At 35.6% G+C, this 71,198-nt stretch overlaps 3 protein-coding genes across 3 annotated transcripts; 2 read left to right on the forward strand and 1 right to left on the reverse strand.

The window, feature by feature from the left end:
- Window positions 1–7,760: 7,760 nt before the first annotated feature.
- Window positions 7,761–13,129, reverse strand: LOC113233101. Its single transcript, XM_026468084.1, has 3 exons — window positions 12,997–13,129; window positions 11,847–12,100; window positions 7,761–8,884 (listed from the first exon to the last, which is right to left on the reverse strand). Exons 1-3 carry the CDS (start codon window positions 13,052–13,054, stop codon window positions 7,829–7,831), a joined length of 1,368 nt encoding a protein of 455 aa, XP_026323869.1. The 5' UTR covers window positions 13,055–13,129; the 3' UTR covers window positions 7,761–7,828.
- A 4,414-nt stretch (window positions 13,130–17,543) lies between these two features.
- On the forward strand, window positions 17,544–19,842 carry LOC113232746. Its single transcript, XM_026467524.1, has 4 exons — window positions 17,544–17,607; window positions 17,876–17,992; window positions 18,260–18,597; window positions 18,722–19,842. The coding sequence occupies exons 1-4, from the start codon at window positions 17,544–17,546 to the stop codon at window positions 19,766–19,768; spliced, it is 1,566 nt and encodes a 521-aa protein (XP_026323309.1). The 3' UTR covers window positions 19,769–19,842.
- Window positions 19,843–25,401: 5,559 nt separating this feature from the next.
- On the forward strand, window positions 25,402–54,808 carry LOC113233083 (protein takeout). The gene is made up of 6 exons (XM_026468064.1): window positions 25,402–25,643; window positions 43,553–43,671; window positions 45,905–46,026; window positions 52,311–52,444; window positions 53,393–53,542; window positions 54,306–54,808. Exons 1-6 carry the CDS (start codon window positions 25,580–25,582, stop codon window positions 54,455–54,457), a joined length of 741 nt encoding a protein of 246 aa, XP_026323849.1. The 5' UTR covers window positions 25,402–25,579; the 3' UTR covers window positions 54,458–54,808.
- Window positions 54,809–71,198: the final 16,390 nt, after the last annotated feature.

Raw genomic sequence — 71,198 nt, forward strand, 5'->3', positions numbered from 1 at the left:
GCCATTTGAGGTTGTATAGACTCTTAATAAATGTTACAAAACATTTAAAAAAAAAACAAAAATTACTTGTATAGCATTTTCCTGCACGTACACTCTTTAAAAAACTGTATAGTTATCGCGATTTTTTTTTAAATATACATATTAAGAAACCAGAATCCGCGTCAGCACCTGCTGATGTTAAGTCCATACCCGCATCCTCTGATGTGTAAAAACCTGCATCAAGCCCAAAGAACAATAATACAAGATTACGAACCCTATACCCCATCACGCGCGATATTACACCCGACCTTCGGTCGCACTGTCCGTCACGTTTGGGGTCATGTCAAGGAAGGTGACGGAAACATTTATTGACATATATTTTACAAATTGAGCTGCATGTTCACATAAATTTTCATATAGTATAATGGAGTCGGGCTCGGCCTGCGGTGCGTGGTCACATTCAGTCGGTCAGTCGGTAGCATAACGATTAGTATTACTACGCTTGATGAAGGGTTCCAGATTCTATTCCCGATTTCAGCCAATTTATCAAACAAACATTTTTAAGTTGGTTCTGGTATATTTTCCGTATTGCCCTCAGAGTTATTGTTACTCTGGTACTCATAATGCAGGAAATTCCTCGAGAGAAGTATAGACAAAAACACATAGTAATATGTAGCAATAGAAAATAATAGAAGAATAGAATATAATAAAAATAGTAGCAGTAGATCTCCTTGTGCAAGAGTTCGTATTGGGTAGTACTGCCATCTTACCTATTTCTGCCGCGGTATTGTGAGCATTATTGCGTGCCCGGTATTCAAGGGTGCTGACCAAATTGCAGGCACATGAGACTTGTTAACTTGTCCCTGGCTGAGGGGCGCAGTGGCAGTGCCCATAAGATCTTTGCGATTTTTCTGAGTAACACTGCAACTGTTACGAATAGGATTACGGAAAATACCTAATCTGTTCGGTCCAGTTCGTAACACTCAAGTCATTTGCCTGTCAAGTATAAAAAAAAAAAAAAAAAAAAACACTTTAGAAAATAAAATACATATATGCTAAATATTACAAATTATTAAAATGATACAATATGATACAAATCAAACTTCCTACATGCACATGGTTTACATGAAGACAAAGCGGCGACAGGCGAGACCAAGGTTTCATCCCAGACGTGTGTTATTAATAATAACATTGTCTTCATATTATCATTATAAAGATTGTTTACGGAACTGTAGAAAATGCATAAAATTATTTAAGGCGACTCACTGGAGGAGAAACTGGAAAAACTGTTTTGTTAGATCAAATGGTTTAGATATTTACGAGTACTATACCAGTCTTACAAAAAATATACGATACACCTAAGTATAATCGTATAAAATCCTAAAAATAAATATCTAACACGAATTATATACTAACTTTGTACATAATTTTTATATGGAGATTGTGTTGGGCATTACAAAGGGAAGACACCACTCTACTTGTAAACACTGTTTAATCATACTCCAGACAAAACTCAAATAGTATTTTTTTTATGAAGGATATTTTGCAGTAGGCCGCTGATGGCCTTGACTGCGCCACCGGAAATAAGGGCGAGCTAAAGACTCGTAACCCCTAAAATAACCTTAAAACTAAGCGGGCCGGAAGGCGCCCAGGACGTTACTGAAGACCTCCGCCAGAAGAGCGTGCTATGGGAGAGTATCTGCCAGTGTACGTGCTGAAATGAGGGGCTCTACGACCTCGCCGGCGAGGACGGTTGGTGCGTGAGGAGATGGACGGATTAGCGATATGGTTGGCCTTCAGAGTGGCGAGAGTGATAGGATCGTCAGGATCGTTGAGGACTTCCCTTGGCCGACGGGTCCGACGTACGCGGTGGGGGCGTTCCCTGAGGGGGTCGTAGTTGGATGCAGCCACCACGACGGGGTTGGGGTGGTGAGAAGTATAGTCGAAGTATTTTCTCGATGCCTGTTTCATGAATTGGGCTATTGTGGGGAGCCGTAAATCTATGCGGAGGTTAGCGTTGCGCAGGTATCACGGGGCACCTGTCGCGTTGCGCATGAATCCATTTTGGAGAGCCTGCAGGCGGTGTATGAGCGCGGGATTTGCCTGTGCGAATGCGACTCTGGCATACGTCATGATTGGGATTCTAATAGTACAAATTTGGAATGCTCTATGTAGGTGCATCTCATACGAACACTTCCATAGTGTGTTTCAAAATACTAGTAATGCCATCCAGTGTCGACGTGCGGCACTAAACTCCTGCATCAGAGATATTTCTCTAGGTAAGTAGGTATTATAAAGAACCTGCAAAATTTCGGTTTTCAACTGAAGCCCTAATAATAGTAATACAATAATAATAACGCACACACTCAACACAGCCCCACACTAGGGAAACTCTGTGTCGCGGGAGCCATGGACACACACATAGACAACCACAAATTACCCACGAGATAAATAAATGTGGGCGATACAAATATTTCTCCCGGCCCGGAAATCGAACCTGGGATCTCTGCATGGCAGGCCGGCATGGTAACCGTTCGGCCACGGAGGCATTTACTTTTTTTTTTTTTTTTTTTTTAATACCTGACAGGCAAATGACTCCACTCCACCTGATGTTAAGTGGAAAGTGGTATCCAAACGCGAAGGAACTTAATGTTACTAAATTCACATTTATCGAAATTTGCAAATTGCGCAGAGGTTTAACGACACGCTGCGCCCGTGCACGTGTTCGTGCTGCCCCTCAGTCGCCAACAGGCACTTGTCGACGTCGGATCCGAATTTTCTCCGCCTGTTCTTATTTTATCCACATTAATTTTCAGCACGCGGATTGCGGGACTCGAGGCTTGCATTGAAATACCTCGCCTTAAGTATTATATCCGGTTCTGATGCTGACTTCATAACTTCGACTCTGTAAAGCATCAAAGAATTTATATACAAATGGAAATGTCGCGGTGGGTCCTACAACTTTGCTAATATCGAACAAGGCCAGGGGTCGGCAACCTTTTGAGTTAGAAGAGCCAAAAATTACAATTTACAAAATTTCACAGGTTTAAAAAAGCCACTAAAAATTTTCTTTTCAATATTATAGTACTTGCTTATGTAAAGGTATTTGATTTTGATTTAAAATAAATAACTTGAAGATAAGAAATAATACATATTTATTCATGCATAGTATTATTTTTTTTCACAACGAATTTAAGGTATTTAACTAGAAAATTAACATAATTAAATAATATAACAAAAGAATTGAGTAGTAAATCAGTCGAAACATTGATTTACTACTACGCAGGTTGCCGACGACGGCTGGACTAGACACTTATTTAGCACGAAGAAGGTTATTTTATATGAATTGTTTAACCTTATTATTATTTATTATATTATTATTCATACGTGTTAATTTTTAAATTTATTTATTATTAAACCAATTAGTCCACATTTGTTAGTAACAATAGTCTTATATTGAGAGGACAATTATAATCAATTAAATTAAATTAAGTACAACATTATAGTAGCAATAGAGGTCTTTGTGAATGAATTCGTCCAGGGAAGTACTTCCACCTTACCTATTTCTGCCGCCAAGCTGTAATTGCGTTTCGGTTTTGAAGGGTAAGGGTGCTGGTGCAATTACACTTATATTACTTGTCAACTTACGTCTAAGTCTAACTTATTTAATTTTAGTCATTTGCTGTCTCCACAAATTACTACTTGTTCTTATTAATATTATTGCATAATGTATAAATAAAATAACGTAATAAATTGTAAATTTTACGACGCCATTGGAAGGTTTGCTGGTACTTATAACACAGGTTTTCCTTTTTTAAGTACCAGCGGTCATATCTACTGATTCTTTGATACTTACTTACTGTACGCTATGCATGTTGTATTATTATTATGGCAAATAAATCTATTATTATTATTATTGTTACAAAGCTCTGGGTGACAATATTTCTTTTTTAAACTAGACCCCAAAAGTTCGTGGGTTCGTAATTACATTTATTGGCCAAGTTTTATTGAAATCGGTTACCGGAAAGAGCGCAAAACCGGGTTCATCCTCTAGTTTGCCACTCTTAGAGGTGGAACATTTTCTTCAAATTTAAATGAGACCAATGCTGAGGTAACCTCTTTCCAACAAAAAAAGAACCATCAAAATCGGTTCACAAATCCGGCCAGAGTTATCGCGTAACATACATATGAAAAAAATATCTATAAACTGAAACCAGACCAGCCGATCGGACGCGACGTGCGTCCTACCCGCCGATACTGCGCTAGTTAGGAATTATTACATGAATTGAATGTATGAAATACTGCTCTTGTGAGACATTAATAAAGAAGAACTAGAACTAGAAAAGGCTGCCACTACTGAAGCAAGCAATTCCATTAATGTTTATTTTTCTTAAAGAAATAAAAATAAACAAAATTTTTTTTTCAGTTGGAGATAGTACTTCTTTATTTTAATTTGCATATCGAAGCACTAAGCGGTTGAATCCATAAGCTAATGTATGTGTTTAAAAAACTACGCGCTTTTGCTGATTTTATAATAATCAGGCCATATTTTATAATAATAATTATGCCATATGTCATTCAATTATTACATATTGCATTACATCTTGGAGTGGTATTGCTAAAACTTCATTACTAACCATTGACAGAGCCCAGCGAGCGGTTCTAAAGGTTTCTATCTTCCGCCCTTTCCTTTACCCCGCTAACCTTCTACATAAGTCGTGTAAGCTACTAACTGTAAGGCAATTATTTATTAAGTCCACAGTTCTCAAACAGCACATTGCACTCCCATATAGTACTAAAAACACTAACAAAAGACGGAAAGATATTGTCTGCCCCAAAATTGTGATTTTTTGTGTTTCTTGGTCCAATTTTGTACAATAAATAATGTTTGTTACATAAAGGTTAAGAAAATTCTCCAAGAATTCCATCAAAATATGTCCTACGATGATACAGAGAATTTATTAATTATCTCAAGATAAATGTTGTCTAATTTAAACGTAATAGGTTATGATTTGCATTTCATTGTTTAATTATAATTATTGTTTTGTTTATATTTCAATATTTTTTTTGTTTATAATTTAATCATCATATGTATATTCACCTGTATAATTAATATTTTTTACCTGAAATACAGGATTCTCCTAGTTCAGATATATGTGTTATATTTTACATTTATTCGCATAATTAGTCTTAAGTTATTCGTTTGTACAATACGTTATTCAATAAACAATTTTATTATTTATTATTAATTTTAAAAGATTGAATGGATGACAGGTTGTACAGGGAAGAGGGAATATTATTCCATATTTTAGCGGCCATATATTTCAAACTACCGTAAAAGGCAGTTGTTTTATGCAACTTTATGTTGTAGGAAACAACCTTTGTGTTTTGCGTAAAAATCTTCCACGAAATCATCCAGAAGCGATGCAAAATCGAGGAAGCCTCAACAGAACTCTCAGTTCTAAATCAGCAGCGTAATGTATGTATATTATGAGTGGACGTGTCGCTTATCACCAAACGCACGCCTTGCATGTCCCAAATTAATACTATCGCTATACTTTGTAAATACTGTAATGATCACTTTATGTGGTATGTGGTAATGATTAACTGTTTAGAAGCTTCAATGATTAATATCATTAATAATAATGACGCAAGAAACTCGTTGCCCCGCACTAGGGTGCTGTCGCGGGTGTCATGGTCACACACGTAGACAACCACAAATTACACCCAAACTCACGAGAGAAATAAATGTAGGCCATACACATATTTCTCCCGGCCTGGGAATCGTACTCAGGGCCTCTGCGTGGTAGTCCAGGGTGGTAACCGTTCGGCCACAGATGCATTAGAGATTTATAGGAATCATATCACTTAAACTGACACGACATCACGTACAAGAATTAAAATTATTGCAGTCAATTGAACGTTCAATTGAAGATTCTAGAAATTAAAAAAAAATCCCATCACATCTTTATTTACATCAATTGTGTTGTTTCTATGAATGCGATTGTGATAATGATTGCATTGCATTTTTGCTTAACGAACTTTTAATTATTTCAAATTATATTCTTCCGAGCAAGGAAATTAATTAGGTTGGTTGATTTGTAATTCAGGTAAACAAAGTATTTCTTAATTTGTTATTTCTTCGAATCTATCAAACTTCTCAGCAATACTATTCGCAACAATGATTCGTACCAGAGACAAACCGATCAGCGCCATCGAATGCAGCAACCTTCATGAAAGCATAAGGTTGACCTGAACAAGTTTTCTCTTCTGGACAATCGACGAATATTTTCTATTGCTTCAGAGAACGCTATCGTGGCAAAATCTTTACATCCAGCTCCAGGTGTAAAAAAGACATTTTTAACCGACTTCGAAAAAAGAAGGTTCTTAATTCGACGTTTTCTTATTCGAATTTTACGTATGTTACACGATATCTCCGGCCCGAACCTATTTATATGATTCTTTTTTTGTTGGAAAAAGGGTACCTCAGTATTGTTCCCATTTAAATTTCAAGAAAATATTCCACCTCTACGGATGGCAAACCATGGAATAAATCCGGTTTCGCACACTTTCCGGTAACCGATTTCAATAAAACTTGGCAAATAGATATTTCCACGAACTTTTGAGGTCGGTTTCTTCAGCACTCTGTGCCGAGATCATTATGTTATCAAGCGACGGGGCGAACAAGCCGTGCGCCTGATGGTAGGCGACACACCTATCCGTGACTATGTGGCAGTGCCACTCAGAGCTTAAAATCGAAAATATCCGAGGAGCACTGCCACTACGCTCGTCACCTTAAAGGATAAGTTAACAAGTCCCGTGTGCCTGTTATTTCACCAGCACCTTACCCTTCAAAGCCGAAACCGGTAGAAATAGAGAAGGTGGGAATACTTCCCTGGACAAACACTACTCAGACTTAGTTTTTCTTATGAAGCGCTATCTCTAGGCTCTATAGCCAAGGATATAGAACAATGTTGTCTTCAAAAAGCGAGTATGAGCATATAGAGAGTGGCAGGAAAGTTTTACTACTTTTGCATGCATGATATCAAAATTATTTTGTGTGTCATATTACAAGCAATCACAACAACACCTGGTTTGCCGTCCTCGACCATGTCCACACTCATCAGATGAGATTGAGGTGAAATATTTACCTTTACATTTGTTTAAAATAAAATACACATTCGATACCTTGATCCTGGAAATGTTTTTTATAAAGAACGTAACTCAAGAAAGTATGTCGGAAATCTGAGAAATATTCAGACGTTACAGTTAAGTGAACTTTAAAACAAATTAGCGACATCTACATTCATCATCGAGAACCACTTCTCTGGCTAGTTTAATTCGCAACCCAAGCACTTTACAATGATCTACAAGTCATGCATTCTGGTTCCTAAAACTTCTTAACTTTTTGCATAGATGGCGCTACAACAAATGTTGATAAAATAGCTCGAGTAAATGTCTAAAAGGCTTAATTTTTAAACAAAATGTGATCTATGGGAATGATAAGAAATAGTTTCGGTAGAAAAACAATTTACATTGTTACAAAAAAATAAATTTGCTCCTTATATTATACATTGCTGTTACTTATTAAATTATTACTCATACAGCCTGTCTCTACCACTATATCCTTGCCCACACACTAAGTTAAACACCATAATATGTATGTGTAAATTTAATCTTAATAGTTTTATAGGTAATCTACTAAAGTAGCCGTAAAGTAAGTATTGTAAATAAGTGTTGTAATCATAATTAAGTAAAACACGACACTCGTCGTAATTAATTTTATTTACTTTCTAGTCGTCAACTATAACTAATAACAATAAGTATTTAAGTAAATAACATGTACACATCAAAAGTTAAAGAACTCGTCGTTATCGTAGGGTTGTTCCACAGACTCTTGGCCTCGAAGTTGCGACAATTTAAATCCAGTTTCTTGCACTTGATCTACTTTGGGTAGCTCTTGTTTAATCATTTCTTCTACATTTAATTTGTTCAGTTCTTGTTGTACTTTTTCCCTTAAAGGACCTTCTAGAGCATCCATTATCTGATACCTTAAAAGATTAGGAAGAATGTTCACCGCAAACTCAATTACGTAGTCCAGTGTCCCAGCGCCATCGCAACGCACCTGAATGTTACCAACCTCAAGATCAAGTCCTCTAAATTCTGGTTTCTTTCGTGTATCCAAAGGCTGCGCTAACACAATCCTGCCACTAACATATTCAGCGGAAAATGATGCAGTTCCCGCTCTGGACATAAGACCACTAAGTGCTGTGATTTCCCATTGAGTTGACCCTTCGAGTTTTTGGGTACCAATCTCAAAATCAGCTATTGCCGTATTGTTTTCCATCTTAAGAATAATGTCACCAACACGATGGAACGATGACAAGCCCGTCACCCAAGTACGAGTTAAGGTTATAGCAAAAATGCTTACTGTAGCATTGTAATCTTTTATCTGGTAAGGATCCATGTTCATATTTCTTACTTTCTTTCTTAAATCTGCTATTACCATGTCCAGAGGTGATATTGAATTCGGGAACTGCATGTCACCAGCTACTTCCTCGAGGTTCTTGTTTATTTCGTCCCTTGCTTTTCCGTACGCTTCTTTGAGGACGTAAGGCTTGATTGCATCGAAGATCACACTGCCAAGGCCGTTAATCATTCCTTGCACCATAGATCCGAAGAAACCCAAGTTTTGGAAATTAACATTAATAGCACTGAACGCAAGGTCTATGTGCATATCCTGAGCACGGAGTTTTCCATCTCGCTCGACTCCTAGATTGGCTCGCGCTAATATTTTGAGGCCAGTAATGTCAACAGTATAAGGACCTGATGCTTTTTGGAACCAGGAGACCATAGTGTAGTTACCACGAGCTTTTAGCTTGTCGATTAACATTGACGCATGAACCTGAAAATGTGAAATTGGTCACAAATAGTAAACGCTAGATTTATTGCAAGTTATTTTTTTTATGATAATAACGCACACACTCAACATGACAATAGGGAAACTCTGTGTCGCGAGTGCCATGGACACACACACATAGACAACAACAAAATTACACCCAAACCCACGAAATAAATAAATGTAGGCCATACAAATATTTATCCCGGCCCGAATTCGAACCTGGGACCTCTGCCGGACTGCCCGGCATGGTAACCGTTCGGCCACGGAGGCAGTTTGATTGGGATGTTAAATATTACAATAACAGCAAATTAGATTGCAAATTAACACTTAAACAATGTAAAAGATGTGTTATACTGTCTCATATCACAACAAAGAAAAATATTGAAATAAGAAAAATAGAAATAGATTATAGAAAATGAAACTATTTTTCCCGTATTTAATTTTCGTATATTTGATTTTTCTAACAAACCAACGTTTCGGGCCCTTTACAAGTCCCATGGTCATGGTTGACTGAGGTGGTAGAAACAAACAGATATAAGACTGCAGAACCAATTAATATATTTTAATTTATTCTAATTTCCATTATTAATTAAAAATTAATATAAATTATTAAAATTCGTACTGTTAAAGTAAAATAATTTGTAATACAAATGTAGCGCTTTAAAATTAGATATAACTGGTTGATAACTTTACCATCTCAGTCAGCCGTGACCATAGGACCTGTAAAGGGCCCGAAATGTTGGTTTCTTTGAATAAACAAATATACGCGATTTAAAACCAGAAAAAATAGTTACATTTCCTAGGTATAACAGTCGCGAAAACCTTAGAACTCGATAGAAATGGAATATAAATTTTAATTTTATTGAACATCATGATGTTTTTAATACTATAACATTAATATGAGTAAGTTTGTTACTATTATTAATACAAAGATCAAACAACCAAAGCATAATTTCAGTACAGAGTACTATAAAAACCGACCTCAAAAGTTCGAGGAATCACATTTATTTGCCAAGTTTTATTGAAATCGGTTACCCGAAAGTGCGCGAAATGGTATATACATAGGGCGCACTATAAACTTCCGGAACTGGCCATTTAGATAAACAATATTTAAAAAGTAATTACAACATTTGAAAATGGAACTCTTTGGCTGTAGTACAGTTTGTTTCATCTGACTGTCACTTGTTTTTACTTTGTGGCGTCGGTTCAGAAATTGGTTGTCTACATCATCATGTAGAAAAAACTAACTCGTGAAAATTTTCGTAGTATGATTTTCTACGACTTTAAGTGTAATATAACAGCTCAGCGGAGCTTCGCTCGGCTTCAAACTGCTTTTGGCAATGAAGCACCATGTAAGACGACTATTTATAGCTGATTCGTAAAATTCAAACGCGGTCGTGTGAATCTCAGTGACGAATTTGGTGATGGTCGCCTATCCACTGTTGTGAACAACAAAAACATCGATGCTGTGCGCCGTATGATCAAAACAGACAGGCATGTGACATACCATGAGATTTGGGCATCTTTAGGCATAAGCATGAGTCAAATACAATCAATACTACACAAACACAAACATCCCACACAATTTGACTAAGGCTCAAAAAACGGATCGCGTCACTTGGTGCAATGCCATGCTTGCCAGATTCAACGAAGGTACGACAAATTTGGTGTGGGACATAGTAACAGGTGACGAAACATGGATTTATAGTTACGATCCCAAAACAAAGCAGCAATCGAGCGTATGGGTCTTTCGAGATGAGCCGAAACCAATCAAAGTGGCGCGCGTGCAAAGTGCTTCTAAGCGGATGATTGCTTCTTTTTTTAATAAAACTGTACACGTGTCTACTGTTGCTTTGGAAAATCGTTGTACCGTGAATAGTGATTGGTACACGACCATTTGTTTGCCGGAAGTTATTGACAAACTCCGTAAAAATAACCGTAAACGCCGTATCATCTTGCACCACGATAATGCCAGTTCTCACACGGCCATACAGACAAATGAATTTTTGAAGGTGAACAACGTTGACCTTATGAGCCATCCCGCGTACAATCCCGACCTGGTACCTTGTGACTTTCATTTATTTCCAAAAATTAAGAACAATTTTCATCGCCTGAAGAGGCTGTCGAAGAGTATGAAAAATAAATGCATAAATGTTTTCAAAATTGGTTCATTCGTATGAAAAAGTGCATTAACGCTAACGGAGAATATTTTCAGAAACAATAAATTCATTCCTGACCATTTATTGTATTTTTTCTTATTCATTCCAAAAACTTATTATAGTGCGCCCCTCGTATCCCTATCCACCCTTAGATTAATATTTTCTACAAATTTAACTGGGACCAATACTGAGGTACCCTCTTTCTAACACAAAAAGAATTATCAAAATAGGTTCACAGATTTATCGCATAACATACATACAAAAAATACAGTTGAATTGAGCACCTCCTTCTTTTTTAAAGTCTGTTAAAAATAAGCTAATGACTGAGTCTCGGTCTGTGGCTCAGTTGGTAAGAGCGATGGCGGTTGGTAAGATTGTGTTGTTCGTTCTTTGTATCTTTAATAAAAGAATAGAATTTTTTTAAATAATTTCTAATTATCTCCGAATAAAATATAAAAAAAACATTACCTACTTTTAAATACTTGTTTTTAAAATTATTATTAAATTGTTCTTTCAAATTTTGACCTTTTTTTACAATATTTATTATTTTAATAAATACGACGCAGTGAATAGATTTAAATATAGGTACTAATTTGTAACATACTTGAGTATATTACTATGTTGAACGTAATTATTAAATCATAAACGTACTTTGTCACGTTATTTTCTTTTTTAAGCTACTATGATTTATAATTGGCAATACATACTGGTCATCTAAAATAGATTTCTAAGTTTGAATTGTATGCTGTTTGATGTCAATTAATAAATAAATAAAATTTTATATAAATCTTTAAATTAAACCTTACCTCCATAGCCCCAATTTCAACGTTCACAGACACTATCCTGAATTTGCTGATGCCATAAACAGCTGTATTCTTAAAGTTCACCGTGGCGAAACTCAAGGATTGCTTCATATCGGGCACGGGGTAAGGATCGGGGATTTCCGCCCCCGGTAGACCAACTGGGTCTGGTTTTTTAAAATGTTCAAGAATCAGAAGAAGTTGTTCACTCATCTTTTTCTCTCCTTCTGCAAGGCGTGGGTCAGTGTGTGGCTGGACATCTGAAATTTGATTAAATACAATATTTACATCCAGACGTGGAATTTACTGCATTATTTTTTATATTAAAATCGAACACCGCAAAGAAAAATGGCTAGCCTATGATTTAATCGTAGGATTTAGACAGTCTCTGGTAAATAATATGTAAAACGAGATGTTTGAAAATGGAAAGTATATTTATTCACTCATTCATATCGATTTTCATGAACAAAATACGTCGTTAATTATCTATTGCCCACCATTATTTTAATTAAAATGTTAAAACCTTTTTCTTTTTCAGAAATAAATATATTTATTTGATGATAGTAAGTTCTGACCTTGCATTAAAATAAACATTTAAATACATGACAAATATACTTGGACTTTAATTAATCATAAATTGGACACGTTTCTACATAATCCCAAGAGTATTCAAAACAAAGAACACAATTTGTTGACCCCAGCACATTATTATTTGATCCGCGTGTCTTGACAAGACAAAGATAGGACATTCCGCATTGGTTCATCAAACCGTTAAACACAATACCTCACGATTGAACAATCATTATTATTTTTTATAAAGTTTGCTGTCGAATGTTATAACATCCTATAGCTTTTTTGGTTCGCTCTAAATGAAAGAGGTTGTAGCAATAATGTCAAATTATCAAAATAGCAGATTGAAAGTGATTGATTGTGGTTGCTATGAAACGACTAGAAAGTAGTGATAATTAAATGGGAATAGACAAGAAAAAGCAAGAGAACAATGACAAAAAATTAGACCGACGAAAACTTCACTACGAAAATTTCTTGTTCACAAAAACAACACAGAAATAGAGAACTGCATCGACGGCACACTTTGTAACTTCACTTCTACTTAGTAATAGGTACTTTCAAAATTTTCATAGCACTAAAAACACACCTCGACCGTGTCCAAAAGCGGTAAAAACCAAGCCGAAACAAATGAAAGTCGGCCACATCCCGTTTATCCCGTTTGACAAGCGATGAATGAATGGGTAATGTTCCCTCTAGGGGCAGAGTTCAGAGCTTATCTCTTCAATACATTAATCATCTTTTCGAATTATTATAAGCGTCGTTGAGGAGCAGGGGAAGGGTTGCGGTGCAGCGGTGTGTTAAATTTGTACGATACTGCCAACAAGTTCTAAAGTTTGTCGTTTGTTTATTTTATCTTTGTAATTTTGTGCGACATTTTTTCGCCTTACTTCGTTATCGGATGCGTATTTGTAATTCGAACTGTTTACTGATTTGTGTAGTTCGTCTTTTGTTTTGTTCGTTTTTAAGTAATGACGTGATTTAAGTAATTCTAGATCGTTAATAGAATGGAATAATATTGTTGACTATGTAATATATAATTGTAATGTTTAGAAATGTACAAAATTATATAAATAATTACTATGAAAATGTTTTTTTTTAAAGTATTTATATGTTTGTTTTTAAAGTATTTATATCTCTTCTTTTCGGGCGGCACAAGACTAGAAGATTTGGAGTGGTCTGACGGAGGCGTAATGCATATAAGTGAATAAGCGTTTAAAGTCCCCACATCGTATTGGAGCTGCGTGGTGGACATTAAAATATAAGATGTATCCACGCATCTATTCTTCTTATTCTTTATACAACTATGGCTCTACGCGGATAGTATTTTAGTAAAAGACAAATTTAATGACCTTTTTAACCGACTTCAAAAAAGGGCAAGTTCTCAATTTGGTTTGACTATGTTTTTTTGTATGTACAACGTACGTAATTATTCTGACATTTGTGAACCGATTTCGATAATTCCTAATTGAAAATCCCGAGCCGACTTGCACCTGTCCCGCACTTGCGCTTGGTGTATTGTCATCCATATAAATTACACCCTCCGTGCTCCCGACCCGACACGCACCCGTTCCCTGTGTGTTTGTAAGGGTTGCCACCCTGTAATGCGCGGGAACGGCTTCACCACCATGCTGCGGAAGCAAGTAGCGTCCCTGATGAGCAGGGTGTGAGGCAGCGCCAACGGCTTCATTCGGACGGTGGCCGAGAGCGACGACGGGCCAATACGGTGTCAATGAATAGTAGAAATAATTTGCAAAGAACAACAAATTTTTTTAAAGTCTTAATAGAATTAAATACCAGGGGATATTTAATACTAAAAATTCTGACACCTGATTCACAAGTCTGATTAAAAGTCGGGTAGGTACATAAATGAAAGGAGACTGGAACTAGCGTAAAGGCCATTGGTCGTTAATGAACTTGACCTTTCCTTCGAACAAGATCAAGAGACATTTGTTGCGCCTTGTCTTGAATATGTCTTTTAATATTGGATTGTTATTGGCATATTATGACATTTATGTGTGTTATATACTAAGGTTTTTTTTTGTACTGTTTACATACGGGTAAATGGACAGACGGTTCACCTGATGGAAAGTGGTTTCTACAGACATTTGCAATACTAAATTATGTTGCGGGACGACGAGTATGACATCGTAACTCTCATATTAAAAATTCAAAATATCTTTATTTAATAACACTTACATTCGTCTAGTCGAAGCTTTTCGCCTTCTTTTATCACTTTCGCTTTCTTCTTCACCTTCCACACTCACCTTACCCCTATCAACTATCATTTTCCCTGTAATTTAGATAATTATCTACAAAAAAACTTTCGCTCCCCAATATTCTAATTAAGACAAGTAAATGAGCTTCCAGCTAGATGACAGAAGAGTATGTATTCTTAATTTGTAAAACCATTGTTGTTTGGGACATCCCAATCCCTACCAGATCCATAATAATCTAGCCCCGCAATAGGGAAACCTCACTAGGGATCTCATGGACACACACATAGACAAGAATAAATTAGACCCAAACTCACAAGAGAAATAAATGTAGGTCATACAAATATCTCTCCCGGCCTGGGAATTGAACCCGGAACCTCTGCGTGGCAGACCAGCATGGTAACCGTTCAATCAGGGAGGCAGTTAAGAGTTCACAACATAATGTGGTCATAGACACAACAAGTCGTGATTCTCTTGTAAGCGGTTCTTCTTTGAACACAACAATGTTGAATTTATTTGGAAGGATACCTAGCAAATACTGTAATATTAAAAAGAGGACATTCAGTATTGATTTCGGAGATATGATCGTTGAACAATGCTAATTTATCATTTGTTCACGTTTTCTATTCTAATTCATCAGGACATCGTTAATAACGCTAGCAGATGAGTAAACAGTGAATTAACGTCTTAATGCCATAGTTCACAAAATGCAATAACACGTTAGGTCCTTTTGAAATTATATTATGATGCTAAATATAAAAAGTGCCTCCGACAGAGAGAAAAACCCTATAAATTGAAAAATATACGGAAATCAGGGTAATAAGGGATCCTCGTCATACTCTTCATTCTAATAAGTTAATAAAACAAGGTGGTTGAGTTAGATTGTCCGTTTCGTCTGAGATTGTAAAAACAACTGATTCGACAACAGGCGAAAGCTCGTCAGTTAGTGAGGCAGTATTGTAAGTAATGATCAAAATCGAATCTTGAAAAGTTATATTACAGGCGAATGCTAGTCAATCCATGAGGCAGTATTGTAACGTAATGCTTAAAATCGCGTCTTGGATTGTTACAATACCAGGCTCCCGGTGAGGGACCGCCTTAATAGAAAAAGCCAGGTTAATTTTCTTCAGTGGATTGAAGCAATAAAAAGTAGTCACGTATCCTGCTCTGACATATTGCATACTTAAAAGCACCTTACGTGAGTATGTCATAAATCACCAAGAAACTATTACTATCGCAGGTGAATAAACCTATCCCGTTACAAAAAGATAACGTTATCGTTACACAAGGAAACCCTTACGCACGCGTTACAGTTATCTTTCTATATTGGTATCGTAAAAATAATTTTCATCACACTTTCTCGTAAACAGTGCCATAACATGCACGCAAAGTCGATCGTAATGTCCTAAATTATGCCCACGGGTTTTTTCATTACATTATCGGCCTATGCAATTTTTATAATAAGATTCCATAATAAATAAACAAACACTACTAAAAATGCATTGCCCTGGAAAAAATTGTTTAACTTGGCTACAATACTTTCAATATTGGTCATATTCCTTCCTGTATACAACTCATAATATCGCACCCATGGTGTCATAAGGCCACATCTTCAAAACGAAGTGGAATTCCTTGCCTGCAGACCATATTCCCGGAATGCTATAACTTGGGGCCTTCTCAAGGTGAGAGTGACTAGCATTGTTTGGGTGTGCATGCTATATCATTGACTTCGTCGTCACTTTCCATCAGGTGAGATGAAGGTTATATACGCACTTATTCTATCATAAAAAAGACAACTTCTCCGGACAGAGGTTTAAAGTTTCTTCGAAGGAAATTACTCGGTAAGTCTTTTATACGTAAGAGTCAATACAACATCAAATGGCTGTGGTTGATTCCGCATAATAGCGAAAGTGTTGAATTAATCGCTTTAGAAAAAATAAAAAAAAAACAAAATATTTAAAAAAAAATCTTTAAAACTCCTTAAAAAAAATATATAGTAAAATTAATGATATACGCTGATTAATATATGGTGTAAAAATACGACTCCTAAAAATATTCACGATACAAAAAAATCACACACTTTCGTCGAAATTTTACAAGAAAATCGCTATATTCAAAATGTACCTTACATATGCCAATGATTTTTTTATATCAATTGAATTAAATAGAACACGTGTAAGTAGTATATGATATGCATTTTTAAAACGGCCTTAATTTTGTTCGTAAAAAATAAATTCTGAAATAAAGCCGGTGTCCCCTATCCCTTGACTCGCGCAAAATTTTATTTGAGCTGAGTAGTATAGACTCTTAAAGTAGTCCATATTATTTTTATGACTTTCAGTTGATGAAAGCACTTTTGACGTATGACCACATGTGGCTTTAATACATATTGCGCTGTTAACACGGTAATGTATTAACTCAAAAAGTGTATTTCTCAGAATCGATGAAAAACTAATTACTCACTTGCAGTGATAGATCATAATAATTTATGTTTAGGTTAAAGTTTGTCACAGACATCTAATTTTTTATTGAATTGATATTCAATTATTTTTTGTGAGATTACTCCACTAGTTTGTTATAATTATTAATACAAAAATCGAACACTTAGAAATAATTCCTTCGATCCGGCCGGATTCGAACCGACGCGACGTCTCCTGGCAAACCGTGCTAGATGCCATGCCAACTAAGCGACGAAACAAACTCTACGTTCAGTAATGATAATTATAATCTTAAATGTCACATATTTTGAGTTGCATCACTATTGTACTATTAGTGCGGTTATATCAAGTGTACGATATAATATCGTTTTGTGATATCATAAATGCATGACACGATTTTTGACCTCTCAGATATAAATTAACCTTAAGGTCTCATTCAACTTCGTTTATTCTCAATACAATGTTTGATTCAGTATATCATTATGTGGAACGTGTGCGGAGTCGTGATTTTGGTGCTGTTTAATGAGAAATATTGTCGCGGTCAAGGTGCGAGTGCTTTCCTGTGTACTTATTCTAGTAACTCGAAAAATAAATCAACTAACAGTCAACATTGTGTTCAAAACATATTCTCTAATGAATAAACTAACGTGGTGTACTGTACATAACATGTATGCAATTTAATTTATTTTCAATTCATTTGAAATTATCATATTACAAGAATTCTACAACTTGAATAAGAATTTAGGACGCTCAATCCCTTTTACAATCTGATGAGGGAATCTAATAAAGAACTATGTTCTCGTTAACATTTCAGATGTACTGCAAGAAACAACAACGCTAGGCGAATCTATTGAAGAAACGTTTGACTCCGCAAATGTCATTGATGGCTCTACAGCTTTTACAGATAATCCAGACAATTGGAACAGTTTTGGTGAAATAGCAACCTTTGATAATATTTTTAATGACAATTATACATCTTTTAATGAATGGAACACCGACAACTTAAGTATCTTTGGTACTTCCAATACAGAAAATATAACAGTTTGGAATATTTTTGAAGATTCAATTATAGAGACTACAGAATTTAATAATACAAATAAATCACAAAATTTAGTTAGTACTGTAATCCAAACTGGTTATGAACACAATGTTGTTGAAGATACTGAAATTTCCAATACCGAAACGACAAAACTTTTAGGTGAATTTATCGATTCGTCTTCCACTACGGAATTCACAGGTTATTTCGATTTCGATGAATTTCAAGAATCAACAACTAATATAGCGCACTTTGAAGATACAACTAAAGCAGTAGTTGAAGAACCAAATTTCAGTGAATTAATCCCAAAAATTATTGAAGAGTTAAAACAGCCCTACTTCGAAGGGATACCAGGAGTGGACATTCCGGACCCTGATCCAATCCCAGATATGTCACAATCACTTACGATTTTTGATAAATTGTATTTCACCAATTCTGCTGTACGAGGATTGAGCAAACTTAGGATTTTGTATATTAATATTGACGTCGAAGCGTCAGAGGTAAGCTATAGCTATATTTGGATTCCAAGGCTCCACGAATAAGAAATTCTATGTTATGATAGTAATATTGTTATTAGTACTAAAAATAATTAAAAATAACCGTAACCACGTTTCAATTTTCCAGGTTCAGGCCGCTATGCACATCGATACACTCCACACATCAGGCAACTATAGGTACAGTTCATTCATGACATCTCGGAATGGTCCCTATAGCGTTATTATCCGAAACCTTCTAGTCACAGCTCGAGCGAATATTGGTGTACAAATAGACGGTAAACTGAGAGCGCAAGACATCACCATGGAGCTTAGTCACGAAAGCATTGACGTCAAATTTGAAAATTTAGACCCTTTAATTGCAGGAATTGTCAATAACGCTGGGAACTTTATATTTGATACAGTAAAACCTTACATGCTGAAAGATGCTTATACGAAAGCCAGAACAGCTATTGACACTGAGTTAGAAAAGACAGCTGAGGATTTGCAATTTCCCAATAGCTTACCACCTTTAGACATGATACTTATAGATGTAGGTAAAAAAGTTAGAGAGTTAGGTTTTGACCCTTATAGATTAAAAGATTATGTAAGTAATGATACCGTGCCATTTTTTTCTGTTGCTCTATATAATACGTGGATAACAGGTGTATCTACTTTTCATAGAGTTGGAAATATTACTGTGAAGGTTGCTAATGGTACTGCAGTTCTAGACTTCGAAGTTGGAACTAAAACAATAGAAGGCAGTACTCATTGGAATGTCACGGTGTGCAAAATTATTTCTAATATTGGGAAAATTAATTTTTCTATTGAGCATTTTAGTGTTAGGGTAGTTATAAGTCAACCTTTAGATATAAGACTGACGCCCAAATTAATAGACTTGCAAATTGATGTTGGTAATTTACAAATGCGTTCGGATGGAGCTGGTACAGCTGATTACATTTTAGAATTAGCAGTGAACATCATACCTAATTTAATAAGGTATCACATAGTGGATGCCTTACAGTGGCCTTTGAGAAATAAAATACAGGAGAAACTGGATAAACTTAATGTAGAAGAAACAATAAAGCAAGAATTGCTGCCAAAAATTCATGAAATTGAGAAAACAGGATTCAAATTGTCATTCTTGAGATCTGTTAGAGTCGATTCATATGATGATGATGAATTTTTCAATTTCTAAATGTAATGTATTTAATAAACAATTTCATACATTTGTCCTAAAGGATAATAGGAACAGAACAAAGAAACTTTGTATCACACGCAAGGAGGAAGATCTAAACAACATAAAGACAAGAGGATGATGTCTGAGTCAATATAACCATATATAAGCGACAAAATATGTATTATTTTCCTATAAAATTAAATTACTTACTATTACATGCAAATATAAATTTACAAACCCAACATATGATAGCACAGAAAAGTGGAGTGCAAACTTATTAATTGACAGGGATACCCTATAGTCCGTCTTTTTAGAAGATGGAATAAAATGACATTTTTAGGGAAGCCAGTATTCATAAATTTTTAAATAGTCATGTAGTTTTATCGATAGATTGTGAAAGAAAATTGTTTTGGGTATTTCTGCTCCGCCGTGTATTAAATAAAATTTGTTTTTTTTAAATTGTTAGTCAATTAATTAATCGGATTTTCGGACACTTTAAAAAAATCCCTTCCGGACGTTCCCCGGATGCCCTTCAAACTAAGACAAGTCAGGGGAAACCCGAACGGATGGCAGCCCTAGCCTTTTTAGGAAATCATTGTAATAAAATACGCTTTACACAAATGTTTGACGTCATTTCTCTTTAAGCCTTAAAGGCATTATAATTATTAAGTAGAATTACATTTCATAAAAAAACATTTACATGATTTTTAAAGCGCAAAACCACATCGTTATGGATTTTAAAACATTAAAAAATATTTCTACGAATTTCATAACCTGTTCTCGGTTGACAAGTACAGCAGTGTAAATAAGGAAAGACAAATGCGAAATCGAAAATACTGGACCGTCAATGTACATCTAGAAATACAAAACAAATTGATTCTCTATTTATTTATTATTATTACACGTTTATAAGTATCTTGAAATTTTTTTTTATTATGCCGAGTGACGGATGGAGCCATTGCAGTGCCACTCAGAACTTTAAATCGCAATGACCTGAGGCCACGGCCACTGCAGCTGTAACCCAGAGACATAAGACAAGTCCCATGTGCCTGTAATTTGGATGCTGATAAGCGATGACGTGTCAAATAAAATGGTCATAGTTTTGCGAGAATGGCATCTAAAGACTTTTTCGTTGTTTTTGGTGGTTTGCCCTATAATTTACTTCTAAAATGAAAACTTTTGACGTGTTTGTTGTTGTTGGGGTATTATAGTAATAAACCACAACAATTTCATCATTACTGAGATGACAACAGCGAGAGTTTTCATTTTACAAGTAAATTTTAGAACAAAATATCAAAACCAACGAAACAATCTATAGATACCATTTTCGCAAAACTATGATCATGTTGTAATTAAATTTTATTTTATGTCAGTATGTTTCACCACCCTCATATTCAAATTTTTTTTTGTGAAATTACTCCACTAGTTTGTTATAATTATTAATTCAAATTCAATTCAAATTCAAAAAGTTTTTTTCAGACATAGTCCATATTAATGTTAGTTACAAAAAAGTTCTTACAACCTATGTTAATACTAAATTTGTGAAATATTACAATAACTTATAAATTAAACCCCTGGAACCCATGTGGACTGAGTTCCAGTGCTTCCACAATTCATTAACAGGGTTCTCCCAGATCAAACGAACTAGGCTATTGGAACTGCCACGCACGCGACGCATCAGGGAGGCAGTTCTTTTCCGAATAATCGCGCTGAAGCTATCAATTCGTGCGTCCGCGAACATACCTGATGCGCTGCAAAATCGTGGCAGCCCCAATAGCATCCTAAGACCATTATTGTATTGGACACGCAGGGCATTGACCGTCGCTTTAGTGTAATTTGTCCACAGGCTGCACGTATAGAAGGTCTGACAAAACGCCCTGAAGGGTGGCTTTGACATTACCCTCACAACGCGCAAACCTGCGTGACAACATTATTACAACGTACGGCCAACGCTCTGCGCTCCCTCTCCATATCTACATCATCCTGCAGATTTTCTGTGACCCAGTGCCCTAGGTATTTAAACCTTGCTACTCTCTTGAGAGACGCACCACACAAATAAATAGGAGGGATTGAAGCAAGGGCTTTGTTACCGGCTTTAAACACTAAAAGCTCGCTTTTATTTGTGTTATATGTTAGACCGTGAGTCATCGCATACTCCTCACAAATACTTAATAGTTTTACTAGCGCACTGATCGACGGGCACAGCAGCACCATATCATCTGCATAACTAATATTATTGACAGTGATACCACCGATCGAGCATCCAATTCCCGTGCTGCTGAGTCTGGCGATCAGCTCATCTATATACAAGTTAAACAACCTGGGTGAGCTGAGACCTCCTTGTCTCACTCTACACTCTAACCTATACACATCCGAGAGAGCACCTGCCCACCTCACCTGGTTGGTTTGATTAGCGTACCAGAAGCGGAGCAGGTCGATTACCTCACTTGGGGTATTTGTGCGTTTTTCCAATTTGTCCCAAAGGATACTTACTATACGAGACTGTATCAAAAGCCCTGGATAGATCCAAAAAGTAGGCAAACACTGGCGTTTGCCCCCTGGTGTAGTATTGGACGGTATGTTTAAAGCATAAAATTTAAACCCGTTAAAACCAAATTGGGCGTCCTGGGTCTTTACATACTTTGATAACACACCGTCCAGCAGTCCATCCAGCACTTTAGCCGCTACTGTTGCCAGTGATATCGGCCTATAATTGGATCCACCGGAGGCATCTCCTGTCCTATTTTTCGCTATGGGCACAACAATTGTTTTCATCAGGCTGTCGGGAAGGTAGGCATGACTAATGCACAGGTTAAAAAGCATCTTTAGAACCCGGGGCAAGTGTGTCCCAGCATGTAGGAAATGCTCTATACTAAGACCGTCATGCCCCGGTGACTTTCCTCTCGTCATGGACTTAATGGAACGTTCAACCTCCTTGAAAGAGAATCGGACCAGCCCAACAGCCGGACTATCACTAGCAGTGCCCACATCCTGCGTTACCCCAAGCGGGCTCTCTAATTTAAAGTGTTTTCGAAACATGTTCGATACAAAGAATCAAAACAAAGATCGAACTCTTAGATAAAATTCCTTCGATCCAGCTGGATTCGAACCAACAATTTCTAGCAAACCGTACCAGACACTATGCAAACTAAACCACGGAACGAACCAATGGACCTTACGAATCCATTGTGCTTGTTGCACATCTTTGCTTTTGTTTTTTAACGACTTTCTTGTCGTAGCGCAACTTTATTTCTGTGACAAATCTATTTCACGTTATTGCTCATCATCATTCATGTCACCCATCACGCTTACTCTTACCTTCAAAACCGGAACGCAGTAATGCTCACATTACTGCTTGGCGGCTTATAAATATAAATAGCATAACTGCATTTAAAATTGGTTAACGGTAGTAAGTACGTTGAGACAATAATTTACTTAGTCATTTTTCTTTAGTACTGCGTACATTTTGCAACGGTATTAGCACATCTTCATGGAGGCTATGTTTCGTTTATATTAATAATAATAAAACATATAAATAATCTTTAGTTTGGTTTGTAGTAATAAGATCTTTCCTTTTTTTTTCTTTTGTCACAATCGTAGCCCAGCACTAGTGACACACACATAGACTACCACAAATTACACTTAAAATCACGAGAGAAATCAATATAGGCCATACAAATATTTCTCCCGGCTTGGGAATCGAACCCGGGACCTCTACGTGGCAGATCAGTAAAGTTACCGTTCGGCCGCGGAGGCAGTAACTTTCTTGAGAGAAATTAAATCTATTTGTTTATTTTTAGGTTCAATCGTTTACCTGGGACCTCTGTGTGGCAATCCAACATGTTAACTGTTCGGCCACGAAGGTAATTAGTTAAACTTATGGTAGTTTTAACAACAATGGTTCGAGTAGAAGTATTGTCTTTATTTCTTTTTAATAAAAAAACCTGATGGAAAGTGACGACGATGTCGATGATTGAGCATGCACGGTCCAAGTTATAGCGTTCGGAGAACAAGTCCACAGGCAGGGAATTCCGCTTGTTAACCGTTCGCCATGTAAATGTGGAAGCGAAACGCTTAGTACGAATCCTGGGAATATCCACAACATAGGGGTGGAACCTCTACCCGTTTAGTCCCCCGGTGATGAAGTAATATTCAAATATTTTTTTTTTTTTTTTTAATAATAATAACGCACACACTCAACATAGCCCCGCACTAGGGAAACCCTGTGTCGCGGGTGCCATGGACACACACATAGACAACCACAAATTACACCCAAACTCACGAGAGAAATAAATGTAGGCCATACAAACATTTCTCCCGGCCCGGGAATCGAACCCGGGGACCTCTGCGTGGCAGTACGGTATGGTAACCGTTCGGCCACGGAGGCAGTTAAAATTAAGAGCAAAATGTAATTATATATTTAAAGAAGAACGGTGACTCCTAACACAGGCTATGTCAAGCTTAAGGGAAACATCGGCCTCTAAATTAAGCTTATTAACAAATAAAACATTTTTATTTTTTTAATAATAATGTCTCAAACTAGGAAATTCCCTGTAGTATAATAATAATAATAATAATAGCGTAAGTGCGTGCGTGCGTTTCGTTTGGGCGTTTGGGCGTGCGTTCATGCGTGCGTGAGTGCGTGCGTGCATGCGTGCGTGCGTGCGTGTGTGTGTGTGCGTGCGCGGGTGTGAGTCCTACCGGAATCAGACCCGCGACCTCATTCAACAATGTTAGATTTGGTTCTCCCATTAAGTAAATGTATGCTTCTGTTGGGAAAGCCTTCCAACTTCCATAAGCTTAAAACTGAGAATTTATAACAAAATCAGTAGCTTAGTTAAACAAGATAGTATGATATTTAAAATTGAAAACAACAACAAATGTTCAGTATGTAATTAAAGTTTATATGTCAGAACGTTGCATTGCACTGTGTGTTTTATGACATTGTGGCGGTCAAGAAAATAAAAAATATTTTAGACATGCACCCAAAGCACTCTGATACCTTTATTCAAGGCATACACACGGCCAGCCTTGGATATTGGTAAATATTGTAACGAGACAAATCCAATATTTGTACAGTTAACAAAAGGTACGCCTGAAATATTACTTCTGCAAACTATAAAAGCCTTAAAAGCTGTTACCTACTAAAGCAACATTTTTTAACGCACACACGCATAATCCCGCACTAGGGAAATCCTGTAACACGGGTACCATAGACACACACATAGATAACCACAAATTACACCCAAACTCACGAGAGAAATAAATGTAGACCATACAAATATTTCTCCCGGCCCAGGAATCGAACACGGCACCTCTACGTAGCAGACCAGCACGATAACCGTACAGCCACGGTGGAAGTTAAATTAATTTAATGACTGATTCGTTATCCCGTTAGCAATAAACTTTCTCCGTTTTTTATTCTATAACAAAAATGGTAGCCAATATATAGCGCGTGATGATCCATCACAAAGCTCTTAATGGCATGCGTTTGAAGTTAAAGTTTCCCATAAATAGGTCACCGCGATCACGACTTAAAGGCGACAGAATAAAATCAATCGGCATCTTCATAAAAGATCTGATCGGTTATAAAGAACCGGCTACAGTTTGCGGTCAATGCTTGAAGGAAAGGAGAGTGTTCATCCGGCCGGCTGAATGTCTCACACCATTACTCCCGCCGTGGCAGAACGCACCGCACGCTTGCCCGGCTAAAAAAAAGTAAAATACAAATTCTTTTGTTCAAAATTTTTAAATTTTGAACTTAGGACAAAACAGAAAAAGCGCGAATTATTTTAAATTTCGTTGATAATTTTCGTGTTTAAAAAAAAGATGGAGAAATTACTAGTGTTATCAATTTTGACCAGTGTGATATCTTCGGGCTCATCGGACACAAGTAAGTTTTATTTGAAGAAAGTAGACTGACTGGTAGCAATTGTGTCACATGTGTCTTGCTGTGCCACTGTGATAAATAATGGTGATACATTCACGGCAACTTTCTGCCAAATTTATTTCCGTTGAATTTTCAAAAGTTATCCAGAACATAATTTGTTTTTTTCCTATACTTTCATAACTAGACCAAGACCACTCTTGTGTTATTTTAATGATGACTCAAACAATATTAGACTCGTGTTTAAAATACATGCTGCAAAAAAATTAAAATATCATTTAATTATTCTAATTATAAAATTTATTTCATTGACGCATTATTGAGAAAGTTCCGTGACACTTTCACTTACGTCTGTGTCAACTTACACAATTAGCACTCCTAAATTTTTCACTTGAACTTTACTGTTAATACTTTTTTTATATAATGTATAGGTAATTTTATCATACAACCTCACTCCCTGAAACATTTTATTTCCACAGCTATAGTACACAGAGGGAAAGGATTTTAATTATTGTACATTGTATATTTCCTCATGGAGTTATTATTTTGTTTTTAAGATAATAAGACTGTAAAAAGACTTGAAACAGTTGCTTACCTCGTCTGGGAATCGAACGGACTAAATGTGAAAAAAAACATGCTGTTTTTTACGATGTTTACTGTATTTTTATGATGCCGTTCGAAAAGGTCAATTAGTTCCATAGCTCAGTTGGGAGGACGATAGCGACGCCAGTCGGGTCGATGGGTTTTTTCGTATTTCTTCGGCCTTTGTATCATTGATAATAAGAAACTAATGCAGTATTTTTATAAACAATATATGCACGTCATGGCAGTAAAAACATCATGGTATTTAATAAAATAAATTTTGAACAATATTTTTTTTTCGCATGGATGAAACTTTTTACAGTAACCAAGTCGATGAGTGGGTAGAAAGCCCCGTATAACAATACACTTTAAAACTTTTCTTAATAATTACTCAGCAATTCTGTACGAAACTTTCATTCTGTGGTCAGTTTATACAACATCATACAGTGAACGAAATGGCTGATTCTACTTTTTATCCATCATAAGCATCGAACCTTTACGAAGATGTTTTTATAGCAAAAAACAACCAATTCTTTCATTATTACAATAATAGAATTCATAGTAATATTGAATCGCAGGAATGACATCTAAATTTATAATATTTTTTGAATAATTAGTAAGTACATGTGTATATTGTTTATGGGTAATATTTACATTATATGATCATAGAATACATCTGTATATTAGAGACTCAGTCTAAGCTTGGAATGTAATTTTTTTACTTTTAATTTCCATCAAATAGGTCGACTATATCTAACTATTCAAACCGCCTGAAATGTTTTGGAACATAGGACTACATTTTCTCGATGGAAATAAGTTTCTAAGGAAATCTGTTTTTTTTTTATATACATTATAATAGTTCTACATGTAAAAATTGGTCGTCTCACTAGTCTGGACCACTGTCCAACCAACCGGGAAGTGTCCCGGAGCGAATTCCCTTGATCTGATACTCATAGTACAGGGAAGCTAGCCTAAATCGAGACCAGGTTATTACTTTTATTAATCGACTTCAAAAAAAAGGAGGAGGTTCTCAATTCGACTGTATGTTTTTTTTGTATGTATGTTAAGCGATAACTCCGGTATTTGTGCACCGATTTTCATGATTCTTTTTTCGTGGGAAAGAGGATACCGCCATAGTGGTCCCATTTTATTTTGAAGAAAATCGGTGTTGCTGTTTACGCATGAAGATTCATTCATCAAGATTCATTTTTATAAATAGCGCCTAAATTTTATAATAAGGAGCAATTATTTTAATGGTTGATTTTGCTATTCTCTAATTCAAGGCGTTTTTCTCTCTCAATGTACTTTGAGTAGTGAGAACCGATTTTTATTTTCTCCTGTGTCAAGTTCCGTATAGTGGTGAACTAGGGGATGAATCCGGGTTTGCGCACTTTCCGGTAACCGAATCCAATAAAACTTGGCAAATAGATGTTATTCCACGTACTTTCGAGGTCGGTTTTTTATTATCTCCATGTCGTATCGATGACATACACTTTACTATTGTGACCCAGAACTCAGCTACGCCGACCGCGGCACCAGTAATCACAAATAGTCAAACCCAGGTCATCGTTTGAATCACACCGCACAAACTATCCAAACCCGGTACTCTCGTCCTCCGTCCGACATTCGTCCGAAACAATTACTGTGAAATAAGTAATTCTCCACCAAATTAAAAAACAATATCTTACACGAAGCTTCATTTGTATCATAAATAAATAAATAAATAACGCACACACTCAACATAACCCCGCACTAGGGAAACCCTGTGTCGCGGGTGCCATGGACACACACATAGACAACCACAAATTACACCCAAACTTACGAGAGAAATAATTGTAGGCCATACAACTATTTCTCCCGGCCCGGGAATCGAACCTGGGACCTCTACGTGGCAGTCCGGCATGGTAACCGTTCGGCCACAGAGGCAGTTAAATGCGTGCGTGTTTAAATATTTAAAAAAAATCATGCGTGTTTAAATTTGTTCTAACTGAATCCGAAGCCTTTTTAAAGACTTCCAGCAGGTCGATTGAGAACGATAACTCTGTTGTCGATGGATTCGATTTGATGTCGTACGATTTCTTTTCATTTTGATTTACAACACCCGAACCAAACGGCAAATAGTCGTATTCGAAACCGAACCGAAATGACGTCACACCCGTACGATTACTCGAACTTCTCGACCGGCAAAGGCTACAAACGTTATTCAGAACACAGTTTATCGAACGCCCGATTGTTTACAAAGCAAGAATGTAATATAGAAACGTCTTGTTCTTTTAAATAAAGTCTGGGATTTTATTCAATTTTCCTATTTTACAAAATATTATTGTAATGCAAGACTAATGCATTCCTATATTTAAGCCTTTAATTTCATTAAAAATGTATATACCTAAAAGGGTTTTCATATTTCACATAATCTATTTCACCGACTAACTCCGTAAACGCTGTTGGATAACGATTTGTTGTTGTTGGAATCCGAATGGAACGTTTAACTCGAATTTTCTGAATAGCTCGGAAAGTGCCCTTCGATTCGAGAACCAATCGAACTTCGAAAAGAGATATTTTATCGAACGATTCTGTTAAAATATCGAAAAGTTCTGAATCGGGGTCCTTATCGGCCATGGCAATTCGTATCCAGAATCAAGTCTCTGAGAAGGTTGGATTATTATTATCATCTATCTTTCTTTTATTAATTTTATAAATTTTACAAGAATGGGAATGAGAACCATGCTATAATCGCACCCGTCTAAAAGCCAGCAAACTTAATGGCGTATCAGTGTAGCTAAAAGAAATCCCATGCGGCTTACGTGTCGTTATATAAAACTGTCATTAGGCGGAAGAGGAAAGTGAAAATGTACAACGTGTTGAGTAAGTTACACGCAGGAGTGCACCGACACTTACAGACGTACTTAGCAATTTCTATCATAGTTTTGTACCCACCACTAGAAAATAATTGAACGGCTTTTGTGGTAAGGAACTTAAATAGAGCAGGAAAGAGTACAGCGAGACTGAGTATAGACGTACTTAAAGCAATTTCTATCAGAGTTTTGTATCTGTCTTTGAAACTACTTGAACGACTTGAACGAATGAAAGATCTCAAAAAGAGCAGGAGAGAGTACAACTACATTGAGTACAGACGTACTTAAAGCAATTTCTGACATAGTCTTGAACGTATCACTAGAAACTTCAACGGGTATAATTGCAAGATCTGATTGGGACTCTATTGAAAGTGGAGCGGCGTTTTATTACAGATTTTTTTGTATCACATTATGAGTCATTGTTAGCTTGTGATTTTTGCAAATTACTTAGGTACAATTTTCAAAGCCATCTTGGAAAGTTCAAAGAGCATCCAATTAAAATAAATTATTGATATTTTATTTTATTGCACCTTAAATTCCATTTAAAACGAATGAGTAACGATTATTATAATAACAGATGTAATGTTCAATGACGTAATACAATTTACGAATTCTTTCATTAGAAAAGGTAAATTCTATCGGAATAAAATTCAATACTATATGGAATATTTATCTACTCGCTTTACTGTCAACAACAATAAAAAATAATCGCGGTATAAATTCAGCGAGCTTACAAAATTTAACTCGAAAACTTTTTAAATTTAATAATTTCTAAAACATTTATAAATCGAAACAACGATAATCGTTTTAATTTAGTTTCGGATGGCACAATGAAACGCATCTGAATCAATGTCGGGTCGATATTCAGCCGAAGATCGTGATTTCACTGTATTTGCGGAATCCTTACTCCGAAACTTCATATTACAGCGCACATGAAATCAAACACTGTTATAATTCAAAATTGTGGAATTGAGAAAACACGACAAAGTTGAAAGTTAAAAAAAAATACTGAATAAAGCCAGTGAATTAATTAATTAATTATATCCTCGTTTATAAATGGATAATTAAACAAAAATAATCACATTACACCCAATAGTATGCCCATGCAGTATTTTTTCTAAATTTCGTTGCGTGTGCGAGATATAGTGTCGAAGTTAGCCAACATTTTCATCATAAAACCAACAAAAAAGCAACGATAGCAATCTTCTGTATATTAATTGCGATAGCTATACGACAAGAAATACGGGCAGATGTAATATAGAGACGACTCAAAGTAAGCGCAGTTTCTTGAGACCGCTTTTTGATGGTATTAAAGATGTCAGCGCCTACCAGTTGCGAAGCGTGAAAATTAGTAAATCCGGAGCAAAACAAAAAACACTTGCCTTCATAAACTTATTAGCGCACAAGATACTAGTACACTTTATTTCACTGGTTAATTATTCTACACATAAAATTAAGCACAAAATGTAGTAATTTTGATATTTGCTGATACGTGGAAATTTTTAGGCAAGTCGGTGGGCATCGAGTTACACTGGCGCCTACTGCGAGTGTTTCATAAAGTCTTTTTCTTTTTGATGTCATCTGCTATGTTTGCCTGACCGATAGATACTTATTTGCAAGGGGATATGTTTTTGTGAAATTACTCCACTAGTTTGTTATAATTATTATAAAAAAAAAGAAAGAGGAAGACGTTCATTCATTCTGGCTGGATTCGAACCAGCACCCTCAGGCAAACCGTGCCAGAAGCTCTGGAAATTAAGCAAAGGAAACGAACCAGCAGATCTTACGAGTTCTTGTATGTGTTTTGTTGCAGATCTTTGGTCTTGGTTTTAACGACTTTTTTGCCGTAACGCCATCTGTGAGAAATTTATTTCTTCACTCAGGAAGGCTCCTGATACAGTTACCAACGCTGACTAGAAATGTCGCTTATATTTGTGAACGATTTATTGGAAAATATAATGAGTGAGTGTCTTGCCTATGTTGACGATACCAAGATTGCATCGATCAAGACCTCAATTTGACCAAGTCGTGGAGTTGTGAAAATCGCATGTCATTAAATGTGAAGAAGTGTCAGATTGTAACTATTCAAAAAAAAAAGGACAATAATGACAATAATTGACTACGCCTACACTTTAACTATAAGATGTTAGGGTTCATTTTCCGTACCCCGAAGCCGTTTAAGCATGAGCAATCCTGGATCATATTATATAACGCACTCGTTTGAAGCACGTTTGAATACTGACCATCGATCCGGTTTTCCATATACAATACACACATCGATCAGATAGAATCTTTTCACCGTAGATTTCTAAGAATGCTTTGCAGTAGACTTGGGTACGTCTCACGTAAATTGTTAGGTTATGAAGACAGACTCAATAAGTTTAATGTAGAAACTCTTGACCACTGTCGAGTTACCAGTGACTTATGTATATTGCACAAAATAGTTAATGGCGGATTTGGTGACATATTACTGGATAAGATTTGTAGTCTGATGTGTAGAATATATAATAATATTTGTTGTAAACATGATGCATTCCTTGGTAGTCTTCCCGCATTCAAAAAGTCCGTCATTAAACGGCTCACTTGACATGTTTTGAGATTCTTTTGTTCTTTCTCGTCTTCTATTTTAAAATTCTTCTGTATTCGTATTATTGTTTTTTGTTCATAAGATCGCATAATCTATAGTTTTCTGAATGCTGTGTACAGTTATAATTGGAATGCAGATTTAGTGACGTTTCTTTTTAAAATAATTTTGTTTGAGAATAATGATGTATCTGTTTTCTAATTTCTAGTAAATAATAATTGTAATTTTTATGTTTATTGAATGTCACGATGTTTCACTATTATGATATTTAATTATTTTTTTGTGAAATTACTCCACTAGTTTGTTGTAATAATAAAATGTTACTAATTGCCTGGCACGCAGAGGTCCCAGGTTCGCTTCAGAGGCCGGGAGAAATATTTGTATTGCCTTCATTTATTTCTCTCGTGAGTGTGGGTGTAATTTGTGGTTGTCTATGTGCGTGTCCATGGCACCCGCGACAGTGGGTCTCCCTAGTGCGGGGCTATGTTGAGTGCGTGCATTATTATTAATTGTAAACGATTTAACTAAAGTGATCCAATAAAGCAAGCCTTTGCCTTGACCCCTTAGTTTTCCTTTTTAATATTTTTTGAGTGAACCTCAAACTATGTAATACCCAACACGTACTCACTTCTATCCTCCTAATCTTGTGTAATTAAATTCAAAGTAAAAAGAGTGAACCTCAAACTATGTAATACCCAACACGTACTCACTTCTATCCTCCTAATCTTGTGTAATTAAATTCAAAGTCAAAAGAGTGAACCTCAAACTATGTAATACCCAACACGTACTCACTTCTATCCTCCTAATCTTGTGTAATTAAATTCAAAGTAAAAATTATCTTTTCAAGCACTAGTTCACTGTTACGCAAATTACCACGTTGTTTCAATGCTCTAGTTCGTCTACGTTTTCTTTCGTTTTTATCTCTATTATATAGGCTCGTATTTGTAGGTTTATTTACTTTTTAATTTAACAGCTTCCGTGGCTGAACGTAACCTTCCGGATCGAGTGGAAAAATATTTGTATCACCTACATTTACTTATATCGTGACTTTGAGTGTAATTTGTGTGTGTACATGGCACCCGCGGTACAAGGTTTCCCTAGTACGGGGCTATAAAAAGAATATCCTCTAAATTAATAATAACGCACACACTCATCTGAAGCTACATTTCATCAAACGTCAATGTGATTTTACTTTCCTATTTGAGCATGGAAAGTTATAGTCTGATTTTTAAACCTTTCTCCTGAAAAGTTGTTTTACAGATGTAGCCTTATTACACCAAGGATGCAACTTAGGCTGCTAAGAGCTTGACTCATGTTTGCAGTTAATGCGTGAACTCGTAATCAGCTTCATGCAGTCGAGGCCTCGGCTCTAGTCAATCTGTTAGCAGCCTATTCACACACTGTTTAAGTCAATAAATACTTTTAAAAAGTTTACGAAACAGCTACAAGTAATTTTTTGAACACGATAATTTACTATTTTTAACAAAACATTACACATAATAAATAATAATTGGGAAAGCAAACACAATATATGTTTTGATTTGATTTCTTCATCATTTAAAGAGGTCCATCAAATTGGGTTTCAAGTACATACCCACATACTTAAAATGTTTCGGAATCTAATTTATTTGACATTATGTTCGTGTGAGCGTCATAGAATTCGTATAAGTAATGCGTTATTTTAATAAGAACGTAACTTAAAAATAGAGGCTGTCGAGCAATAACGTTTTAATATTTACTAAAAAAATTACTTGGATATTGTTTCTAAATAAAGTATATTGCTTTTTATTATTTTATATCAATTTTTTATACAATAATAAGTGTAAAAAAATAGTAAATAATGCCTATTCACTCTCGCCTTGAAAACCACCACCTCAGTCAATCGTGACCATGGGACCTGTAAAGGACCCGAAACGTTGGTTTGTTCGAAAAAACAAATATACGCGATTTAAATCCGGAATATATTTCAATTCCTATGTGTAACAATCGCAAAAACCTAAGAACTCGATATGTCACAATGATTAACTAAAGACAATTATAAAGACAAATATAGTTAATTCCCACACACACAAACACACACTCTCACTCACACACTCACACACACACAACACACACTCTCACACACACACACACACAACAAAATTCTTGCCCTCTAGTCTTCAATTTTATTTATATTTATAATTTTTTTATTTGTATAAACCTAATTTTGAGTAACTTTCTCTCATAGCAATCATTCGTGACGCAGTCAATGTTATTTTTTTGATACTTTATCCGTATGCGGAGGCCTGGAGACCTATAGCACAGGGTATCCTAGTTTAGGCTCCAGCCTTCACAGACAACAAATGTTTTATTACTTATGAATGTTCAATATGGTTGAAATTGTGTGTGAAGGAAATAAAATTTATTATTATTATTATTATTACAATTAGAAATAGCTGTAGTAGCCTAACGGTTTGACCTACCGCCTCTCAATCAGACGGTCATGGATTCGAATCTAGGCTTGCACCTTCGAGTTTTTCGGAATTTATATGCTAAATTTAATTTGAAATTTACCGTAAGTATTTCGGTGACGAAATCTGCACGTCGAAGAAGGTTCACAACCCTCAGAAAACGTATCAAGGTCCCGACCCGCATTGCGCCAGAGTATGGCCTATAAAGCCTGAAAGGAGACCCGTACCCAGCAGTGTAAATGGGATGATGATGAATTGTGAAATTCATGAACTGAATTGTCTGTGAATGATGATCATTAGAATGGCATTATTTATATTACCATATTTATAATAATAACAAGTGAACTAGAAGAATATAATTAATTTTCCCTTGTAATAAATAGCTGCCTAGTTAGACCTATTTTTAAGCTCGCCTTTAATTGTCAAATATCACGTGCGTGCGACTAAATGGCAAAATGATGTATTAAGTAACAAATGAGCCTATTATTGAGGTAGGCATTCTTTTGATGAATGGTTTAGTGTCACGCATATCCAATTATATGTAGGTAACATCGCAAGATTCGGTTGGTCGTATATAGAATGAGGAAAAAGGTATAACTCGTCATCTAAGAACTACGCTACTTGGGGAATTGTACATTTTGACAATAAGATTCCGGAGCATGTATTATGATTGTCATTTCCTGACTTCAAAACTACTTTAATTGAATGATTATAAAAATATTTTAATTGAAAAGTCATATCACAAAATTTAAGACTTTGTGTTAGATAAAGACGTAATTAAAGACGGCATGGCTTTCGTTTGCAAATTTCATTCAAAGCTTATTTCATGGCATTTAACTGCGTCCGTAGCCGAACGTTTAACATTCTGGTCCGCCACGCCCCAGGTTCGATTCCCGGGCGGGTAGAAATATTTGTATGGCCTACATTTGTTTCTCTCGTAAGTTTGGGTGAAATTTGTGGTTGTCTATGCGTGTGTCCATGCCACCCTTGATACTGGATTTCCCTAGTGAGGCTATGAATGTGTGCGTTATTAATTATTATTATTTAAGTTTACTTGAAAATACACCTGGATCTCTACCACGAAATTACTGTGACAGTTGTCGCTAGCGACCGCGTAAATTATTTCACAATTTTGTATGACAAATTTACAACATAAAAGAAAATTAACACGTTTCAACAAAATTTAACAAGTACCGATGTAAATTAAACAAATAAGTTACAGGCAAAATACATATTAATAACCTCTATGAAGATGCTAAATCAATGAAGCTTAAATTCGATCATCTTTTAGTTTCGTAATATAAATTCCTACCTTGCCAAAATGCATCTACTGACGCTATCCACTGGTAATTAGTACTAAATTAACTTGGCATTATTACAAGTAAAACTTTAACTTAGCTTGTACCTTAGCAATTATTTTCATTGCAAGGGACAACTATTCTAGATTCGCTAACCTTCAAGGTGTTCTAAATACAAGAATAATTAAGTAAGTAAGTACACAGTAGCACAAAATTAATACTCGTTAATAAATACTCGTTTGTTGACAGCAGCCTATTAACTTTAAAGGTTGAAAAAAAAACCACGTTCCCATAGAGCTTTTCTCATTAAGTGCAAGAAAATTATACAAATATGTTGACAACAATAAGTTACTGAAAACCGGGAAAGTAAATATTGTGCGTAAATAACTTATTATAACATTACCATTCTAATGATAGGCCTTTTTTAAAATCTTATTATTTATTAAGCATTAGCTATAGAGCCATCAGCTTAAAAAGGTAACAAATAATTAAAAAACGTATAATCTTATACTGAAAATTAATTCATGTAAAAACTGAAACTACAAAAACCGGCTATTTTAAAACAATTAATAAAAAAAAAACACACGCACTGCGCTGCAAAAACGAGCGAACGACTAGGCTGTGTGACACTTTTCCTTGGTCAATTCGATGTTATACAAAATTCATATTTATTCATATATAATTAATACTAATTACAAACATCTTGACACTAATTAAAAAAAACATGTGTTATTAAAAATCTAACATTGATATCTGAAAATTTTATAAAACATACCAACAAGAAAAATACATTCAATAACAATACATTCATACAATTTCTTATTATCCAGAATCCACACAAATTTGATTCAAAGAGCATTTAAGTTTATTTGAAAAGAGCAATCCCTAGAGTTTCTTGCTCGTTCTTCTCAGGGAAATCAGCGTAGTATGTGACATTTTCAAGTGTAAATTTAATTTAATTATGGAACAAATGATTCTTTGACTTTGAAACTGCGAACAAAAATATTGCTAAACAATCGTTTGTAATCTGATAGTTCAAATTTACCTTCTAAAAGTTAATCGATACGGATGAAGGAACCGATCTCGATTGATAGAATTAACTGTATCAGAGGTGAAGCGGTGTTCGCAATGACGGACTTGTCCGGTCATCGACCGCGGCTGCATGTCCATCCAACCTGTTGCATTCCTGGTGACTATACGTCCGGAAAACACCTGAAGGAAATTTCTGTAACAAAAATAAGATAAAATAGATGGAAAGGATTCAAATGGGAATTTCAGGTCGCAACTACAGAAGGCCATTTTGACCGAAAATTTTATAAGTTTTATAAGTTGGTACAATTATAGGCACATGGGACATATCAACTTATGGTTCAGTGTGACGGGCGCAGTGGCAGTGCCCCTCAGATCTTTGCGATTTAAAGCTCTGAATGGCACTGCAACTGTTATAGATAGACGTGTCGCTTGACTTGTTTGTTACGTCACTTGGTATTATAAAAAAATAAAAATAAATAAATAAATAAAATATCATTATTCATCGACTGTTCCATCAATTCTATAGGTATTAATAGTACGCAATATACATTTATGTAACGTATTTATATAGTTTTAATAATTTAATGTTTTTGGTTTTTTTTTTATTATATAATTTTTGTTTTGTTTTGTGTACGTAAACCCTTTATTGTATTTATTGTATATTTAAGTCTGCAGGAAGAAATTTCTGTTAGAAAAAAGCAGTACTTTTGTTTGTGTTTTCCTTGTTACTAATATTTTTCTTTTTTTCTGTACAACAAATAACAAAAAAATCCAGGGTCCTCATATGTCGAAATTTCTTTTATCACATGAATATTGTAAAAATAATACAAACATATTAGAAATAAAGTACGTATATGTGAAATGTTATAACTCTACTATTTAAAGCATAAAAAAGTAACCACTAATTTCGTTCGTAGAATGATTAAACCTCTCTTCAGAAAAGTTGTAAGTTTGCACATGTCGCCTTATTTCACCAAAGGTTAGAAAATATAGATCAACAACTAAGATTTGTTTGAAAACCTACTTACAACCTACACGTAGAGCACAAGCTTAATTTATTAATCTTTTTTCTCATAGATAGCGCTACGACTAAAAAGTCGTTGAAAAACCAAATACAAAGACACGACAAACACATAGAAAAATTCGTGAGGTCCGCTGGTTCGTTCCGTGGCTCAGTTGGTATAGCGTCTTGCACGGTATGTTAGAAGACACCGGTTCGAATCCGGCCGGATCGAAGGAATTTTTTTTGTGTGTTCGATCTTTGTATTAATAATTATATTAATCTTTTTTTATAAAAAGAATCTGAAAAGTTCGTGAAATTACATCTATTTGCCAAGTGTTTCATCCCCTAGTTTGCCACCCCTAGAGGTGGAATATTTTCTTCAAATATTAATATTTTCTTCGAAAAAAAGAATAATCAAAATCGGTTCACAGTTGGACATAGTTATGCAAACAAGAACCAACCCACGCCTCGAGTGAAATTGAGTTATGTATATAGGTAGAACACCAGACGTGTCCTTTACCCGCAATTTTCTGGCAATAGACCAAGCCAAAACGGAGAAAATAAAAGTCCTTCAGGGTACCAACCCGAAATCAGTAACTTTTTAATAGCTAAAAAGAACTATGCTGCTTAACTTCATATAATGTATTTTTTTAAATATGCTAAGTGGATCCATGTCACATGTACTGAAGTACTGTAAATATTTAGCGTTTTCATTACGAAAACTTGAACATGGATCTCGTTAACTAAATAAAAAGATACATAATGTTTTATATTTATTGCTATATAATATAATAGTTTCCCTATATCATTCTCAATGCTACACATAACTCACGTTGTTTGTCTCAAATAACTTACCTATTTATTTCTTCACACTGTTTTTACAAAAAAAATATTCTTGTTATTTAATTCTAATTATCTCGAAAGCGACATTTTGTGGGTTGGTTCTAGTTTGCATAACTATGTCCAATTGTCTGAGTAATCGCGTAACATACACATGAAAGAAACACAGTCGATTTGAGAACCTCCTCCTTTTTGAGTTGGTTAATAAAATAAAAGGAACTGACAACGAACAATGGCGATTTTTGCTCTTATCGTGTCGATGCTTATTTTATTTTTAAAATATGTAGACTGAATAATATTTTACCGTGTTGAGATTTTTCCTCGTGTAATGTAAATGTATGAAAGAACCACCTCAAAACGCACAATGATATTAGTTAGACACGACAACGCAGACCCTAACTGATCAATCCTTTGACCCAAACTCAAAACCCAAACTCATGAGAGAAATAAATATAGGCCATACAAATATTTCTCCCGGCCCGCGAATCGAACCCGGGACCTCTACGTGGCAAATCAGTAAAGTTACCGTTCGGCCGCGGAGGCAGTAACTTTCCTGACAGAAATTAAATCTATTTGTTTGTTTTTGGGTTCAATCGTTTACTTTCTATATTCAGTTTTATTTTTTATTTTTTTTAAGCTGACTACCTCGTAGCCGAAGTTCAGTAAATAAAACAAAAATGTTGAATGGCGTCTTCAGAAACTCGAGAGTCAAGTGTAGTGAGTAGGTATTTTTCTGTTCATATTTCTGTTGACCAAATCCGATTACGAAATGAAAACGTTTTAACACAGTAATTCGTTTTTTATGTGACTTCAAATGGCGTTTAGGGAATTTGTAATGATTTTTCCCATTACAAATCACTGCGTAATTCTACACCATCATTTTGAAGTAATAATATATTACAGCAACAAATAATAAGAAAAATATCGACCTTATCATAATTAGATAAGCCCTAAGATTTCACAAGTGCGTTCAACAAACCGCACTTTAATGTACGTCGTGACCGTAAAAGTTTCTGCAATTATTTTAATGCGTTAAGCTCGAAGCGGCTAGAAAAATCAAACCGAGAGAGAAATATAGGGTATGTGTCACAATCACGTGCACGACGTGAAATATTAGTTTTTCTCGAGTGCTACACATTGCAAATGAAACTATTTTGTCTGATCCAAAATTAAGTATATTACAGCAGACTTACCTTGACCATAGGATCTGTAAAGTACCCGAAACGTTAGATTTATTCAAAATAACGAATATATGATATTTAAATCGTAAGCATAGTTTCATGAATTATATACTTTTTAAGAATAATGGTAATAAAAATTACAATTGCGTCATCCATATATTATTAAAAAATAAAAAATGACTCCTTATTCAAATATATTAATAATTTACCATTACCATTAATTACATTTTTTTTTATAAAGTTGAATTAGGAATGATCTTTTCACGTAAAATACTAAATTATATTTTCAAATTTTAAATATTCAGGCTTCTTTCATAAAAGCAAGTAATACCTACATACTGTCCTTACCTATTGGTCGATTCGCTCTCGTAACAAAAGAGCAATGTCTTTTACACATTGTGTCTCGTCTACTTTATTCACGGCAAACAGCATAACACGCAGCACAACTAAAATTTTGCCATAACCCGTAATGGTTAAGATAATTTCTTTCACGTTCTGGATAACTTTAACATACCATGCATCAGTTGGAAGAATAACGAGCCTAACTTCGCTAAAATAGGGACAACGTTAACTCAGAATACTTCTCACACACTCACACACACACACATACATACACACACATACATACACACACACACACACACACACACACACACACGCGCGCGCGCGCGCGCGCGCGCACACACACGCACGCAAACAAACACACACACACACACACACACACACACACACGCGCGCGCACACGCACACGCACACGCACGCACGCACGCACGCACACACACATTATTCTACATAATAAGATCAGCACTTAATTTAGTCATAATTGTCCCGGTTTGGAAGAACAGTGACTTCTGACTCAAGTACTTTCATACTATTACTAACTGACTCCGTGGCCGAAAGGTTACCGTTACCATACTGGACCGCCACTCAGAGGTCCCAGATTCTATTCCCGAGCCGGGAGAAATATTTGTATTGCCTACATTTATCTCTCGTGAGTTTGGGTGTAAGTTGTTACAGCTAACCTGTGATACGTGTATAAATTCTTGATTTCGCACGTACATAACTATACCCAGTATGTCTTACCCATATGTACATATAAAGTGTTAGGTACCTCCTATTCGACACCGTGCATTCTCTCACGAATATCTTACAAACAAAGCCGCGCGAAAATCACCAATTCGAAGGCCTCTAAAACACTGTATTGCTTATACCTATCGTTCATTTTAAGCTGTAGTCACACATAGATATTGCATTTGCATATTTTTTGGTGGGCAACAAAAATTGAACCAAAAAATATTTGCTGAGCTGATCCAAAACTTTTCACATATCCTCTAAAGCAGAGGGAGACGAGTTAATTAGTTGTAAGGTGCTTTTTTCTTCAAGTACGCTTATCTGGTGTTACCTACTTTGTCATCGATTGTGTCAACGTTACATTCACGGCATATTTTCTAGGACATGAGAAAGTCTTTAAAAATGTCCATAATGATCTGGCTTAGTGACTATAATGCATACCACCATGTCATTCATTTGACAACCTCGGTGGACCAATGGTATGTGCTGTGGGCGCTGTGTGAAAAGGAGGAAATTAACTTTCTTGAAGTGTTTCTGGTCTGGGTATTCTGCGTAGTGCCGCGAATTTAATTTCGTTACCTGGTACACATAGTATAGGAAATTCCCAACATAGTCTGAGCACTTAATTGTTATCGTCGATAAAATTACAAAATGATTACTTAAAATTATCTAATTATATTTATTGCGAGTGATGGCAGACCAGTAGAAAATAGTTGTTTCTCAATTGAAAGATTGAGCGGCGATCCTAATTTCTGTGGTAGTTTCTTTTTATCGTATCGATGACACTATAAACTTGCCATCGCGGTTAGAGGATTTGCCAATCGCTATAAAGTGGTCGCCGATTGTTGGCCAGGGTGCGCCAGACGTATAGTGGTATCAATGTGGTGGCATGAAGGTATGACTTTATTTTTAAGTTACATAAATTTTGTGAATATTTAGTAGCAATCAAATACTTGTACATAGATATCGTTGGCAACAATACTCGTGCTAACGTTGAAGGGTTTCATCTTTATGAAACCCGCACATCGGAGAAGATTCACAAACTTACGAAAACATGTGATGTCCCCACATTGCCGATCATGATGATGAAAAAAGCGTATTACTTAAATTGAATAAAATTTTGTATGTTTTAATAAATAAAAAATCTCAATCAAAGTGTCAAGAATAGAGTCGCTGTACCTAGTTCTACAGCAAATCAGTACGCTATTTTCGAGATTCAGGGCCATAAAAGATGGCCGCGGCCACTCATTAGCAATATTAAGGACACCTCGCTATAATAAATGTCTTTTAAATAGCGGTAATTGTTCCTAAGGTGGACCGGTCCGTGTGCGGTTTTCGTATCGTAAAAAAAGTGTTTCAATAACCTATTTTCGTTATTTTGATTTCTCGCTTTGTGAAAGTAATGGTTCCTATTAGTGTTAAAACACGCGTTCTCTCCTCCGGTATGGGCGACAATAGGTCCTATGATAGTGTAGCATAAAAGAGGTTTGTGTTTGTGAGTTATTATGTATAAATTCAAATACGTTTCTTTGCAATATAAGTACCCATCTAAACGCAATTTTTTTATTTTTAAACATAGTGAGGTTCAGCGAAATTGTACGGCAATACTAATCCTGTGTATACACCACCTTATGTATTGTATTCTCTATCGACCGCTGCGCGGGCGCAACTAAAGCTACCGTTATGCGTGAAGCGAGACCAGCATACTAATTGTGTGCCGAAGAAAGCTACAACAGCTGACGAATTCTTGTCACCGGTTTGTTAGTCATCAACATAAATATAGACAGATAATGAGGAAGTGTACTATTCAATACAACATAAATTATTAATGTGATTAGAATTATCAAGCCATTGTTTCGTGTGTGATTCCGGGTAGGAATAGCATCAACCACATGTGTGTGTCGTAGAAACTGACTAAGGCATAAATATACATAGCAGCAATGCTCTTTGTACGGGAAAAGCACCTAGTTATGAGACGAAGACGAGAAATTACTTGTGAAAATTGTGGGTTACGTTATTTAGTGTTCTGTAATCTAAAAGCTTTTGGTACAGGGACAGTCGATGCCTTAACATACTTAACCCTCTAGCCGACCTTTTCGTTTTGAGAGCCTTTTTACGCATTCAACAGAAAAGTGTAAAAGAATTTCAGCTTTATGATTTAAATATTTATGGTTTATTATTCGTAGCAGTACAGCTCCTTGTGAAAGAGTTCGTCCAGGGAAGTGCTGCCACCTTACCTATTTCTGCCGCCAGGCAGTAATGTCGCATTACTGTATTCCGGTTTTGAAGGGTAAGGGTGCTGGTAAAACTACAGGCACATGGGACTTGCCAACTTATGTTTCAGGGTGACGGGTTTAGTGGCAGTGCCCCTCAGATCTTTGCCATTTAAAGCGCTGAGTGGCACTGCAACTGTTATGGACAGGCATGTAGCTTACCATCAGGCGCACGTCTTGTAATCTCAAACTCGGGAATTCCCTGTAAAATCAAAGAAATTAATTCCGTAGCACTACCCAGAACACCCGAAATGAAGAATGACCAGAAATAATTTAGAATAGTCATTAAAAAGTAAATTAATTATACACTATAATATAATAAATAATATATAATTATCCCACCCTCCCTCCGCGGAGGAAGGGTGCGATAATTAACTGCATGAAAAAAAATTATTCAACACAAGCGCAGCTATTTTGCACGATCTAACCTTCACTGGGTTCACGGAGCAGCAAATTAATTTACTTCCAATTTTATTAACATGGACTTCCGCAAAATAACGCCTGAATCTATTAATTACTTGAAAATCGAAATCTGAAAGTTCCCATCTACAACCAAGAGTGTCATAATAGTAATAATAATAATAATAAAAAGCGAAAAATCAATGGGACTGTACTGTACGAGTGCATGAAAAGAGCCTCCCCGCATGACTTACCATTGCTGTACCTATACATCCTACGAACGTGTGATAAGAAGAAGAATGGGACTGTAGCTTTATAAATATTGACCAAGTTGTATTTGTTTGCAGATATGTTCGGCGGGCGATGCTCTAAAAGCGACCCCAACGTGGATGCTTGTCTCCTGCGCAGCTTTAACACTCTCGTTGAATACCTGAAAGGTGGAGCGCCAGAGTTCGGCATTGAAGAGGTACCATTGCATGCTTAGACTAAAGTGTGTATACTCGAGAGACCGTCGTAGTCGTTATGTAGGCATGTAGCAAAGAATCCACCTTTTATTTCTACATGAATCAAATATTGGACTAGACCAATGGACCAACTGTGACCCGAGAAGGGCTTTAATGCGGCCTACCAACGTTCTTCTAAAGTAGGAGTGTATAGCCCTCGGAAATGTATTTTGATAGTCTAGTCTATATCAGCAGACAAAAACATACATAATGTTAAACATACTCACAAAATAACATTACACTACACAACAATGAAAAAATATTTCAAAAGAAAATGCATCTTTTTTTAAATTCTAAAAAAATAATGTAAAAAGTTTGACCACCTCTGGAGTAGACCAACGGTAGACAGCTTAACTCGAAATAGATATATTACAATCACCTACCAATGAATCGCCATCTTATGCCGAAACTGGTCTGAGACTTTGTTCTACTCCAGTTTTTCTTGACATGACTTCGGTGTTCCAGTTAGCAATCTAAGTATTCAATTCCCAGTAGGACCAATTACTTAATTTGTTAATTACAGACCCAGCATGACTAGTGTGTGTTTGTACGACATGACGAAAAACAGAGAACCACTATTCATTAAAAATCAATATTACAAATCTTAACAGCGACATCTACTGTCAACCTCTGTTAGCTGTAAATGTTGACTAGTATTTATGTGGTTTGTGGGTTGAGTGAAGAAAAACTTTCATAGATTTCTCACGGGTGCGCTACGACAAAAAAAGCCGTTAAAAACCAAAAACAAACATCTCTAACAAGCGCATAGAGAAATACATGAAGTCTGCGAACTCGGCCTGGAACTCAGTTGGAAGAGCGGTTGCCCTAGATTGACAAAACAGGCACAGGTTCTAGTCCTGACAGATTGAAGGAGATTTGTTTTGTGATCTTTGTTATTAATAATTGCCAATGACCAATATGTATATTATACTATTAAATAAATACAACAGAAATATTAATTGAACCCAAGTGAGCAAAGGTGGTCTTGTCTCTAAAATAGATCACTTCCAGCCAATCCAAGGCAGTGAGAGCTAAGGTTATAAGCGGGCATCAGCGTGCAAGAGAGAATGACAGAGAAATATAATAAGCCACGTTGTATAAAATAAATTATCGGTAGCTTACTTATTATCGAAAAATAAACCCAATTTCGAGTGTATTCAGAAGTATATGAAGAACCGGAATTGGATATCAAGAAGCTAACATCTAGCTTTTCGCTTATCGGAGTTATTAAAATTTGTCTAAGTTTGTCATTTATTAGTCATTTAAAGGTTATAACCACAAAATCAGGACCCGAAAATCAGCAAGCGTCCTTAACCTCAATTTTATAACTATGAAAATAAATTTCGTAAATGTTTATTCTTTAGTTAAATACTTACTACCTAGGTGTAAAAAACGTTCGACTGTAATATGAAATGATGATTCCAATCATACTAAAAAGTTAAATGGTCAACAGAAACTAAAATTATTTACTTTAAAAATATTTCAATATTTTTTTAAAATAAATTGGTTCGTGTATTGTTGCCCGATAATATTTTCTTTTTTATTCTTATTATATTAAGCATATATTAAACGTGTGTAATTGTGGTTTTTCCACTTCGTTAAGCACTTGATTAATTATATAAAAAAAAAATTATTAATTAAGTATATAAAAATAAATAACTTTTAAAAAAAAAACGACCTCAAAATTTCGTGGAATTAATCTATTTGTCAAGTTTTATTGAAATCGTTTTTGCCACCCTTAGAGGTGGAATATTTTTTCAAATTTAAACGGAACCAATACTGAGGTACACTCTTTCCAACAACAAAAGAATCATCAAAATCGGTTGACAAATTATCGCGTAACGTACACAAAAAATATTATATATAAATTGACTGCAATTGAGAATCTCCCCCTTTTTTTAAGTCAAAAAGAAAAGAAAATTTTAGTTTTCACCTAGTCCATAGGTTCCCAAACTTTCTGGCTCTAGGTAAGATAACAAAATTTCAACGCCCTCTACAACTATGTCAAAGTCAAAGGCAGAAAATTTAATCCAGTGCCGTGCACAGGAGCGTCATTCCTTGGAAATGTTTAGTTTAATTGATTGTTAACATTATTACAAAGGAATGGAAAAGAACGGTACGTCGTGTAGGCTACTTTCGTGCACCCTTCTATCAGACTACAAATCTTCTCAACCGACTGTCTTCGTGTATTTCCAGGCGGAGCCGATAATAATCGACGAGCTCTCCATTGCGCTGGGTGGCGGGCCTGACGGCTACCGAGCCACCTTCAAAGACATCCACGCCACTGGAGTATCCAACATGACCATCACTAACGTCAGGTAGGCCTATAACAGACTCTGACATCTAAGAAGAAATTACACGCACATTGGACTTGTCAACTTATGTCTCAAGGCGACAGACGCAATGGCAGTGCCCCTCAGATGTTATGGACGTGTTGTTAAGCCGTGCAGCTTACCATCAGGCGCACGACTTGTTCGTCCCGTCTCTTGATATTATAAAAAAAAGTAATGGGATGAGCAAGTCGTTCACCTGGTAGTAAGTAACACGCCACGACAGTTGCAGTGTCACTCAGAGCTTTAATCGCAAAGAACTGAGACAAAAAGCTGACAAGTCCCATGGAACTGTACATTACTACAGCACTGGGTGCTGTAGTGCATTTCAAAACCGGAACGCAGTAATGCTCACATTACTGCGTGGCAGTGGAAATAGGTATAATGACAGCGCTTCCCTAAACGAACTCTTTCACACAGAGGTCTACTGTTATTATCTTTATTACATAAACCTGTTTATCTATATACTTGCGCAATGACTAAATATCTACGTAATTAGACTCTAACGGATCTGTTTGCGGTCTTCTCCTTCACCCTATTGTCTCCAAGTAGATAACGGATATCTCGATTAGATGGTCAGAGATAGTACAATTGTTACGTAAATTGACGTAACACGGAGACTATCAGGATCTATAATTGTGGTTACGTTTGTCACGCTACGTTCTTAGGACGAAGACTAGATCTTTGTACGATTTTATGTAGGTTTTACGGGATTTCCTGTTGGGAAAAAAGATGACATTTTTCTATTTTTTCCTTCTTCACTACCAACAAGATCTCACTCTTGGTTAGTGTGGGATCATGGAAAAATTTCCATTTTGAAAAAATCGTATTTGTTGACAGCTAACACCTATCAAAAGTTGAAATTACTGAACGAATACGATGGATCAAGAAAAAGGTTATTTTCGCTGTTGTCCAATCATTTTAAATCTCGTTTTTCTAAAAAAAACTTGCTTTTATTATATTTACTAAGCGAAGAACATAAATATGAGCCTTCAATAATATTTTTTTTCATTTTTCCTATTTTTCGGATAAATAACCACTATATAAATTTTTCAGAAAATTACACAACAGTGCTCTTCTTGGTCTATAATAAGGCGACATCTACAAAATAACAACCATTCACGAACAAATTTATTTCATGTAGTTTCTATTATTTAACCCAATAATGGAATTCCTTGCTGGCTGTTTCCGAGCACATACAACTCGAGTATCTTTAAGCGGCGACTGCATAGGCATCTTCTGCCTCGTTCCATCATAGATCCATCTTTTCTCCAGAGCTAGGTAGTGGTAAAGAGTAAGTTCATTTACTTTGAAAAAAACTACACGTGTAGATTTTTATTTATGTATTGTTCCAAAGTACACCAATACAAAGTATTCAATAATTAAACAAACGACAATATTTTCAAGTGTTAAATGCTTTACAACTCAAGACAAAAGAGTATAGCTATAAAACAATAATAGGGAATTCACACGACCATCATACAACACCGCTAATGTATTCTTGTCACGATTCATTAAAACTTATGACTATGACAGAGACGCACGGATGTGTCATTGCTTTTTGCCGTTTCCCATTTGTGACCAATTAACTTGTAGTTTTATGAGCTGTAACATTTGAGCTTGTTTCTTCATCTGATTGATGAATATACACGTCTCTTGAATACACATTCAAAATCTGCTTAAAAGTTTAGTGCTTACAATAGCAATAACAAAAACAAAAATGGTTCGACTTTAGCGTGTAGAAAACAGAGTGTATTTTTTTTAATTAAATGGATTTGTTCTTAATCACTACCTAGCTCTGGAGCAAAGATAGAATCTACGATGGAAAGAGCTCGCCTAGGAGATGCCTATTCACCTTAAAGATACCTGGGTTGTATGTGTTCGGAAACACAGTTGCAGGCAGGGAATTCCATTCCTGGGCTGTGCGTATAATAAAAGATGATGAAAAGCGCATAGTACGCTCGAAGGGAATATCGACCAAGTAAGGATGATATCCCGCGCCGTACGTCTGGAAGTCCGACGGTAAAAGGGGGCGGGCGGGATGAGCTAATGGATCTCATGGGCACACTCACCGAAATATATTCTGTAGAAAACCAATAGACACACAACTTTGCACCTGTTGGCTAAACTATGAAGTTTAGATTCGAGCTTATCGTGCGTATAGTTTGTTAAAAAGTTTACTTACCTGATTTCGCTGTATTCGTTACCATGGTCTCCTCAACGATAACTAAAACGCGTGTGGAAGTCCTCGACAAAACGAATCATGTTTACTCATATATAAGGTAACTGCAGGCTTTCAATCTCGCTGCATTTCCGCATCCCGGGAAAAAAATATCGTCAGTGCGGTCTCGAAAATGTCGAGAAAAACGAGACTTTCGTTTTCGAAACGAGTAGTCTTACTTCAAAAGTAGGTTTCAATACATAAAAGCATTTAGGCAGTTAAAACATGATGTGTTAATTAAATTCTTTACTAACTCACATCATGCTCGTAAAATCAAAAATTATTCATAAAAGTATTATTTAAATTTTTAGAGTTGTTACGTAACAAACAAAGACCGTTTAAAGTTACAAATACTGATTTTGTTACAACCGTTCTTCAATCTCTATGTATAACCAAGCGCCACTAACTAGAATAAAATAAAATCTGTTTGTAGTAGATTTGTAATACTTTTTAATTCAGTGACTTAAATCTCAAATGTGATATTCCCGAGATGAAAACATCACTCTCGAGTCTCGAACATGCCAAAAAATGTCGACGCTCAAAATTTCCTGAGGATGAATACTGTACACTATTGAGGAGTTCTTCTCATCTGTCTGCAATTTTTATCATTAGATCAGCACCAGGTCACTGTAGCATTTTATTTTTATTGGAATTACATCTATGTGCCAAGCTTTATTGAAATCGGTTAACAAAAGTGGGATTAATTCCCAAACTTCCCGCCCTTCGAGGTACAATATTTTCTTTAAATTTGAGTGGGACGACTACTACTACGATACACCCTTTCTAACAAAAAGAGATACAATCTAATTGGAGACTCGCTCGTTTTGTGGGTAAATTAGTATCTGTTTTTAGAGCCAATCAACCTGCGACTATAGAACATTAAAAAAAATATCGGGATAATAAAATAAAATCATGCCGTGTATTGAAAGTAAAAAAAAGTATAATAATTTATTAAGAAACCACGAAAGTCAATATCATTGACGGTAGTGAGACAATCTCATAACCATAATGGCCGATTTACAGATCAACATGTTCCAAGATGTGGCACGATAAGTACTTTTACTTACAACTTTGTACTTAATTCGTTTAAACCAGCCATAAGCTGTCTTTATATGTTGTTTTCAATTACTTTGTGACCTACATTTATTCCTCTCGTGAGTTTGGGTGTAATTTGTCGTTGTCTATGTGTGTGTCCATGGCACCCGCGACACTGGGTTTCCCTAGTGCGGGACTATGTTGAGTGTGTGCGTTATTATTGCGTTGTGTACCGTCGCCTAAGGCATGATAATGCTAGCTGGGGTGATGTCATGAAGTCAAGACCTTTCAGCTTAACTCATTTAAATAAAGTATTTCATATTGCTATATTCTGCGGATCTGTTGTTGAAAATATACCCAAACATTTTTGCAACGCTCTACGTGTCCAATTTAATAACGCTGTCACAGCTCCCGCGTTTTTGCTCCTCGGGCATGTTCACCGCGCGTGGACAGCTTTGACGCCGTAAAAGATTATGGTGCACAGTTGTCTACGACTGTCTCACTGTTGCAAGCGATAACCTCTACCACGAGTTTACTGTGACAGTCGTCTCTAGCAATCCCGTAAATTACTTAACGATTGTTCGCAGTATACGTATCGTGATTTTGGTATGTATGGAAAATTATACAGTGCCCCTAGCGGTCACAAGAAGAAACACCATTTTGTATACAAATATTTTACGCGTTCGCTGCCGAGAACTGTCACTGTATGGTAGAGGCATATTCACAAAAAAAATTATTTATCGAGTTACTCCTTAGTATAGTACTCATATACGCGATTGGGATACAAATCCCTTAGATAAAGTGATAAAAAGTATGCCAAAGCTCACAAACATAGACTTCCTCATTCCGTGCACATAATTATAAAACAACCTTTTGAGTTAATGTACTTAAATTATAGTGAATAATATAAATATTAGTGCTAGTGTTAATTATACTATGAACACATGAAGAAAGTGTCTTCCCCTTAATTAATATTAAAAAGAATAAAGAAGAGAAACATATTTTGTCGATGGAGCTTGTAAATAAATTATTTTTATCAATATTTATCTAAGTTTGTAAGAACAACTGGGTTTGCTCGAGTATTAGTCACGATTATTTGTACAACAAAGAGTGTTTTAACACAGTATGTTTGTGCTCTTGCAAAAACGTGTAATGGCTATACGCTCAACTCCATAAACAAAGTGTCTTAGGCTGAGATTTATAAACCAAACTTTGACTTTGACTAAGCAAAAATGACTATCTAAGGCAGTTTTTAATTTTAATTTTTTAGTTAATTTTCTTGGATACACAAATTTAATCTTTTAACGAATTCATTTTGAGTAACTTTTAATAACGTGTTGTGATGAATTGTATTACAAATCGTATTCTGAACCTCAGCCTTCAACTCGTTTACACTCGCATAGGATTTAAGGTAAATTTGATTTTTAACAATCCCCACAAAAAATATCTAAAGGGGTGAGATCTGGTGACCTCGCAGGCCATCTCATTGTGCCGTTTGTTCCAATCCAGGTATTAAAATGGTTACTAATGTAGGCAGTAGTGACTCTGCTGTTATGGGCTGGAGCGCCATCTTGATGCAGAATTATTCGATTTCGCTCTTCCTCGAATAAAACATTTAACTCATTTCTTAAGAGATCCAGTATTTCAAGATACTTGACACTGTTTGATTTAATTAACCAATTTTATGAGAGATATTTTATTCTTATAATTAACCCTATCGATTGATTTAATAAAAGTACAGGTTGCATTTTTTCAGATTGAAGCGGGTTCGATTCCCGCGTGTTGCTAGAAATTTTCGAAAATCTAGGAATGCAGTTTTATTTCTTTTAAAAAATAAAGGAATGTTTCCTTTAAGTAAAAATTTCTATCTCCAGTATTTAACGTACTTTCCTTCCAAGTGGCATTACAAATTTACACTTGTATATAAATTACAAGAAAACCGTTCTATTCAATAGGTACTTTTCAGAAAGCGATGTTTTGTTTTATATCAACTGAACTAAATAGAACACGTATATTAGACGATATTATTTTTCAAATAACTTTAATTTTGTTTGTAAAAAAATAAATTCACTCTCGACCCAAGCAAAACGAAACAACAGTATTAGTACGGGAAAAATTTGAATTCAGGCCATTGACTTACAAAACTATTCGGGCAGAGATAGTATAGACTCTAAAAGTTACAGTGTTTTGTTTTACAATATAAATTTCGACGTTATTGTCAAAGATTTTGTGTCCAAGTTTGCATGGGCTCAAACACCTATAATGTTTAGCTTCCATTTCCTTCTACATAAAATATACATTTCCGATTTTTTTTGACTCTGCATCATAGTAATAAAATGGGGTACTATCGACTCTTGAACAATTCTAAAATGGCACTCGTGGCATCCTATTTGCTGTAATCTAAAGCTAAAGTATTACACTAAAACGTATCCGGAGAAGTCTAGTTCAGTATGACCTTTAGTCCATAGAGTGGTGGTCGGGAACTAGTACCTATTTTGGCCTTGGCCAATTTCCAAAACACCAGTATGATGGTCCACCGATGAGCTGGTGGAAAGATTAGATTAGAGTAAAAATACCAGGACCTCGACATTCTCACTCGTTGGGGTTGAAGCACTATCCTTGCGACCTCGATGCTCTTTTTCATCGACCAAACGGAGGCCCAAGAGCTAGCAGCAATTTTGCCCAACGAAATAGCAATATGAAGGCGGAAGACTGCCAGCACGTTGGGCATCCTGTCGGGGACCAAATTTTTTTTTTTGAGCAATTATTTTAATGGTTAATTTTGCTACTTCTCCAATTTAAGGCGTTTTCCTCTCAATATTCTTTGAGTAGTGAGAACCTATTTTTATTATCTCCAGTGTCAAATTATGTATAGTGGCGAATTTAAGGATATTTCAATAAAACTTAGCAAATAGATGTAATTCCACGTACTTTTGAGGTCGGTTTTTTAGTACTCTGTACTGAGATTATATACATGTAGTTTTGTAGGTAAGAAAGAATTTTTATTTGTGTGCAGGTCAGATCCGGAGACACATCAATTTCAACTGACGCTGTTCGGGCCCCATATCAGCGCCCGCGCACGCTACCGTTCTTCTGGAGTGCTGCTGCTGGTGCGCGCCTCGGGCGGCGGAGATTACTGGGGCGAATATGGTAAGTGTACTCATACTTTGGTGAGTGAGCACTGCATTTGAGGTAGTAGTTATTCATGAGCTACAGTTACTATTTACAAATAAAGCTGGTCTTTGTATATAGTATAATGCATTCTCTGTGAATACTTTAGTTCTATAGTTAAAAACAGAGACTGAGAACCGTAACCATTGTAGGCGTCTCAGCAAATGCAAAAATGATTGCTTGCTAATACAGTAAAATTTACAATGTCTGGTTTCTTTGTTAACGCAACCTGTTCCAGTATATTTAAAACTTTATGTTATTTATTTTATTATATTCGTGTTAACAACTTAACAATTGTCACAAGAATTACCATTCAGGAAATATACAAATAGAATGAAACTAATTATAGTTAACCATATTATAATAATAACCATATAGATAACTGCTTCCGTGGCCGAACGGTTACCATGCCGGACTGCCACGCAGAGGTCCCAGGATCGATTCCGGCCGGGAGAAATATTTATATGACCTACATTTATTTCTCTCGTGAGTTTGGGTGTAATTTGTTGTTATCTATGTGTGTGTCCATGGCACCCGCGACACAGGGTTTTCCCTAGTTCGGGGCTTAGTTGAGTGTGTGCGTTATTATTATTATTATTATTATTTTATTATATGCTAGAATAATGACAGTTAAAACAGAAGTGAATAAATCTGCGCCTGTGCATGTGAAGTGTGTGAATAGCAAAAAAACATGCAAACTTTGAATGTGTGATAAACGACAAATTTCACCAAGGATTATAAGTTCAACTTTGCACGGACTCGAAGGTCTATAACAGTTACATCTTATATTAATGTCTTCCTTTCTCTACATAAAATAACGCTTATTTAAACCACACTACATTATTGTAATAAACTAAAATTCCTGGACTTTTTTTCCAAAATGGAAACTAGACAGCCTTCAACAAAACTTGAATATGATATCAACAGACGGTGTAAAGGCGAAGGTGTACTTCCGCGGGGAGCCGTACGAACGTGACGGACGGACCTACCTGCGGCTGCAGCAGCTCAAGCTGGACTTCTCCGTCAAGGACATCGAAATGGGCGTCGAGAACCTGCACAACAGCAACGCTGTGCTGCGTTAGTATTTGATCTGACCAGCATTTGATTAACCTGTCTTTGTTTGTAATTGCAGCTATCTTCCAGGGTTGTCCTGACGGACTGCCATTAGGACAACCCTATATTACAGACTAAAGAAATTTCAAAAACTTTAGCTATAACGGAATAAAGGCTACATCAGACAATACAACTGTAGCAAAGGGGATGTCGGGATTTGGATATCCCATGACGTTTCAGGGTATCTGTACATAGGAGAAAACTACAAAAATGTTGCAATTACCGTAATAGAACCTGGTCTCATACTAGGGAATTCTCTCAAGATAATAAAAGTCGGTGCTCGTTGCTTATTGAGGACGTGAAAAACGCCTTACAATTTAAGAACAGCAAAAATAAACCATTTAATTTGCTCTTGACAAAATTTAGACGTTATATTATTTTATGAAGGAAATTTTCATACGTGAACACTATAATACTAAAGTAGCAAGATGACTCCGGAGGTACACAGAACAATGAAACAAGAAACATTTTTAACCGACTTCAAAAAAGGAGGGGTCCTCAATTCGATTGTATTTTTTTATTTATGTTACGCGATTACTCGATTTGAAAACATACTTTGATGATTACTTTTTGTTTCTTATATTGATCTTACCGTAAATCAAACCCGGGACATCAAGCGCCCATGGTGGTTTCCGCTAGAACATCAACGTACAAATCTTGACACATTATTCACCTTTACTTGTGTGCTTGCTAAGAGCATTTTCAAGTTTCTTTCTTCCGATTACAGAAGCAGCACTAAACCTGTTCATTAACACGAACGCCCAGGAGCTCCTGAAGGAAATGAAACCGGAGCTGAAGAAAGACCTGGCTGAGAAGATGTCGCGCTTCCTCGAGAGGATCCTTGATCACATACCCTATGATGACTGGATTGTTGACTAAGTGAGAAATAAATGGGAACAATTAGGGTTTTAACTGTTAGCTAATAAACCATTAAATCATTTCATATCTTTTATGACGTTCATTCCATTCTCTACGTTCAAGTCCATAACTTATTTTACAAGAATAGTTGTAGACACCGTAAAAATAAATAAAGAAGAAATAGTTGTTTGTTATGCTAGGCTGCAAAGCTGTTGTTTGACACGAGTGCTTGTATTAAAACGTGAGCAAGCGGAGGGTTCCAACATTACTCGCTTCGCTCGTGGATTAAAAATAGAATCCTGAGCATAGCGAGACAACAACTTTGCTGCCGAGCGATACACACAGAAAGAAAAACAGTTGAACTATAACAAATCAGTTTTAATAAACAAAATTAGTTATCGTTGTCAATTTAATGTCAACAATAATAAGGATAAAATATACCAACTAATTTATGTTACATAAATAATGTACGACAAATCGCGTACTTGAACGTGTCATTATGTTTTTTTCCATCCATCGTCGAGTTCGAATTTCAAAAACCTTTTCCACGCTAGCGCGGAACAAAACACTTTTATGCGCAGATTTCTAATGAGAAAGAAAGCCTTTCCTAGCTAGTGAGGTGAAGAGAAAATTAAACACTTAAGTACAAAATATGTAGACTAACTTTACAGGTACGCACGTCCATCGTTTCCTCATAACAATCTTCATTCATCTAGAACGTCAGTTAGATTGGTGCTATTTTGTTAAGTAAGAAGATCTGGTGCATAAAACTCATATATATAAGATCTGTATTAGTTAAGTTAAAACTTAATTAGTTATAGATTAGTTATACTATAAACAACCATTATCATGCTTACATATCATTCATTGGGTTACCTATCTACTGATAGTAAACAGAGTTCGGACTACTGTCCGAAGTGACATTTACCAGAAATAGCGTTTGCTCGAATTTTCATAACCTCGAAAGTAATTTTGAGAGGAAAATGTTTTTTTCTTTTAAAACCTAATCTAACCTAACCCAGCCTAAGCGCATCTTTGCAATAAACATCCAACATATCCTGAAAGAACAACGGTTTCGTTATAATTCTGTTTTCGGTGTAATGACAATTCGAAAAAACGTTATTTCGGATAAAAAAATTCGAATTTGTGATAGGTTACCCATTCATTGTCATTTTAGTATTTTCTAGATACACTATTCTAATTAAATAATTCTAGTTAAATTAAAATTCTAGATTACCCAGAGTTGATTATTTCACAAAATACAGATTGCTTCATCAAATACCACTTATATCAGTGAACTATTAAGCGTTGTAGGAATTAATTAGGTGCTATAGCATTGCTTTGTTCCTTTTCCCGTTTTCTTGTAAGTTAATAATGAAGTGAGACAATATTCAAGTTCTAGTAAAACCAGTTAGGATAACCTGCTCAAACTTTAACTTGATATTATTTTTTTAAGTTATTTATTCCGAATATTATCTACGTTTTGGCGTAAGTTTCATTTTATACTGTTTTAGTTTAGATTTAGGTTAAGATGACTGTAAATTATAATTGATTAATGTCAAACAAACCAATCTGTTTTATTTAACTACCCCTGCTTAAAAGTCGATACAATATCTATATACCTGTATCTATATACTTAATTTCAATCCATTTAAACAAAAAGTAAATAAACAAGTCAGTGACCTGACCACGGAAGTAAGAAAAGAATGGAAATGGTATCAAGCAACATTTGTATCAAAACCGGTGTCGCCACACGCACACATTTGAAAACGTAATCTTACATTAGTACTAAGATAACATAATTTTGATTGGTTATAAATTATCAAACGAAAATAGACAATAATAAAAATATTTTGGTAAAAAAAAATTGAAACTTATTTGGATCTAATAAGGTTTTATTATTACTAGTCACATAAAAGCTAGGAATCCTATGAACATAAACTTCTTGGAACAAAAGCAAAAAGTTGACAACCTACAGATAGGGATGTGACATTTAATTTATATCAACATTATGTTTCATAACTAGCGGAATATTGAACAAGGCATTGCTTTATACTTGCTATAATTAGGAGTATATGGAAACGGAATTTGAAGCAATTTCTTCGGGAACTAGAGTAGCTGACTTTTACATGCACACATTTGTTACCAAATACGCATAAGGTTTTACTATACGCAAATATTAATTGATATTAGCTACGCATGCGTGTGCGTATACGTAGCTACATGCTACAATTACAGTATTAATGATTTATTATACTGTCATCGTAGTTTCATTAACCTACTAGATTTCAAGTCAATCCGATCACTGGAAGGGTTGAAATATTAAAACACAGTCATCATAAAAGTCTTTATTCTCCCTGAAACATGATATATGTATTTGTTCAACAAATACCTCTTTCTGAACTGGTTGAACATGACTACACCTATAGCGTCGATGAGCTTGTCAAGAAAATGAAGATACTTATTTCCGAAGGTGAAGAAGCGAATCATTTGTTTCATGAAAACTTGACGAAAAATAACTGACAATGCTTCAGAAATGTTTTCACATTTAGATGTGGTCTATAATTTGTGAAGGCGACTCTGAGTTTCATCTCCACCTAATTAACCAAATGATTTATTTGAAAAAAAAAATGTAATGTCATAAAATACCTATAGTAAATGGTGCTACATTTAGTACGTAGTAATATTTATATGCCCTACATTGACTTACAAACAAATGGACGACGGGTCTAATACAAAAACCACAAAAAAAATGTCCCAAGTCAACCTATTTAAACGTAGTGACATGTAAAGGAATATGAAAAAGCTAAAACGTTGAATTTAAATTGTAATGTCATCGCAGTACTGTCTAATTTTGCTTGCTTCGCAGTCAGTCGAACAAACGAAGACTAAAGCGTGAATGACGCTCTTTATACGATTTTAACGCCCTATAGGTTCGGTTACTTTTTAGCGCGGACCCGACGTCCATATAATTGTAAGTCAATGATGCCCTACGTTTATTTCTCTTGTGAGTTTGGGTGTAATTTGTGGTTGTCCATGTGTCTGTCTATGGCACCCGCGGTATCCTTTGTGAAAGAGTTCATCCGAAACCGAAACGCAGTAATGGTCACATTACTGCTTGGCGGCAGAAATAGGTAAGGTAAGAAATAGGCTTTATGGTGACGTTATTTTGTTTTTAAAAATAACTAACACTATTCAGACTTAAAAAATTGCTTGCATCATCTGGGAATCGAACCGACTAAATGTGAAAAAAACAACTTGTATTTATATGATGCCAATCGACAGGGTATACTTTAAAGCCTTTCAAGTAAGAATATTAAATTAAGTGAATGCCATGTATACCAGTATGCGTATTTTTACAGCCAAGTAATTCTGAGAATTTGGTTTTCATAAAATGTTCGAGTCCTGTCAAAGCGAAGGAACATTTCTCTGTGTTCTATCTTTGAATTAATAAAATTATAATATGAGCATTAGTGCATTTGTCTTTTGAATGGTGCATTATTGTATTCTTCTGAAGTTGTAATGTGACATGAGCAATCCCAGAATTACACTTGCGCAAAAAGCAATGTGCAAAACAAATTACCTTCTTGTGGTTTCTAAGATGATTTCTAGAAAGTAAATCATATTTGACCATGACCATGAGACTGTAATTTTGTTTGAAAAAAACGTACACAATTTAGATCCAAAAAAAATTGTCTTTAGGGTTTTGGCGAAATTACGGGTACACGGGACTTGTAAAAGTCAAAGTCAAAGATTATTTATTCCATAGGTAAAATAAATTTACACTTAAAAACGTCACATTTAAGCTATTGCTCGTTCACTACGCTGACCTCCCTGAGAAGAACGAGCAAGAAACTCTAGGGATTGCTCTTTTCAAATAAACTTAAATGCTGTGGAATATACTTTGAATCAAATTTGTGTGGATTCTGGAGCCGTGTCGTCTTTCCATACATCTTTATCTAACACGTAGTCTTCAATTTTGTAATATGATTTTTCGATCCAAATATTTTTAATGTAGTTTTTAAACTTAGGAAATGATAATATACGCTTTACCCCACATGAGAATCCTGTAGGACATTATACTATGGAAGTAACTAAAGTAAACTAGTCTAGCAGTACTAACATCGGTAAGCTCACGTATTTTGCGGACTGCGTATGCAGCGGAGCTTAATCTGCTGGCCAGGGAAGATAGTAGCGGTTATGGACCAGTACAACTAAAACGAAAAGCTTCTTAGATTTATCATTACCTAGGGCTCTCTAAGCCTCATTCATTTAAAACATTCTGATAAACTTAATATATGCTCCGGAATCTTATTGTAAAAACGTATACAGTTCCCCATAAAAGAGTTGTTTACCTTGGTTAAACGAAATCGTGGTACCATGAGTTTGGATTTAGTTCTAAGGTTAATATTATGGATATCTTCTTTCTTATTGAAATTATGTATATTTTTACGGGCATATAAAATATTTGAGTAAATGTACTGTGATGCCACAGTCATGATACCAGTCTCCTTAAACTTTTCTCTGAGAGAAACCCGAGAGCCTAAACGGTACACAGAACGAATCGCTCGTCTTTGCAATACAAATATGGTTTGAATATCTGCCGCTTTACCCCACATGAGAATCCCGTAGGACATTATACTATGGAAGTAACTAAAGTAAACTAGTCTAGCAGTACTAACATCGGTAAGCTAGCGTATTCTGCGGACTGCGTATGCAGCGGAGCTTAATCTGCTGACCAGGGAAGATATATGTGGAAACCATTCAAGTTTATTATCTAAGGTCACTCCCAAGAAGACTGCTTTATTAACAAGGTCTAACTTTTCTCCGTTTATTTCTATGCTTGGACTAGTCGATTTTACGTTAGGTAATTCAAATTTAACACATTTTGTCTTCTTGGCATTAAGCAATACATTTTTAGCATTAAACCAAGAAACTACCTTAGAGAGGATATCATTAATATGGTCATAGTTAATGTCATGTCTGTCTGTTTTAAAAATCAAGGATGTGTCATCAGCAAACAACACTATTTCGCAATAGTCCTTAACAAGGAATTGCAGATCATTAATATAAATCATAAATAAGAAAGGTCCAAGTATTGAGCCCTGCGAAACACTCATTTTTACCGGAGAACCCAAAGAAGTCACTCCATTTATGTCTACTTTTTGAATTCTACCGTTGAGATATGACGAGACAAGTTTCGACGCCTTGCCATTTACACCGTATCAACTTTGTATCTCAGGATAACGGGCGCAGTAGCAGAGCTCAACAGATCTTTGCAATTCAAAACCTTCAATGGACCTGTAACTGTTATGAATAGACGTGTTGCTTACTATAGGTGTACATTTTTTCCGCCCCGTCTTGCTTGCTATGATCAAAAAAAGAACAAGTACAATAGACAAAAGACGATACAATAGCAATAAACAAATAGTAATCCTAATACTTTGATTTAAACTTTCACGATTTTCACACATTATTTAATTTTTAGTTCGAGACATCATGTATAAAACATATTTTAATTACCTCGACGTTTCGAACGTAATGCACCGTCCATGGTCTCGAAGGGGCTGAAGAGGTGGGTGTCAACATCTTCTAGCCATGCGAGTTTTTCTAACTACCCGTACTTGGTCTTCATTATTTATTTGTGCACTTGGGTCGTCACTAGACCAACACACTCACGACATCCGACGACTTGTCGGGCGATACTTTATGTCGTTTACATTTGCTGATAACTGGATCCCGTGATGATGAAAGCTTACAACCGTCTTCTCGGTTGAAATTACGGTATTTTTTTATTTCAATAGCTTCACGTACGATTCGACTATAGTGTTGACGTTCTATGAAAGGATCTTGGGATTATAAAGCTTTGGTTTGGTCCTGACTCCAAAGAATGAAGACAAGGACGGATATGCGGAAAAATCACATGCGGAAACCAGTATTTAATCCAAAATCTACTACTACCTTGATGTTATTAAAACGCGAATGGAATATTATGAGCTCGAAAATTCATGAGGTTAAAGCAAGGATAAACTAAGTAAGATGAATTTATATGTCACGTAGATCCTAATTAGAATTGAAATGTCTCAAGTTACCTTGGATGTCAGCACACAGCATTCACATGTATACATAACTTAGCACCCTTCTTGTAATAAGATCAAATTTGCAAAAATACAACTTTTGAGGAGAGAGAATTAAAAGTTCTTGGAACGAAATTAATAGTAGCAGTAGAGGTCCTTGTGAAAGAATTCGTCCTTGGAAATAGTGCCACCTTACCTATTTCTGCCGCCAAGCAGTAATGTGACCATTACTGCGTTTCGATTTTGAAGTGTAAGGGTGCTGGTGAAATTACAGGCACATGGGACTTGTCCACTTATGTCTCAAGGTGACGGGCGCAGTGGCAGTGCCTCCAAGATCTTTTTTTTATTATCAAGTGACGGAACAAACAAGTCATATGGTATTATAAAAAATAATAATCTTAAGATAACTTATAATAAAATAGAGAGTTATAAAAGAAGGATGGCGACATCCCGTGTATTTTGTGACCCAGTGTTTCTGACGACGTGCATTAAAGAGACCTGTCAATATTTGTGATTCATTATCAATTCATTATCATGAGTGTACTCTTTTTTCGTTTCTATCCGTTTATAACCCCAGCTTCTACAGCCTTTGAGCCGTTGAGGGGCAACGGCTCTTTGTCGTTATTGGGGCAGTTTTCGCCATCCTTCTTTCAGGACTATACTTATTATGTTTCATGCGACCTTATTATACCGAGGGAACAAATTCTTCAAACACGCATGAATACAAGACTAATTTTGTTATGGTTTTTTGTAATCGACACACATGTTGTGTTGTAGAGTCCTCAGTGTATCGAGAAATGTTAAGAAATAACTGCTTATTATATAAGCGACATTTATAGAAACCTATGGAATTCAATGAGTTCTATGGTCAGTTGCGTTAACACACGATAGAAAAGATAAATGTCAATATTATATAACATTGCGTCATAAGGTTAGGACGGTGTTTTTCGAATTATTCAATTGTCGGAAAAGAAGACCCGATAGCGGCATTGGGAAATATAAGACAGAAACAGATTTAATTTTTTTGTGTTTTTAATACATAATATTGGAGACAACAATGTATTACAGCGGCTCTGCGACACGGAGGGAAAGTACTTTATATATTGTAGATAGGTCATTTTCCTTTTATTAACCGATTTAAAAAAGAGAACGTTCTCAATTCGATTGTATTTTTTATGTATATGTTACGCGATTAGTCCGGTTTGTGAATCGATTTTGATTTTTTTTTTTTGTTGGAAAGAGGGTACCTCGGTAATGGTTCCATTTAAATTTGAAGAAAATATTCCACCTCCAAGGGTGGCAAAATAGGAGATGAATCCGGTTTCTCGCACTTTTCGTTAACCGATTTCAATAAAACTTGGCCAATAGGTGTAATTTAAAAAAGCTGATAAGCAAAGTTTTTAGTTCGGTTTTTTTTAATAATAAGGTTATAGTTTTCTTTTTATGATACCAATTTAATGATGAAACGAACAAGTCGTGCGCGTCCATAACAGTTGCAGTGCCTCTCAGAGCTTTGAATCTTAAAGATCTGACGGGCACTATCACTACGCCTGTCACCCTGAGCACATACGTTGACAAGTCCCATGTGCCTGTAATGTCACCAGCACCCTTATACTTCAAAACCGAAACGCAGTAATGGTGACATTACTGCTTGGCGGCAGAAATAGTTAAGGTAAAAATAGGCTTCGTGGTGACATTTTATTTCTAAAAGTAACTAATACTATATTATATTCAAAGAATTTAAAAAAAATACTTGTCTCATCTGGGTGTCGAACTGACTAAATGTGAAAAAAATTAACTTGTATTTTTGTAATGCCGATGGAAACGGTGAAACATAAATAAATTAATGTCTTCTAAGTAACATAGCATTTTAAATTACAAAAACACCATGTATTATACTATACTGTATACTACCTTCTAACAAAATGAATTCATTAACCCTAAATGATAATGCAGTCAAAGAAATGACCACTTACGAAGACAGTCCTAATGCAATACGGCCGAAACAAGATGCCATATTGTAGCCATTTACGCTCTTTCATCATTTCACATTTCATCGTTGCGGTCAATCATAATGTCAACTATCATAATGTTTTGTTGCATAAAACCCGACTAAATTTATAAATAGCGGATATATCATAGCGGATAGATCAAATCACATGCGGAATAAACTTAAAAATCAATTTATTTCATTACAATTTAATACAAAATACATGTAAAGGAAGCTATAATAATATTAAATTAAAAAAGAACCTTAATTATTATAGTCATTACAAAGCTATACAATAAGACTTAGAACTTTAAGGCGAATAAAACACTGCACTGCACTGGAATCACGCGTGCAGTGACGGAGACGCAGATCCGCGTTAAAGCGTGGTTTAGCGGCCCCGCGCCACTTAAAGTACTCGCAGTTGATCGCCATAGTGATTGTACATGTAGCTGAGATCCTTCTTTGATAAGAATGGTTAATAATACAGAACTCATTCAGGACGCTGCGATTATACTGCCTATTTGGTTTTTGTTTACTCAAATAAAAAGACACCGAAGATATTTGATACATCCCTTTTACGAACTAGATCAATAAATGCATCATTTCAAACTTCATTACAAAGATTTATGAAAATTTGAAGATTTTGGTGGATTTTCAATAGCAAATATAAATTTATCGACGTCGAGATCCATTGTAGAAAACTGAACGCGTCCTTAAGCCTAAGCTTTAAGCTTTAGCTTATATCAGTGTGGTGGACGGCGCGTGCTTTCCATACAAACTGAGGTACTTCAGTACAACGTTAAAAAACGCAGCTACGCGCTCCGTCGCGGGGCGCGGTGCAGTGTGTTAATCGCCTAATAGTGTGGTTGGAATGCCTGAACTAAGTATTACCTACCTACCTACCTGTATTTTAGGCATCTTGAGTACGCATACAGTCTATATTAGCTTAAAAATAATTATTTATTATAATCATTGACTTACAATTATATGGACGTCGGGTCCGCGCTAAAAAGTGTCCGCACTTGTAAGGCGCTAAAATCGTATACAGAGCGCGACACTCCGCTTTAGTCTTCATTTGTTCTACTGACAGCGCGATACTGCGATGACATTACAATTTAAATTTCGAATAGGTTCACTTGGGACATTTTTTTCGTGGTTTTTGTATTAGACCCGTCGTCCATTTATTTGTAAGTCAATGATTATAATACAATTATGTGGTAACTTGTTGTAAGCCTTCTGTATCGTCACAAGTCATTCTTAGGCCAGGATTTGGTGAATGATTATGGATAAAAAAAATTGCAAAGTTTGGTTCGGTAATGGGAAGAGCTACAACGACAGTCGTTAGACGATAAATAAATCGTCACGACAAAAATGTAACGACAGATAATCGCAGCTTCAAACGATTCGCCGTGCAAACGACAAAGCGGCTGACGTGAACCGATAAATTGTCGTTACGATCTAGTGGGAACAGCTAGACACGATAGTCGTTCAACGATAAAATAAACGTCCACGACAAAGTCACGATAGTTAGTCGTGATACGGAAAGAGGCTAGACACGGCAGACGTGTAACGATAAATATAACGTTACTACATAATGGGAACGCGCCCTAAAGCGTGAAACACTCATGGTCGTATTCCAGAACTCTACTCAATGCTCAAGTCAGGATTTGAGCAATTTGAGCAGGTTTGAGTATAATTTCAAGCACTGGAAATACGACCCTAATGGCAAGGACTTGAGTATGATTTCTAGTGCTTTGAATCATACTCAAGTCCTAACTTGAGCATTGAGTAGAGTTCTAGAATACGACCCTCAGAGCGGGTGCATCTAATTCCGCGTATTTACATGGACGACAAAACACTGAGCGCGGGTCATCATGCAAAAGTGTTTTAATACTGGAAAAAATAATATGAACTGCATGAAACAACGTATGAAAGGTGAAATTTTATAACTCCCCTATCAAAGTATTAAAAATAACGTCAAATTTTGTTCGAAGAAGCCGAAACCTATCTGCTGAAAAGTTGTCATTTTGCAGATGTGCAAATTCGTATTTATAAATTCCTTCAATCATGAAAAGTAAATAGTTACGACAAATGGACTAAAGCATCAACCGATCAGATGGCGCTACGACGAAAAAGTCGTGAGGAAAGTACTTACATCGAAAAATTCGTGAGGTCCGCTGATACCAACCTGACGCTATGCCAACTATGGTTTATAGTCTGGCACGGTTTTTGCTACGAGACGTTGATTCAAATCCAGTCGGGTGGAAGTGAATTTATTCTAAGTTTTCGATCTTTGTTTAACAATTATAACTTTGTTAAAAAATAATTGAATATCACGGTGGTGGAATATTAAATAAAACTTAATTACACTTTAATATTAAAGACTGTTTTAATGTATTATAGATATTGTTGAGTTAAAGAAGTAGGATAATTGAAAATAAAATTGAAAAACGATAATGATATTACAAAGCAACTTATAATCACAGTTTCAATTTTAATTATTACTTAATTAAAATTTAATTATCACAATTTTTTTTTTAAATTACTATTTTTGTTTACAAAAACTAAAATTTGAAAAAAGTAATCAGGTGTGTCAGAGTTATTTATTGTCGTTACCTATATTGTTATTTTGGTCTCTATCCTCTGTTTCTGAACATTGGTTGGAATCACTTGAGTCATCCGAGCCTTTGATGGTTTAATCTTGTCCGCAACGTATATGGACATTCTTGTATTTTCTTCGAGAGGATACACACAGCATGTACCATTTCCGCAAGACTCAGCCGACGTTGAAATAGGAACGACTGACAAAAAGCGTCTGTCTCGCCCGAGATGTATATATTGCTGAGTCGTGTCCTTTTCTCCTTTTGCACCACTATTCGCACTTACTAACTTCAAATCACATTGCGTGATTTGCATTTGCAGTGACTCATTATGAATATAACGTTTTTCTTTCTTTCTTTAGATCAAAGTTACAAGTTAAATTTTCATCGTATCATCTCCACATGAGACCAACACAAAATGGCGCAATCACCGTCTGGTAGGGGCTTGCTTGCGATTTCCTAACAGATCTTAGAGCATTCAGGCTAAGCCATTGGACCTTCGGACACGTTATTATCGAATAGTAGAGAATAGCTTGAACAAAATTGTAAAAACTTAAACTGTTTTTTCTTATACTTTTCTAATTGATGAAAAGTGAAACTCGTTAAAGACCAATCATATCTTCGTTTTATTGATTTAGATCAATTTGTTTACTGGGTATGCGAATATATAGATAATTTATTAAACCGTATATGTACTGAACCAAAGTATATTTTGTTAGTGTTATTTAACTGGTAGTGAAAATGCGTTACACTTTGATAATAAGTGCTTTTGTGTTGAGTTGTTTACAATATACAAGGACTGAAAACGAGGCCGTTGAAATAGGTAAGTGTTTTTTTTTATAGAGAAAAATCAAAAAAGCAAATAATTTTCCCAATAAAATCGCTACTTACATTTGATTTTATAATTCGCACCAAGATATGCAAAATGATAACTTTTTAACCGACTTCAAAAAAGTTACGCGATTTGTGAACCGATTTTGATGGTTCTTCTTTTGTTGGAAAGAGGGTAGGGGAGGGAGAGTATTGGTATATGAAGTAAATATTCCACCTCTAAGGATGGCTGGAAACTTGGGGATTGAATCCGGTTTGGCGCTTCCCAGTAACCGATTTCAATAACACTTGGCAAATAGATGTAATTCTACGAGCTTTTGAGGTCATTTTTTATAGTACTCTGTTCTGTACTGATTATGCGAAAGATTTAAAAATCCTACGTATGAAATTACACGATAACCTTTTATTCTTAAATATGAGAGTTATAAAAGACATAGTAATATATCGTAATGCAGTTTTATATCTGCTTGGTTTCGCTTGTTTCATTTATAAGTTTATTTTCATTAATGAATTTTATTTAGTAAAAGGAAAAGAATATCAAATTATCAATTTAAAATACTTTAAAAATCGAATGTAGGTTTAAATTGGAATGTTTTTTGGTAATTTAAAAAATGATGTATTTAAATTAATAACTTCTTTAACCTTGTATCATCTACATAATATTAATTTCAGATGTCTTAGATCTAATTCTCGTTTGAAAAGTGTTTTTTGTGTGCCTGCTTGTAAAACTAAATATATAAGTAACGCTTTCTTGTTTAGAGCTTCTAATGCGTACAATAAGAATCATTTAGATGGAGATATATTTGTCCTTTCCAAAATTTGTAAAGTCTATTTATGAACAATAAATTATGATATTTATTTTTTAGTTTATATCTTTTTGTGTTCCTTTTTTATTATTTTCTTTGTATTCAAAAAATACCAAGTACTTTCTCGTTCTTTCTTATGTTTTGCTTATTAGTGGCAACTTTTTTTTTTAGTTTTGTGTACTATATATATAATCTTGTACACAAATTGTAAAACGTTTCCCAAAAAAAAACTTGTAACTATAATTCAGAATAGACTGGTATGCGTTAATATCTTAGAGGATGGAAAAAAAAATTAATATTAGACGTAACCACAGACGTAACAGGTAGACGACATCTCAATTAGCCGTGACCAAGGGACACACAAAGAGCCTGAAACGTAGGTTTGTTTGAAAAAACAAATATACGCAATTTCATCGTCGTCATCATATCAGCCGGGAGACGTACACTGCTCAACATGGGCCTCTCCCAAAAGTTCCAGACCAGCCGATCGGACGCGACTTGCATCCATCGATTACCCGCCGCCCTTACCAGGTCATCCGTCCACCTAGTACGGGGCTGTCACACTCCATTCACGAATCTTTCTGCCCCAACGGCCGTCAGTTCTCCGAGCTATGTGCTCTGCCCACTGCCACTTCAAGTTGCTAACCCTTGCTACTAATTCTTAATACGCAACTTAGGTCCTAAGAAATATGAACTCGATACTAGTGGAAGAGCTCTTTGTGAAACGTGTGCTAATTTGAGTAGTTTATCGTACTTACCGACTTACATATTGAGGTAGTATAAAAATGTACATGGACAAAGAACAAAGGGTTACATGCTGCCGGATACGCTAAAGACACAATACATGAACACCTTATACAGAAAATATTAACATGTAAAAATGTAAAGCAATGTAAAAACTGATTGAAGGCATTTTTCGTCAAACAATACTCTAGTGCTGTTTGATTAAAGAATTTGACCAAGTCCTAATATTGTTGGTTATTGTTGTTAGTACAAAAATTAATTAAGGTAATAAATATTTAATGTTTATTTTCGTTTTTCATAAAGAATGCGCTGACTGTACTCACCTACGTATAAACCCGTTAAAAGGATTGCAATAGGTAGATTAGACTTAAGAACGATAAATGTATACAATTTTGTGTTGGAAAATAAATGAAAAAAAAAGAGTTCGTCCAGGGAAATACTGCCACCTTATCCATTTCTGCCGCCAAGTAGTAAAGCACTACTGTTTTTCTATTTAGAAGGGTAACAATAGTGGTGAAATCACAGACACATGGGACTTGTGAACATATGTCTCGGGGTGACAAGCGCAGTGGCAGTGTCCCTCAGATCTTTGCGATGCATAGCTCTGAGTGTCACTGCAACTGCTATGGACAGGTGTGTCGCTTAACACCAAGCGCACAACTTGTTCGTCCTGTCACTTGAATCATAAAAAAAAAGTTGCTATATTAAGTTCATAATTTTTTTAAATAAAATATAAGTGCGCATTTGACCTCCATCTCACCTGATACAAAGCGACGATGAGGTCGACGATGGAGCATGCACTCTCGCCTTGAAAAGGTCCAAGTTATAACGTTCAGGGAACAAGTCTGCAGACAGCGAATTCCACTCTATAGCCGTTCTCCATATAAATATGGAAGCGTAATGCTTCGTGCGAATCTTTGGAATATCCACAACATAGGGGTGGAACCCCAGCCTACGCCTAGTCCCCCGGTAATGGAAAGGGCAAGGCGGAATTAAATCGAATCATTCGTTACCATGGCCTCATTTCAGATATTGAAATGAGGCCATGATGATTCAGAGGAAACCCATGCTCTTCTGTGGAACATACATGTACAGATTGACACAGATACTTTATACTTATAAAGCATATAAGTAGTTAATTTATTACGTATGCGCTTTAAACATCAAGTATTATCTCGAAGAAAGCAAAATGACTTTAAGAATTTTGTATAAGATCCACTAGCCCCAATGTTTGCTTACATAACCGACACACTTAACGTATGCGACAAAAGTGCGTATACGCAATTTATTGGCGTATTGTATTGGTATATATATTGTATTGGTGACTTTTTAAGCGGGCGCACTGGCAGTGCCCTTTGAGCGGCACTGCAACTGTTATGGACAGGCGTGACGCTTACCACCAGGCGCACGACTTGCTCGTCCCGTCACTTGATATCATAAGAATCTTTGTCCTGCAGAAACGTGCGAATAGGACATTTTAAATACAATCTGGACCCCAGAGTGTCTTTGAAAGATAAGTTTAAGGAGATTAACATTCTTACACTAGCGTCACAGCACATTTATGAACATGTAATATATCTTAAGAAGCATAATAATACCGAATATAACGAAGTATTTGTACCCGCGTCAAAGAACATATAGCTGATGTCAAACACCGTCGCGTAAACAAGTCTGCAGTCTGCGAGCATGTCATGGATAAACCTACACATTCAATGAAGTTTGACAAACCCCAGGGTCCTTGCAAAAGAAGTCCGGTATCTACCCAGAATGCTGCAAGAGGCCATTGAAATTAAAAAACATCCTAATTTCAACAGGGAAGATGGTTTCTCCGTACCACCAGTTTGGGATCCAGTATTTCCTCTAATGACAAATCTCAAACAGACATAAGACTGCAGTACTAATTAATATGTTTTAATTTATTCTAATTTCTATTATTAATTAATAATAAAAAGAAACAAAATAAAAATTCATTAAATAAAATAATTTGTAAAACTTAATGTAGCGTAAATTGGAATATTTTCTTTGTAAAATTAAAAATATGGTATTTAATTAATAACTATTGTAACTATAGTGAAAAAATATGGTGGTTTGCATCAATATTAGACATAACTGGTTGAAGACTGTACCACCTCAGTCAACCGTGACCATGGGACCTATAAAGGGCCGGAAATGTCGGTTTGTTTGAAAAAACAAATATACGCGATTTAAATACGGAAAAATAGTTTCATTTCCTATGTGTAACAATCGCGAAAACCTAAAAACTCGATAAGAATAATAATATTTTTATGACAAATGACTGAAAAAAGTGACTGGCATAATACGAGGAGTAAGTATAAACTAACTGTTTCTTCACAGTCGTCTTCACAAAGTCACAAATTCACTTAAGGGGCAATGTATGCTTCTAACAAAATTCCAGTCGATATTCAAAACTATAGTCAAACAAGAACTTCATACTAAAGGTTAGTATATAGCTTTAGCGTACTTGGATGACAAAAATCAGTGGCAGTGACCCGTTTAGCTCTTGCAGGTGTTCTCGAACGAAGATGTTTGAAATATATTGTAAATGATAAATGTGTTCACGTGTCCATAAACAAAAGGCAACCCCTAGAGTTTCGTGCTCATTCTTCTCGTAGGTATCAGATAGATATGCGAATGAGCACTAGAGTTTAACTAATATGATGATTTCAAGTGTTGCTTGTCTATGTAAGAAAGATGATTCGACTTTCGAGTTTGTATAAAAATATTTCCAAAGAAAATTAGTAGTTTCACCGAACTACTAACACATTTCCTAAATAGTAACCCCAAAATGGTGCAACAATATTAATTACAGTTGCGTAACCATTCGTAATGCTTTCTTCAAATACAATGGGAACGAATCGGCAACTAAATTGATTCGTTAAGTTCAAAAGCGAAAGTGCATGCCACCTTTTGTGAACCTAATTGTACACTTATAATAAATTGAGGTCATCCAGGTTATAACCAAAAGATACACCAACACTTTATGGGCTCAATGTATTCATGAGTTCTTCCAAATTATTTTTCTTTTCCATTGTTTTCCGTGATTAAGTTTTCCCGTTTTGAAGTGGCACAAACGCAAACCGCGAAGTGCCAGAAACAAAACAAAAAAAGTGGTCCAATAACGAAAGAAACAAATTTTTGTCCAACAATTTTCTCGAATCACTAGATTCTGCTTTTTATAATTGTTTTGACTCCTCGCGGATGGTGTTTGAGCCTTGAAACTTAGGAAGCTATAACAATAAAATGGTAACAAAAATCTTATGAGAAAATTTAATAGAAGCTGTAAAAGAGATACAAAAAATTTAATATACCTACATTGACCTATTGATAGGTCAATATACACCTATATCAATATCAATATATAGGTATACCTATAACAATTTACAACTGTCATTATACATATACACGGATGGACAATCAAAAAATAATTGTATGACCCTATGCAAGGGCATAGGGGCATACAATTTTTATAAGGATATATTGTCAAAAAACTGATCTAAATTAATAATTTGAAACAGAATAAAAAGTTGTGAACATTGTCCTAAAGAAAAAAACACTATTTATATCAAAGACGTCAAAATAGAATTTTTACGACCAAATCGACTCCCGGATTAGTAAATATTATTTGTGTTACGTAGAAAACCGAAGGCCTTAACCAGTTTCGTGATTGGCAAATGTTTATTTATCTATTTACGC

This window comes from Hyposmocoma kahamanoa, unplaced genomic scaffold (genome assembly GCF_003589595.1).
Source record: "Hyposmocoma kahamanoa isolate Upper Pololo Valley unplaced genomic scaffold, ASM358959v1 78, whole genome shotgun sequence".
NCBI classification, from domain to species: domain Eukaryota; kingdom Metazoa; phylum Arthropoda; class Insecta; order Lepidoptera; family Cosmopterigidae; genus Hyposmocoma; species Hyposmocoma kahamanoa.

What these genes read in the sequence shown, in the direction of transcription:
- LOC113233101 (XM_026468084.1), bottom strand. Translation starts at nt 13,054, where the DNA reads ATGTGGCCGACTTTCATTTGTTTCGGCTTGGTTTTTACCGCTTTTGGA. An exon ending in CGCTTTTGGACACGGTCGAG is followed by an intron (nt 12,101 to 12,996) that starts GTGTGTTTTTAG and finishes ATCAAATTTCAG; the next exon opens with ATGTCCAGCCACACACTGAC. An exon ending in TTGAAATTGGGGCTATGGAG is followed by an intron (nt 8,885 to 11,846) that starts GTAAGGTTTAAT and finishes TCACATTTTCAG; the next exon opens with GTTCATGCGTCAATGTTAAT.
- LOC113233083 (XM_026468064.1), top strand. Translation starts at nt 25,580, where the DNA reads ATGGAGAAATTACTAGTGTTATCAATTTTGACCAGTGTGATATCTTCG. An exon ending in TTCGGGCTCATCGGACACAA is followed by an intron (nt 25,644 to 43,552) that starts GTAAGTTTTATT and finishes ATTTGTTTGCAG; the next exon opens with ATATGTTCGGCGGGCGATGC. An exon ending in ATGACCATCACTAACGTCAG is followed by an intron (nt 46,027 to 52,310) that starts GTAGGCCTATAA and finishes ATTTGTGTGCAG; the next exon opens with GTCAGATCCGGAGACACATC.
- LOC113232746 (XM_026467524.1), top strand. Translation starts at nt 17,544, where the DNA reads ATGTGGAACGTGTGCGGAGTCGTGATTTTGGTGCTGTTTAATGAGAAA. An exon ending in GAAATATTGTCGCGGTCAAG is followed by an intron (nt 17,608 to 17,875) that starts GTGCGAGTGCTT and finishes TTAACATTTCAG; the next exon opens with ATGTACTGCAAGAAACAACA. An exon ending in AGACAATTGGAACAGTTTTG is followed by an intron (nt 17,993 to 18,259) that starts GTGAAATAGCAA and finishes CAAAACTTTTAG; the next exon opens with GTGAATTTATCGATTCGTCT.